The 66,593-nt window shown below is 37.5% G+C and overlaps 11 protein-coding genes across 12 annotated transcripts; 2 read left to right on the top strand and 9 right to left on the bottom strand.

Moving 5' to 3' along the window:
* The first annotated feature begins 1,069 nt into the window (after positions 1–1,069).
* LOC137738705 (uncharacterized) lies at positions 1,070–2,335 on the top strand. Its single transcript, XM_068478179.1, has one exon. The coding sequence runs from the start codon at positions 1,231–1,233 to the stop codon at positions 1,930–1,932; it is 702 nt and encodes a 233-aa protein (XP_068334280.1). The 5' UTR covers positions 1,070–1,230; the 3' UTR covers positions 1,933–2,335.
* Positions 2,336–4,279: 1,944 nt separating this feature from the next.
* Positions 4,280–9,238, top strand: LOC137740000 (centromere/kinetochore protein zw10 homolog). 2 transcript variants are annotated; one of them, XM_068479782.1, is made up of 14 exons: positions 4,280–4,967; positions 5,129–5,266; positions 5,439–5,612; positions 5,845–6,006; positions 6,218–6,451; positions 6,533–6,667; positions 6,842–6,934; positions 7,395–7,490; positions 7,790–7,918; positions 8,030–8,107; positions 8,227–8,385; positions 8,471–8,618; positions 8,733–8,815; positions 8,928–9,238. In XM_068479782.1, exons 1-14 carry the CDS (start codon positions 4,410–4,412, stop codon positions 9,006–9,008), a joined length of 2,268 nt encoding a protein of 755 aa, XP_068335883.1. In that variant the 5' UTR covers positions 4,280–4,409; the 3' UTR covers positions 9,009–9,238. The 2 variants fall into 2 exon arrangements, with proteins under 2 accessions (XP_068335883.1, XP_068335882.1); XM_068479781.1 differs by having other exon boundaries at positions 6,530–6,667.
* A 418-nt stretch (positions 9,239–9,656) lies between these two features.
* On the bottom strand, positions 9,657–12,799 carry LOC137739512 (protein disulfide isomerase-like 2-3). The gene is made up of 9 exons (XM_068479107.1): positions 12,551–12,799; positions 11,869–12,027; positions 11,561–11,674; positions 11,085–11,242; positions 10,856–10,955; positions 10,590–10,766; positions 10,362–10,507; positions 10,113–10,259; positions 9,657–10,024 (listed from the first exon to the last, which is right to left on the bottom strand). Exons 1-9 carry the CDS (start codon positions 12,680–12,682, stop codon positions 9,850–9,852), a joined length of 1,308 nt encoding a protein of 435 aa, XP_068335208.1. The 5' UTR covers positions 12,683–12,799; the 3' UTR covers positions 9,657–9,849.
* A 3,604-nt stretch (positions 12,800–16,403) lies between these two features.
* Positions 16,404–18,909, bottom strand: LOC137740377 (triacylglycerol lipase 2-like). Its single transcript, XM_068480252.1, has 9 exons — positions 18,701–18,909; positions 18,488–18,598; positions 18,238–18,378; positions 18,031–18,141; positions 17,767–17,910; positions 17,622–17,659; positions 17,373–17,449; positions 17,137–17,232; positions 16,404–16,976 (listed from the first exon to the last, which is right to left on the bottom strand). Exons 1-9 carry the CDS (start codon positions 18,854–18,856, stop codon positions 16,657–16,659), a joined length of 1,194 nt encoding a protein of 397 aa, XP_068336353.1. The 5' UTR covers positions 18,857–18,909; the 3' UTR covers positions 16,404–16,656.
* A 1,123-nt stretch (positions 18,910–20,032) lies between these two features.
* LOC137740432 (triacylglycerol lipase 2-like) lies at positions 20,033–27,382 on the bottom strand. Its single transcript, XM_068480304.1, has 7 exons — positions 27,281–27,382; positions 26,909–27,019; positions 26,662–26,793; positions 26,519–26,556; positions 26,172–26,245; positions 20,529–20,602; positions 20,033–20,341 (listed from the first exon to the last, which is right to left on the bottom strand). Exons 1-7 carry the CDS (start codon positions 27,380–27,382, stop codon positions 20,033–20,035), a joined length of 840 nt encoding a protein of 279 aa, XP_068336405.1.
* Positions 27,383–29,644: 2,262 nt separating this feature from the next.
* Positions 29,645–32,079, bottom strand: LOC137741010 (triacylglycerol lipase 2-like). Its single transcript, XM_068480819.1, has 9 exons — positions 31,804–32,079; positions 31,591–31,701; positions 31,343–31,483; positions 31,140–31,250; positions 30,861–31,004; positions 30,713–30,750; positions 30,468–30,544; positions 30,254–30,349; positions 29,645–30,094 (listed from the first exon to the last, which is right to left on the bottom strand). Exons 1-9 carry the CDS (start codon positions 31,957–31,959, stop codon positions 29,775–29,777), a joined length of 1,194 nt encoding a protein of 397 aa, XP_068336920.1. The 5' UTR covers positions 31,960–32,079; the 3' UTR covers positions 29,645–29,774.
* Positions 32,080–32,935: 856 nt separating this feature from the next.
* On the bottom strand, positions 32,936–35,317 carry LOC137738842 (triacylglycerol lipase 2-like). The gene is made up of 8 exons (XM_068478316.1): positions 35,171–35,317; positions 34,947–35,060; positions 34,700–34,840; positions 34,493–34,603; positions 34,237–34,396; positions 33,791–33,889; positions 33,579–33,674; positions 32,936–33,298 (listed from the first exon to the last, which is right to left on the bottom strand). The coding sequence occupies exons 1-8, from the start codon at positions 35,315–35,317 to the stop codon at positions 32,979–32,981; spliced, it is 1,188 nt and encodes a 395-aa protein (XP_068334417.1). The 3' UTR covers positions 32,936–32,978.
* Positions 35,318–36,823: 1,506 nt separating this feature from the next.
* LOC137740295 (triacylglycerol lipase 2-like) lies at positions 36,824–39,432 on the bottom strand. The gene is made up of 9 exons (XM_068480156.1): positions 38,849–39,432; positions 38,636–38,746; positions 38,412–38,552; positions 38,166–38,276; positions 37,906–38,049; positions 37,781–37,821; positions 37,583–37,662; positions 37,405–37,500; positions 36,824–37,283 (listed from the first exon to the last, which is right to left on the bottom strand). The coding sequence occupies exons 1-9, from the start codon at positions 39,098–39,100 to the stop codon at positions 36,970–36,972; spliced, it is 1,290 nt and encodes a 429-aa protein (XP_068336257.1). The 5' UTR covers positions 39,101–39,432; the 3' UTR covers positions 36,824–36,969.
* A 318-nt stretch (positions 39,433–39,750) lies between these two features.
* On the bottom strand, positions 39,751–41,899 carry LOC137740294 (uncharacterized). The gene is made up of 5 exons (XM_068480155.1): positions 41,697–41,899; positions 41,492–41,564; positions 40,706–40,770; positions 40,351–40,460; positions 39,751–40,228 (listed from the first exon to the last, which is right to left on the bottom strand). The coding sequence occupies exons 1-5, from the start codon at positions 41,811–41,813 to the stop codon at positions 39,955–39,957; spliced, it is 639 nt and encodes a 212-aa protein (XP_068336256.1). The 5' UTR covers positions 41,814–41,899; the 3' UTR covers positions 39,751–39,954.
* A 752-nt stretch (positions 41,900–42,651) lies between these two features.
* On the bottom strand, positions 42,652–47,193 carry LOC137739864 (zinc finger CCCH domain-containing protein 3-like). The gene is made up of 7 exons (XM_068479593.1): positions 46,657–47,193; positions 45,832–46,001; positions 45,567–45,620; positions 44,797–44,913; positions 44,394–44,687; positions 43,554–43,811; positions 42,652–43,396 (listed from the first exon to the last, which is right to left on the bottom strand). The coding sequence occupies exons 1-7, from the start codon at positions 46,802–46,804 to the stop codon at positions 43,049–43,051; spliced, it is 1,389 nt and encodes a 462-aa protein (XP_068335694.1). The 5' UTR covers positions 46,805–47,193; the 3' UTR covers positions 42,652–43,048.
* Positions 47,194–52,411: 5,218 nt separating this feature from the next.
* LOC137739706 (protein argonaute 16) lies at positions 52,412–59,686 on the bottom strand. Its single transcript, XM_068479383.1, has 23 exons — positions 59,552–59,686; positions 58,218–58,458; positions 57,929–58,134; positions 57,632–57,829; positions 57,401–57,537; positions 57,210–57,307; positions 57,019–57,116; positions 56,763–56,934; positions 56,524–56,640; positions 56,333–56,440; positions 56,124–56,186; positions 55,894–56,007; positions 55,643–55,808; positions 55,448–55,560; positions 55,224–55,361; positions 55,006–55,136; positions 54,743–54,808; positions 54,203–54,266; positions 53,727–53,838; positions 53,575–53,648; positions 53,178–53,272; positions 53,047–53,078; positions 52,412–52,923 (listed from the first exon to the last, which is right to left on the bottom strand). Exons 2-23 carry the CDS (start codon positions 58,434–58,436, stop codon positions 52,748–52,750), a joined length of 2,697 nt encoding a protein of 898 aa, XP_068335484.1. The 5' UTR covers positions 58,437–58,458; positions 59,552–59,686; the 3' UTR covers positions 52,412–52,747.
* Positions 59,687–66,593: the final 6,907 nt, after the last annotated feature.

Raw genomic sequence — 66,593 nt, 5'->3', positions numbered from 1 at the left:
TAGGAGATCATATTTGGTTTGGTTCCGTTGAGTGGTCTGGAACCCGTGGTTGTTGAATTTCGTGGAGTGGCCTAAAATCCCATTATTTAGAGAAGTAGGCTTGGCCTAATTGTGTCACTCTAGCCTTAGTTTTATATATATTTGTGTCAATGGTTTCAAGAGTCTTATGAATTGAGTTAGAAAAGATGTTGAACGTCTGAGTGACTCATTCAGGATTTCTATGATTCGATTATGATTTCATAAGGTATGAATTTAGAAGATATGTGAATGATTATGGGTTTTTTTTTTGTTTTTTTTTTTTTGGGGTTGTAGGTAGTGGGTGCGAGGTTGGGTGCGAAGGTGGGGAGGTTGGGTGTGTGGGTGTGGGGAGAAGAGGGGGTGAGGAGCAGGAAAAACAAATTGTTATTATTTTTTTTTTCTCTTCTGTTTTTCTGGGTTGCAGTTGCAGAAAGGGGAAGAAGATGAAGATGGGGAGAAGGGAGAGAGGGGGCAAAGGGACGAATTGATGCTGTTTTTTTTTTAATAACTTTTCTTTATTATTTTAATATTTAAATAATATTAAATGATTTTTTTTGTTTTTAATAAATTTTTTAATAAAAATGGGTCCGGATCAATCCACGTCAGCATTTTACTGAGAAATAAACGACCAAGCTAATGCAAGGTATAACATTGACACAAATTCGTAAGATGAGGTATGACATTGTCAATTTTAAAATATGAGGTATGAAAGTGTCATTTGATCTATAGTTGAGGTAATTTTTTGTACTTTACCCAAAATTTTTTTTGAAAGGTTTATAATGAACCCAGATCCTCTCTAGATCTAATGATCGTAAGCCTAATAATCAAATGATCTGAATCGTTGAAATTTGATCAAATGACTATAGGCCCCTGTCTATAATGATAAAATTGTAGCCGTTAGATTAAATTTTAACGGTTCAGATCATTTTATCCTTAAGCTCGGAATCATTAAATCCGGAGAGGATCTGGGTTCGTTTATAATGATAAAATTGCATCACCGATGATCCTTATCCGCAAACGGCAAAATACGTGCATTCCCTTATTTGACACGTGTGCTCCTAAATTTTAGATTCTTATTCGCCACGAAACAGTTGTAGAGATATAAAATGTGAAAAACACACCCGACTCCAAAGTGGAACGAAATCATTTTCTTTCTGTAAGCAAAAAGCTAAATACCAGAAGAAGAAAGGAAGAGCAACACCAACAACCAATATGAAGAAGCTCTACAACAAGAAGGGCAAAATCCACCCGTCACCGTCGCCGCCCTCCGTAGCCGACCCTCTGACCCTTCTTCCGGCAACCATCCTCGCCTTGGCCATATCCCTTTCCGCCGAAGACCAAGAGGTCTTGGCCTATCTCATCTCCTGCACCAACAACAACTCCTCAGGCGGTTGTGCGACGAACCAGATTGGGCCCACTACTAAGTCCAATCCTGCACCGGCGACAAGACCGCCGCAGGTAATATCCATGCCTTGTATCAAGCCACACAATCCCAACGCGGACAAGACCTATGGCGACCACAAGGCCCACCAGAAGTGCGACTGCTTCAGGTGCTACACGAGTTTTTGGGCACGATGGGACGCCTCGCCGAACCGCCAGCTGATCCATGAAATCATTGAGGCTTACGAGGAGAGGTTGGTGGAGAAGAAGAGGTTAAGAAACTCAAAGGTGAAGAAAGAGAGAAGGAAGACTAACAAGGGCAGTGGTGGTCATTTGGGCTCTGGGGAATCAGGGCATGGGGACAAGAAGGAGGTGGAGGTAGGCCCACAAATGGTGGATGCTGGTGTTGTTGTTGGTGAAGTGATGAGAGCTGGTGAGTCTGGTGATGAAGGTTGTGAGGTTGGAGCGGAGAGGGGGACCATAAGGAGGCTGGTGAGTTTCATTGGGGACAAGATTTGGGGTGTTTGGAATTAGGGTTAGGGTTGTTCTCAACACAGATAAGTTTCCAATTACCAATTCTTTGTGTTAGATTTTATTCTTAAATCGTTTTCCCCTTGTGTACATTACCCATCTTGTTGAAGAAAAACAATGGGGATTTTAGTGGCTTCTTTGCCATTTGGGTTTTCATTTTAGTTTCTTTTTTTCCAAGATGGTTTTACTAGATTGGATTAATTTGGATTTAAGTTCCAAGAATCCAATTTAGTGCTGAATTTTGGATTATGGAATGGAGTTCCTCTTGTAAGTTATCTATATGGTTTTGCTTAAGCTGTGAGATTTTTAATTCATCTACAAAAACAATTTGTAGCATTAATTAAGTTGTCTTTCTGTTATTTTTTGCTTGATTAGTAAAAATTTTAACTCAAAATGTAAATTCGTTCACACAATCGATATTTCAATAGATTCGTACGCTTTTAAAATTAACATATTTCGATCTCAACCACTAAGTGATTGCCACGAATATTGCAGGCTGCATCATCAAACTAACATAATAATTTAATAATTATATTATTAGTTCAAAGTCTTGTTAAATTGTTTTTTGTCATAATCGTGTTTAACGCCAACATAAAATAACATGACTCTGTGTAATTGGGTTGAAGTTGAAACGGTCAAAGTTCAATGTTCATCAGCGTCGAATATATGACGAACCAGTACAGTCTACAAATACAAATATACGACTGACTGCTGTTCAACGTTTGAAAGTGCCAATTTTCTTCTGATGCTCTTTCTTCTGTTTTTCCTCTCATCAAGTGGGATTAAAATTAAAAAAATAATATGCAAATTAAACAGAAAAAAGAGAAGAGGAAGAGGAATCTTTCATAGTTAATTGTTACCAAGGAAAAGAGGTTTGCTATGGTCTAACATTTTAGGTCATTGCCTATTGGAATAAGTTTAATAAATAATGATCTGGTTCACACACCTTTTCTTAATCTCTCGCACACTTGTGTTATTTTTTGTTTATTGGTTTTTTTTTTTTTTCTTTTCAATTCATTTGATATGAAGACCAGAAATTGAGAGGAATTTGTAAGATGTAAAAATGGATGCGTGGATAGCACCACCTTTTAGTAAATGCCATAGTACAAGCTCAATTTCATTTGACACTCTTGAATGGTGTATTGTGTTTTCGGTGAAGCAAATGCATTGTTACATATCTAAACAAAAGATGTTTTAAGTTTGAAAACTCATTAGTTATTGCATGTTTTCTTTTTTCGATTTGCGAAGTCTCAAGGTTCGGTTCTCCTTGTTCTCGAGTTCGGTTCTCCTAAGTCTCGAGTTCGGTTATCCTTATTTATCTATTTAAAAATGCCAACCTCATTTTCATAAGATTTAATGGAGGCTGGAGTGGGAATTGTCTTACGGTACTTGACAAGTTTAGGTCAACTAAACCTAAATTCCACACTAAACATGACTTGTGTTGACTGATTTATACGCATGCTGTTCTCTAAATACACCATATTGTTAGTCCATGAAATGACGAACAATGCCTAGGTTTATGGACAACCTTCTTGCAATGTCACCTTCAATGTTGCTGAGGTGGTTGCACTTAGAGAAGCACTTCAATTTGCTGAAGTGGCATGGGTTCTTTGGTTTTTTTAGTTGTGAATACAGTGCTAGGTTAAAAATTGTGAGTTTTAATTAGGGGTGGGCAAATGGACCCTAGACCTGTGAGTCAAGGCGAGTCCTAACGGTTCGGGACAGGTCCAAAACTTTTAAATATGAAACGGGGCGAGGCAGGTTCATGATAATGGTGGGGCAAGGCAGGTCCAAATAGTTGAGGCAACATGCCCCCATCCCGGCCTGTATCCACCGTCCAAAATCAGTTATTTAATCTCTTATAGTGATTTCTCCTCATAACAGAGTCATGACTCTCAGTGACTCAGTTTAGTAGTAATCTTGAGAAATTGAGCCACTTAGATGGGGGTTTTGGTTTTTTGTTTTTCGTGCTTAAGTGTCTTTTACGGTTTGGGATGTCCCAAATTTAAAAACAAATTGTAAATAACCTAAAGAGCTATGACACGTTAGTGAAGCTAACACCTCCACCAACCTAGTTGACAAAATGAGGTAAAATAGAACGCAAAGGATACATGGATTAAAGTAGGACGTAATAGGGAGTAAAGTGAAATTTCATATAACGTATTAGGAGGTATAGTAAATTTAAGAAATGTTGGGATTTGGGCTTGACTATATTTGAAGTCATTAAATTTCAAGCAAAAGCGCAGCCCATTAAGCACCAATAAGCCCAAAGCCCATATTCATACAAAATAATTCCCCGCGAATAATAACAGCCCGCCCCAAAATCCAACATCAACGCTACCCCGCGCACGTTGTCACACTCCGCCTAAAACCTCCGTCAGTCCCCGTCTCTTCGTTCTTCATCCACCATTCTGATACAAGCTACAGTCCTCCGGCTGAGTCTCCCCAAACGGCAGTTCCTGCCGTCCGATTCGCCAGAAATGGACGCCCTGTTCGACTCGATCAACGTTCGAGAGCTCCTGTCGGCGCAGGACCTCAGCGACCCCACGACCCCTCTGTCCGCACCGGATCTCCGCCTCCTCATCCAACGCCTCGACTCCCACTCGCTCCAAATCAAGTCCAAAATCCAATCTTACCTCCTCTCTCACCACCAGGATTTCGCCAACCTCTTCTCCGTCTGCAACGACGCCGTTACGCGCTCCAATCAAATCTCCGACGACGTCGTTCAGCTTCTGAGTTCGATTTCCGACCGCCCGATCGAGGCGGAGATCGGGCAGGTTATTAAGAAGATGAGCGCCACGACGAAAGAGGCGAGGGAGAAGAAGGCATTGTTGGAGTTGGTGAGGGCAATTCTGGCAATAAGCGAAAAGTTGAAGGGCGCGAGAGAGGGGTTGAGGAATGGACGGCTGAGATTCGCCGCCGAAGAACTGAGGGAGCTGAAGAAAGCTCTTAGGATTTCTGATGATGATCGTGTCGATGAGAGAGAGCCCGTGGTTTACAGCTTGCTGAGGAAGGAGTGGTCAGAATGCTTTGAGGAGGTAAAGGAGATTACTTTCTGTTTGGTTGCCGAGAAAATGAACGAAAATGAGAGAAAATTAAATAGCTAGTTCATGGAAAAAAATCTATTGTGGTTGTTTTTTGCTGATTTTTATTTGAGTTTGTGATTGTGTTGTTAGAGGAATTCGGTTTGGGTTTGTAGATTCAAGAAGTGCTTGTGAGGTTCATCGGAAATGCGGTGTGGTTTGAGCGGGAATTGAATAGAATCCGTGTCAAGTACGTACTAAACATTGATGGAAACGATGGGATTGAGCTCCGCACAGTTTTGGAAGCTTTGGATGTAAGTGAAAGTTAATATGTTTTGTTCCTTCCCTTGCCATTGAATTTGAATATAAATTCGAGTCCTCATCTTACAGTGTCAGTACAAGTAGACACATTGTTCAAAACTACCCAAAATTCAATTCAAGTTATTGTAATGAATTCAGTTTTCTGATTTTGTTATGGGATTTTAGGTGGTTGGAATTTTGGATTATGGTCTTGCTAAAGTAGCTGACTTGATGATCAAGCATGTCATCTCCCCGGGTCTAAATTTTGGAGCTCCTGTCTCCTTTGTAGCTGAAGTAAATCAAGACTCTAAAGTACTGACTGAGGCGAAACTGAACATTGTGCCATCAAATGATCCTAAGGTAGTTTTTCCATGTCAATCTTGTCTAAATTTTTATCAGTCTTATTGTTAATGTTTAATGGTAGAACCTGTAATCTTTGAGTAAAAAAAAATGGGCTCACCTCAAGTTATCGTATATGATTAATTTGTGGGACTGACTCTTTAAGTTATCAATTCAATAAGGGGTATTCTGCAAATTTGTACTCACTGGATTCTGATAAGCGTTGCATTGACATTTTCCTTTGGAATTTTAGATTGAAAAAATGGATGGTGAGACTATCTATTCAGGGATTATTCAGGTTATCAAGTTTATTAGCAACTATATCTGCCTTCAAGATGAATCTTGTATTCGATGCTTTGGGAGATTGACATGGCCAAGGATTTCAGAGTTAATTATTTCTAAATTTCTTTCGAAGGTTATTCCTTTTTATCTCTTTCCACCCATCCCCTTCTTTTTTAATTAGTTTGTTTGAATTCTATTATAAACATAGGTTATCAAACAAGGATAGGAATTTTGGTGAATACTCAATTATCTCGTCATTAGCTGCATTAAAATTACTGCCTGCTCATGACATTTGTCATTTTGCATATGTCTATGTAATGGAGACATACGTTTTGTTGTTTCAGGTTGTTCCTGAAGATGCTTCAAAACTTACTGACTTTTTGAAGATCATTAGTTGTACTTCCGAATTTGAGACTGCTTTAAGGGAAATGAAGTTTATTTCAACATCTGATAACAAAGATAACCAGTTGAGCAATTTTGCTGAAAATGTCGAGGTTCACTTTGCATCCAGGAAGAAGACAGAGATCTTGGCAAAAGCCAGAAATCTGCTTCTACAATGTGATTTTTCTACTCTTCATGTAAGCTTCTATATCTGTCTTGAATGCATTCATAGCTATTCGATAATGCCAGCCGTTGAACAGTATATTTTCACTCAGGAGTATCCAAGGAATAACAAGAATGATCGGGATGCTGCCAAATCTCCAGAGCTTGTTGACTTGCTATTCCTGTCGGGGAGGTGTGTGGTGTCCAAAGCAGCAATTGAACTAATGAAGCTAGTGCACCAGACACTTCAGGTATCTGGATTAAAACTTATAAAATGTTTGATTTTCCCCTTTAATGAGGTAGTAAAATAGAAAAGCAACCTTGTGTTTAAAACTTAGTTTTCATGATTAATGCATTTTTTCTCAAGTTTCAGTTTTCTCGCTTCTCTCTGCTTTTAAGGCCACAACTGTGATTGGAATGTGTAGGATGTTTGCGTATCATCCCCCAGAGTTGCTTTGGAGTTCTATGGGGCTGCTAGGGATGCCCTACTTCTATATGAAGTTGTGGTTCCTGTCAAGGTTAGTACTTGGAAACCAGTTATAAACTTTACCTACGGACCTTTTTATACATTTGCTAAGCCAATCTAAAAAAGTGCAGGTGTGATGGTTATGTCTGTCCTATTGCGCTGTCTATTGTACTAAATTTTTTGAGAATCCGAACCCGGCTACCTTCTCTCTGTCCCTTTCTAAGTTTTATTCATGAAAGATACAAAAGAGGTCGCTGATGACAGTTGATGTTACAGTATCATTATGATTTTTATGTCATTTTTCTGATGAACAACCACGAAAATCATTTTAATATTTTAATTGTAGCATTTTGTTTTCCTATGCTTTAACATCATATATCAGTTTATAAAACTGCTCTGGCAAATCTTTATCAAGTTTACTTTCTGGCTTGTTTTCACCTCACTTAAGTTTTTCATCAGTATTGGTGATTTTTGCATGCCCTATAAGTGATCTTCTCTCTTGACTTGTGAAGCTAGAAAGGCAGCTTGATGGAATCAACCAGGTTGCTGTTCTTATGCACAATGATTGCTTTTATCTATCTCAGGAGATACTTGGGCTTGCTTTCGAGGTACGCAATGAACAGTCATAATTGGCTCATGTTATCAATTTTGTAGATTCTATTCACCACCATCACCAGTATCACATGCATGTTTGCACCTATAATCACTCTAGTATCATGTACCACTATCTAATAAAGTACGTTCAAATGTGTCAAAGAATCACAGTTCACTATTTATAGGATACCTAACTTAGATCCCAACAAAATGCTGATTTGCTATTCTGTCAATAATGGAATCCATTTAATCTATACTGCTTCTAAAGTTATAAAAATAGTGGAATTCATACATTTGTACTCTTTTGTCCCAGTATCGCTCAGACTTTCCAAGTTCAATCAAAGAACATGCTATGTTTGTTGATATGGCTCCAAGATTCCATCTTATGGCAGAGGAAATACTGCAGAGACAAATTCAACATGTTATTCGTAGTTTGAGAGAGGTATAACCGTGCAGAAATGTTCCAATTCGTATAAGAGCCAGAAATTTATGTAGTTTATTTTAGAAACTTCGAGCTTTTTATTGAACTTCAGAAATTTTTGTTTTTTACCAGGCTCTAGATGGCGCTGATGGATTTCAGAATACCCATGAAAGGCAACAATTTCAATCTGCAAATTTGAGTATAGATCAGGTGGCCTGCTGTTAATTTTAATGACGAACTTTTGTTTCATACTATATTTGTTAAGGCCTTTTTAGTACCTTTGTTTTTCTACGGAGGTATGTCTATAAGGCTAAACATATCTTGTTCAGGTTGTTTTTATTCTGGACAAAGTACGTCTGATATGGGAGCCAATCTTGTTGCCTTCAACTTACAAGAGAAGCATTTGTGTTGTGCTTGAATCGGTTTTTTCTAGAGTGACAAAAGACATACTCCTTTTAGATGATATGGCAGCAGAAGAAACATTACAGGTATAATCTTTTGATTATATTTCCGGTTGTTGTACTTTTGATGCTTATGTGTCTGCTAACTATATCGTTGTGTTTATGTTCCTAGCTTCAAAGTCTGATTCATTTGATGCTGGAAAGCCTAATTTCTTTGCTGGAGTCCCTTGCTGCCATCCAAGTAGAGAAGTCACAAGAGGGCATTGCTTGCACCATTGATGATTTCATACCTTCGTTATATAAAATTCGTAAATTGGCAGGCATGTTTGATTGTTTTCTGTCCGATGCTGAAACATTAGTGTGATTCAGTAGAGAACTAGTAGATGTCTTGCAAACAGAGACCTAATTCTCATTTTTGTGTTCAAATTCTTCAGAATTATTAGATATGCCCTTAAAATCCATTACAGCAGCTTGGGAAAGTGGAGAGTTGCGCAGTTGTGGTTTTACGTCGTCAGAGGTATGATTTCAGTTTTGTTTGTCCGTGGCATGATTTCACTTAAGCCCATATTTTGTTCAGCTTTCTGTGCTGTTTATTTCTCACTGTTTTACAAGCTCTTGAATTTTTGCAGGTAGAAGATTTTATCAAGGCGATATTTGCAGATTCACCTTTGAGAAAAGAATGCTTAGCGAGGATAAAAGGCGACTGGTAAAACGCGCATATGATTTTCCAACTTCAGCAAATGGAATTCCGAATGTACTTAAGAAGCTACAGCATGTATTAGGTGATTCACAATTTTTCGCTGTGGATCCGTTTCGCGGGATTTGGTGCCACTTAGCTATAATTTAAGAGAACTTTAACGAAAAGCTTCCGGTACTGTTCACTTTAACGAAAAATCATATTTTTACACTAAAAAGTCAATCATGATACTATTCACTTTTCTTTTATCTTATCCTTATCGTTAAAACTCAAAATTTTCAAGCTATTTTTATTAGTTTTTCTATAATTTAATGCATCATAACTCTTTTTATACCTCTTTTCTGTAATATTTCGAATCTAGTGGATCTTTACAAAGATGTTTTTAAAAGTTCCATTCACTTCAGCACATTAAATTTAGGGTATGGCTTTACGTCTCACAAATTCTTGTTAATTTTGTCCATTGATCTTTTTTAATTTATTCGATCAGACGTCTGATAATTAAGAGAGGTGTGTAAGAGGTAAAAGATTGAGAGGCGTGTGAGAGATAAAATTAGGTACGTATATAACACGACTCTTAAGTAAACCAATTCAAGTCGGTACTCAAAAAGATGACTTTTTCAATAATGCAGGAAAAATTATTTTCTCAGTTATACCAAGATCAGAAGCATAAGAAACGTTTATGTGAAAAGACGTTCCTCATAAGATAGCTCTCTTGAGCTCTGTCGAAAACATCGTTGAAAAAATAGAAACACTAGAACGATCAGCAACGCTTAACATTGCTCGTAACGTCCTCCAAAATCAATCTTAGCCTGATACACGTTTCCTCTATCTATTATGATAATGCTTTAAATTTATCACAACTCGTCCTTGTTCGTAGTGTCTTCTCCCATCAGTTCTTCAAGGGAGAACTCGTCCTCTTCAAGAATCTGTCCGTCTTTACCATCCCAGGGTTCGATCTTCACAATGCTCGGGGTGCCCTCCAGAGGCAAGTTTCCCTTTCCTCCACGCCCGGCTTCCCTCACAAATTCTCTGGAAAACGAAATTGAGTTGTTTTAATTTGTTTTGTTATCGCAGGGATCAAGGGTGGTTCAAGATAATGTGGAGGCAGAAAACTTACGTAATCTGATCAACCTCGAATGCACTCTTAAGTGGTGCATAAGCTCCCTTTTTCGCATTTAAGGCCACCAATGCTGGATATCCGTAACCTCCGACACCTACTCGGTTCTCGAGGTCTGGCTGCTTACCGGCTGCTGCCCAGACATAGCTGCAACGTACATGAACATTCATTGTCAGTGACTAGATTCTCAGCTTCTCAAGCCTGCAAGGTTTCATCGCAAGTGATTTATGCATTTTCCCAAAAACTTGCCTGTAGGGACTTCTCTTAAACTTCTCTGCAACGGATAGTAACTGCTGAATGTACTTGTTCCTCCCTTCTGCCTTGGAGTCCAAGATATCGGGTAGGAAAGCCACAAAACAGATCGCAGCTGAACCACATTTCTCTTCCATGGCATCCTACAAGGGCACGGAAGCTTTAGTCCCCTAGGTTACTTACAATCTCACACAGCTTAAGCATTGGAAGGAAATAAAAGCTTACAGGGCCAGTTAGCTCCGTCACTTCAGGAGGTGCAACGTTTGTTTCCAATTGTTCAAGAGCAAATGATTCAATGGCTGAAGCACTCCTCGCACCCTCATAGGGGAGTGGGCTCTCTTTGTCAGCTCCAAATACCAATATGGTTGGAAATCCTTGAACGTTGAACTTGCTCATCAGAGACTAGTAATGCCACCTTGTTAGAACCATATAGTACACAAAATAAAAAACATGTAGACCGAGCACTTATATAGAAGTGAAAGCATTGTTACCTTCTCTGCATCACAATCAACATGTCCCAACTTCGCCTTCCCTTGTAAGTTTTTAGCGGCCTTCTTCCACTCAGGTGCCAATTTTTTGCAGTGCCCGCACCTTAAAGGTAAAACAAGGAAATTAGAAAGAAAAGTTAGTCAATAATTTTCTATAATCTTGTATAATAGACTGACTGATCACAATCGGAAAATAGCTTATACGATCATCATACCAATAAAAACTACTTACCAAGGTGCAAAGAACTCGACAATCCAAAGTTCTTTACTTTTAAGCACCAGTTCATTAAAATTCTGGGAGTTTAATTCTACCGAAGCACTAGGTTCAGATTTTTCACTTGATCCTCCCGTTGTCTTTCCACTTAAACGGTCTTTCAACAGCGCCTTTATCTGTACAGGACCAATGGTCACATTACTAATACACAAAGGGGTGAGCCATCCACACACCCCTTGTTAATTTATGTCCGTTGATCTTCTTCAATTCATCCGATCCGACGGCCAAAAACCAAAAAGGTGTGGGAGAAGTATAAAGGGGTGTGTGGATATCACACCCCATAGACAAATCCATTTTATGCAAGAGCATTATATGACCAAGCGACAACAAAGGATAATCGCATCCTCTGATACAGAATTCTATTCCAACCGATATTACAAACAAAGAAATCAACTAACAAACAATAAGAGTTTGAACACAAGATTATGACGAACCTGTTGGAGTGCAAATTCTGCAACGGGTTTCACATCCCTTGCTCCCTGATAGTCAACTGGAGGCTTTCCAGGTACAAACACCTTTATTGTTGGAAATCCTCTGATCCCGTATTCCTATAGAACAATCAAACATCCCGACAGTCCCACACAAAATTAACATAGTAAACAACCTGAAATATTCATATTGCCTTGTACAAATTCAAGACTATGACCAAATTACTTTCAGGCAGAGGGGTGTTGTTAATCTACTTTTGCTACTTCAAACTTAAACGTCAAAATTAGTAATTACAAGAGTAACTATGGGAAACCTGAGCGAGGGACTTGTGCGCATCAGCATCAAGAGCTGCCACGGTAGCCACACCCTTTAAGACAGTAGCCGCCTTCTCCCATATCGGTGTTAGAGCCTGACAATGCCCACACCACGGTGCAAAGAATTCAACCAGAACAACTCTGTTCGAGTCCAGAACCTGCCACCGTTCCAAAGGATTCAGTTCAAGAAAATGCTAGTCATATTTTGGTCTGATCCAATGTTTTACTGATCGCCTTTGATGTTCACAAACAAAGATAACAATCGCATCGTATCCAAACAATTTCTTGATAATGTAACACTATACTAGGAATCAGTAGTTAACCCAATAATCATCGGAACTTACCGATCACATTTCTATTGCTGGGAAACGAAAATAAGTAAATTTATCACACAATTTACACTCAGTGCAAAATTGACTTACCTTTTCCAAAACAAATATTCCCATGAAGCCAAAAGCCAGATCCAAAAACTAATAAGCTCATTAAGCAGTAAAATTCTAAAAGCGATACAAGAAAGCACTTTGCTTTCAACAGCAATAAAATAGCTTCTGAATTGAAAAGGCCAATCAGCGCCCAAGTGCTTTTCAATCAAAAAGGTGACGAATTTCAATAGATTAGTGCAAAAAAACTGAAAATCTGAAAAGGGCACGTTGCAATTACTGGTGAAGTTTGAACATTTACCTTGGACTTGAAGTTGGAAGGAGTTAGCTGAAGAACTGGCGATGAAGGTCCGTACAGTGCATCACAGACATTGAAGACGAAGAAAAACAGGAAGAAGATGATTGGGACTGCTCGAAATTGGTTCTCTCTCATTCTCTCTCTCTCTCTCTCTCTCTCTGAGATTTGTTGTGCGAATCAGTGAAGAAACCTCTCGAGGCACAGAGACAAACCCCGTGTCTTCTCTTCTGGGCTGGGCGAGCTACGTGTGAGGGCCAACCAGAGAATTACACGTCAGCTGGCCATGGTTTCTCGTAGAAATTTTATTGGTGTATTTTGTTCTTTATTATTTGTTCATAAGAGGTTGGACCAATAAAGGAATAATAATGTATTATCAGATGAATTCGCATAAAAAATTAATTAAATGCTATGAATCTATGCTCTCTGGTTAGGATTTGGGTAAGGGATAGACTGTCATTTTTTTGTTAGTACATCATTATTTTTATGCTAGAAAGGGAGGGAGAGTTTGATTAAACCCACAATAAGCAGTCTAATTTGGTATCAAATTCGTTATCCACGAGATTCAAACTTAAGATCTCTCAGTTCAAAGTAAAGAGAAATATCATCTCTTGAATTATTACTCAAGTTGAAATTGCCTTCCTTAAACTATTTTTTTGGTAAATTGACCATCTAAATTATTTGAAATTAACCAATTAACCAATTAACCTCTTGTCGTTAGATTTCATCCACTATTTAGTCAAATTCAAGGGCATATTAGTATTTTCATCATCAATTGTTACTTGTTAGCTATAATCAGTTATGACATATGAACATAAAATAATTCAAACATATGAGATTAAACTTTACTTTGATGCTTATGATGGTTAGCTATGGTTTTGTTTAAATTTTTTCACTCGATTATAAATGAGTTTGTTCTTTTGTTTTTTGGTAGCGTTATTAGGGAGTTTAATTATTTTTCTTTTAATAAACCATTTCTAAGTATAGGTGATTAGGTCAATTCCAAAAATTGTTTTCCGTATTGAATTATTTGCTAAAAATATCTATTTCCTACATTTAGTTTGTGATTCTCACATATATATTCAGTAAGCAATTTGACCATACTCGATAAAAAGATAACAACGGCACCCACAAAAGATCAAGAAAATTAAAAATTAAACATCAACTATTCATTCAATATCTTTATATAATGAAAGATGACTATAACTTCAAGCAATCCAAAGGGCATTAGAGCACATTTAAATAAAAATATGAATTGATCATAATCTCCATAAAATTAGTTAGCTTTTGACAATTGATGAATGAGACCAACTGCCTGAAATGCTCTCAATCCTTCTCCCACACAATGCCCTTATAATCATGAACGACAATGGTAGCCGTGGGATCAACCACCAACTCATTTTTGACGAAAATCACAATCCGGTAATTGATGCCCCCATCGCCACCTCAATGTCGCCCCGAACGATTGTCGGTAGCATGGTACTAATCTTTCCCTATTCCTTTTTTTTTTTTTTTTTGGCTTTTTTGTTTTTTCCTTTGAGTTTTTTTCTTCATATGTTACTTTATTTGAGTAACCACTATTAAATTTAAGTTTTAAATCGTTGATTTCAAGTGTTTAAATATGAATTATAATAGATTTTGCAGGGAAAAATATATCTTAAATAACATGAATATGATAGTTTATTGTTATGGTAAGAGAAATAAAATATAAAATAAATAAAGAGGAAGAGAAATTTGAAAAAAAAGAATATGAATATGATAGTTTGTTGTTATGGTAAGAGAAATAAAATAAAAAATAACTAAAGAGGAAGAGAAATTTGAAAAAAAAAAAACATGAATATGATAGTTTGTTGTTATGATAAGAGAAATATAAAAAAAAAAATATCTAAAGAGGGAGAGAAATTTGAAAAAGAAGGGTTCGGTACAAATATAGCGATTTAATTTGTTAATAGTTGCTACCTTCCTAGCAATATTTATGTTAAAAATCGGTACTAAAATACCGAACGTATTCTTTTATATTTTATTTATTTATTTTCTGCTTCTTCTTTTTCCATTGAACATTTTTTTTCTTCCTACGTTACTTTGTTTATATTCAAATACCTTTAGGCTTAGATTTATATTCTTATTTTTGAGTGTTTTGATATAAATTATAAGAATTTTTTCACCGAAAATACATTTTCTAGAACATGAAGAGGATAGTTTGGTGTTATGGTAAGAGAATTTTTTTTTTTTTTTTTAATAAATAAGACACAACGATGAAGATGATAGTTTGGTGTTATGACATGATATGTTTATTTGCGCCTTGCCTTTGTCATGCCGTGCTTGTTCGCATCCAACCTTAATAAAAATGCACAACTGTCTGTAAAGGCACAACGAAGGGAAGACGAACAAGTGTCTGATTCCATATATGACCAAGCATAACATTCCTTGCAAGGGCACAATATTTATAAACCACGCGCTTGCTAATTTATGTCATTTGATCTTATTCAATTTAACGGCCAAAAATTGATAGAAGTGTGTGAAAGATAAAAAGATGTGTGTGAATAGCACTACCCGTTCACAAATGCCACGCTTATCTTGTACAACCTTGCACGAAATCTGTGTGATGCCATCATCCCAGCACACTTTGATCAACTCCTTTCAACTCCCCCAATTCTCTATATAAGCTTCTCCAGCCCTAGACGCCAAACTCGCCATTGCTAACTTCAGAGATCGAGGATTAATTGAGATAACGAAAGATTTAGAGGTCGAGGATGGAGAAGCTCGTCAATTTAGTTACCAAGCTGAAGAAAATGGTGAGGTCCTTGTCAATTCTTGGGAACCTTGATCGCCAAGTTGGCATTGGAGGTTTGCCTCGTGCTGTTTGCTGCGAGGAGCTTTTCTTGCCATCTAAAAGGGTGAAGGGCTGTCAAACAAGAAACAACGATGTTGATCCGTTTATAGCAACTCATGCTGCAGCTTAGAATTATTTTTTACTCTTAGACAAAACATTTATATTTGAGAGAGAGAGGTTCACCATTATTGATGCTAATGTACAATGTGAACAAAAGTCAGGTACTTGCATTCTCATCGTAGTGCATGCTCCATCCGAATGTGCAAATAATCATGTGATTTCGGTATTGTAATTTATTTTTGATCGAGCAGTATTTTAATTTAATATAAACTAGGGTAATTTTAGTGCAGAAAGAGAGTACGTTGCCACTACGCCTACGTTTGCTTATGTTTTTGTATTTAATTTGTGTTTGTCAGTCATACAATTAACCTCCAAGGCTTGCACATAGTAGCATTTGAAAATTAAGCATCTTCAATCTAGCCACTGCAATGCTATAGCTTCTGAGTCCAGCAGTAACTTTTCTCCAAAGTAGAAACAACAGCATATACCAGGCTTAAAATATAGGAAAGCTCAAATATGTTGATGCATAAATGATAAATTATACACAATCAATGCCTTTCTTAAATCATCTCCGGAATTCAAATCCGACCCCCTATTTATGGTTCCTTTTTAAATAACTTCTAAATTTTGATAATTGTAAGACAAGAAATGTCTTGCACCACAAGAAATCTCACATGTAGGAGATGCGTATTACTATAGCTTGTAAAGTTTGAATTTGTACGCAGCTCATATAGAATCTGTTAGTGTTTGTGTGATTTTGATATGTACTTCAATGGAGGACCTGTGCAAAGGACCAGAAAATGGTCGAGAGGAAGATGAAGGAAAATGCTTCTGAAATTTCACACACTAAACACGCATACATTTGTTACCGTTATACATGGAAGGAAGAGAGATCCTTCACTCTCCAACACACAATACAATCTCAACCATTCATTGGTATCATCCTATGAGATGATGCCACTTATCTTATTCTATTACTTAAACTAGATACATCATTGAGTAACCATGTGGACTATGATCCAATGGCTCACATTCAAACTGAAATATAAAGCATGTAAGTTGATCTCTGCCGCCAATCTTTAGCTGAAGGGTTACATTCCAACAGAATCAGTAGTTCTTACAGTTCCTGATAGTCCAGTTAACAATTAACTTCAGTGGGAGTTCTGACTCCTCATGAATTCAAATCCTCCATGACAATTAAGGAATAGTAAACATGACATTAATGGAGCTTGAAGAAGGCCAGTAGAGGATCATACACAAGTTGATTGGCATTCACGCTCATAATAAAATCCATATGAGCATAATCCTCTATGTACTCTACCACAAGCTTGTCCTTGTCATGATCTTTGAGGTTGTCAAGCAGAAGCCCCATGTCATTAACGTCAGAAAGCGCATCTCTCCCCCCGTAGCTGATGAAAAGAGGAACGTCTTTCGGAATGTTTGCCATGTTGTACACAGGAGGAGTAGGCTGCTTGTAATGTTCCATGTTCGTGTCTTCGTTACCATAATTGTACATTTCTAGGGTTCCCATCCTGACCACTATCCAAAATCCATAAACCGATATGACCAAACATTAAAATTGTAAGGATTAATATGCTGACTAGATAGGACTTCTGGGAACTTAGTGTTCCAGAATTCAAATATCACAACTTACATAACTCTCCATTAACTGATAAACCAAGAAATGAATGAGACTCACTCTGAGACAGATGTATCATGTTCTTTGTTGCCGTAGACTGGGGAAAATTCTTAAATAAAGCAGCCTTGCTTGCAGAACTGAGGCAGCAATTTGGGCCTACATATGGGTTGCGAAAAACTAATTCATATTAAGTGTGAATGAAGAACCCTAACATTGTTACTATTGAGATTGTGAATCCCATGCATCGTGAAACTAAGGCCATGCATAACAGTTTAAATGATTTTTGGCCTCTCAACCTGTTATAGTAGCCAATAAGTCGGAGCAGTCGACGCCTGGTGTTTTGCAGATAAACTCCACAAGTTCTTGTGTCTCACTGTTGAGATTTTGAGAACAAAAAACTGTTATAGCTGTCATTTTTCAGAAATGTGTCATTTGTTAAAGAAAATATCTAAATTTCTTTAACCAAGTTTAATCTACTTTATGCTATTGTCGTCATGCTTGTGTCTTTATTATTACTAGTGAAGCAAAACAAGTTGCTATCTCACCCGTTTGGAACTTCATGCATGCCCAACAATTTTAGTTTCTGTAAAATGAAAAAAGTCAACAGCTGAGGTTAATTCCATTTTTGCAACAGTGAATTTCTAAAATTCATATTTTTAAAACAAAAGAGTAGTCACTGAGTTGTGTTACTTCTGATAAAAATAAGTCCATAAGAATCCTTATAAACAGCGAGGACATCTGACCCAGGTAAGCGATTGGGGTAAGCAAAGCAGCCGATCTGAGCAAGTTTAACAGTTTTTCTTGGGAGAAAGCAGCGAGGGCAGTCAGAGTTCCCTATGAAATTCGTATGGTTAAAATATGTTAATCACAACTGAGTGGACAAAGAGGTGTACCCATGGAGTGGACGCTAGTATTGTCCAACTTTAGATATGAGCAAATTAGGTGAATATTTACCAAGGAATGCCCAACATAGTGTAAATTCTGTCCTGTTTGATTGTTCACATACTTGAATAAAGCCGGAAGATCATAAGCAGCTAATTCATCCCATGACCAGTCCCAGTAAGCCTACACGTTATAGAAGATTCAACAGATATGTTTCGGTAAAAGATTATGATCTGCAGATGGCATGATGTAATCAACATTTGACAAGGCAACGCTAACCGGATCATTAGGAGTAAGTGATGTGTGTCCGCGACTAGATTTTGTTGCGCGAGTGTTAGCAAGCCATACATCAAACCCATTGTCTGCCAAGATAAATGCCAAAGCTTGATCCGGCGGATTGAGTAGCCATGCTGAAGCATCCTGTTTTGTTCACACACAGTTGTTCTTTAATTAGTTCATGCATGTTTGTCTTCCACATGTGTAAGTGTATGCATATGCATGCTCACAGATATGGTGCTTAGGTGAAAACCATTAAGAGGCCATGTTGTAACAGAACAGGCTTCTTGTTTGGTGTTTCGTCACCAGACCGTCCCTTTGGAATTCTCTGCAAGCCGATGATGTAACCGTCTTCAGTTGTTACCTGAAACTCATCATAAATTTCATGAAAAAACACAATAAAAAAAATGATCTTTTTCCCTTGACAAAAGCTGAAAAAGTAAGGCATGCACTTTCTGATGCTTACTTTATGTTCTTGGCAAGTATAGCCCTGTGTCTCCAACATTGATTTGCAAATGCCGCCATCGACATTTTCGATGGATTGCAGCTTAGTTCTTGTTGCTGCAACTACTGAAACCCAAAGTAGAGCCACAACAAGTATAATGGTCGAAGGATTTTCCATTTGAAGCTAAGGTGTCTGTGAGTGCAATAATTTTCCCCGGTTTTATTATTTATAGTAGACAAATGCATATAAAACAACCAAACAAACGTAACAGACTAGTACTTTTCAGTGTGAGTGAGTCACACCACCACTTGGTGTTACTAATCTACTCGTATTATAACACTTATATATTGAAACTATATCTTAAGTCCATGACATATCAATAATGTCGTTCACCCGTATTATAACATCTAAAATGATAACATACATGGCGTTTGATGGTTTCTAAGCTTTTGTGAATGCCATGAGCTGATTGCGTCAGACATAATGCATCAACTAGCATATGCCAAATCAAAAAGAAAATCTATGTCACGTCAAGAAATGACCATCATTTCAATAAAACAAAATTTCTGGCAACTAAAATTTGGTTTTTATAGATAATGATAACAAAATAAGTGGTTTGCAATGAAACTAAAATGTAATCAACTAGCATATGCCAAATAAAAAAGAAATGTCACGTCAAGAAATGACCATCATTTCAATAAAACAAAATTTCTGGCAACTAAAATTTGGTTTTTATACATAATGATAACAAAATAAGTGGTTTGCAATGAAACTAAAATGTGTGGTTTTCTTTTGGTCACGCGCTTTGTTCCTGTCTATTATTGGATTTGGAGTTGAATAGTTTAAACTATTGACATTTTTACCAATATTCTTTTAGTGAGTATTAATGTTTGTTTGGGAAGTGATTTTCACATGCTTCCTTTAACCTCTCGCACACCAATATTAATTTAACCTCAACTATCGATTTGGTTTGACTTATTCAATCCGATGGCCAAAACTAAAAAGAGGTGTGTGAGAAGCTAAAAATGATGTATGATTATCACTTCCCGTTATTTTTATGTATAGGTTTATGTTACACCAACTTTTGGAGGGGAAACGACCTCCAACATTTACGGTTGGCAGGAAACGGGTATAATTTTCGGGGAAGGAAAGCGTCTGATATTCTACGGGTGCTTAAATTGACAAAGTTGACTGCAAAATGTTGGATCATGCAAGTTAGGTATCAATTTTCTCTACTTTATTCTAAGATAAAAATCAAGTTACGACAATGAGAGTGAAAGAAACCAAGAAAAAAAAAAGCCTTCTAAAATTTAACAATTGCAAGAAAAAAGAACTACAAAAGTAGCTGAAGTCTCAATGGAGCTTGAAGAAATCCAGTAGTGGAGCATAGACAACTTGGTTGGCACTCTCAGCCATAAGAAAATCCATATGAGCGTACTCTGCTGTATATTGTGCCACCAGCTTGTCCTTATCATGATCTCTGAGGTTGTCCAGCAAATACTTCACATCAAGCACGTTCGAAAGTGGGTCTCTCCCTCCATAGCTTAGGAATAGAGGAACGTCTTTTGGGATGTTTTCCATGTTGTACACAGGAAGAGTAGGCTGATTGTAGTGCTGAATGTTTATTGCTGGAAAAACATAATCGTACATTGCTATGTTTCCCTTTGTGACCACTTTCCAGCATCAAAGAAACAAAAAATTTGAAAGTTTGTCAGTACTGAATTTAACCAGAGTGGATATATATGAACTAAAAGTTTCAAAACGAATACTAGCTTTTTTTTCCTAATTTACTTTGGGAGAACGACTTCACAGGGTTGCATCATGACAGTGTTTGATTAGCTTGGGATACAGCTACGGTAACATGCCCAGTCTGGATAGCTTTCTTTCGTACTTTAGACACCTCGCAGTTACAATGCACCAATACTGAACCCGGAATTGAAAGAGACTTACTCTGAAACAGATGCATAGCATTCTTTGTCGAAGTGGACTGGGGCATATGTTGAAGAAAAAAATTTATGCTTGAAGAACCGAGGCTACAATTTGGCCCTATAACAAATTTCAAGTTAGAAGGGTAAATGACAAAGACTAACATTGTGAAAAGGACTTTCATGCAACGGGCATCCTTGATGTGGGTAAGTTTCTCTATAACATGTTGTCACTGTTGGAAATTCAAATCAAAACAGGTTGTAAAATGTTGCTGCTAGCTGTTTGTTTCTTTCCAGCTACAAAGAACAAATTCTCCTCCATGTGCTAGCCGAAAGGTGTTGAAAGACAGCAAGGAATGATGCAGAGCATGTGTGTAAAAGTGTCTAGCAGCTGGTGCATATGTGAAAGGGTGTAAAGATGGTAATCACCATCTGTCGCTGCATGTGTGTGTGCCAGATTGTTCTAAGTTCATTTGATCTGTTTGAATGGTTGTATGTGTTGTTGTATTTTTTTATTTAAAGCACTTGAGTGGTTCTTTGTTGTTTGGATTGTATAAATAGGCCTTTCATGCTAGGCTTTAGGCATCATCCGAATCCCATTTTCTGATTGTATTCTCTCAGGTTCATAAGCTTGTAAGCTTCTGTTTTCTGTTTTTTTTTTTCTTCAGTTTGTAAACTGCCTTTTATTTCATATATCAAGAGAGTGTGGTTCGTGGAAGCTTGTTATTTCCTATCCCTTCTCCATTTGTTAGTCCAATTTTATTGAGAGTGAAAGAAGTGAGAGGTGTGATAGAGTTTGTAAACTTATCACCCACATATTTTGGTATTGAGTTAGTAAACTCTTGTGAATACCAACAATTGGTATCAGAGCCAGAATACCATTCTGGCAAGTGCAGTAGCTATGGCGTCCAACTTAGTGCAACTCCAAGTTCCCACATTGAAGAAAGAAAATTATGAAAGATGGTGCATCCAATTCAAAGCATTGTTTGGATCACAGGAGCTATGGGAAGTTGTCAGTAGTGGGTATGTTGTACCCACTGCCGAGCAAGAAGCCACATATACTGCAGATCAAAGGAACACTCTCAAGGATTTACGAAAGAAGGACCAGAAGGCGTTGTATCTTCTTTATCAAGGATTAGAAGATTCAACGTTCGAGAAGGTTGCAGAAGCAACAACGAGCAAGCAAGTATGGGACACACTCAGTACAATCTACAAAGGAGTAGATCGGGTCAAGAAAGTGAGATTACAGTCACTTCGAGCAGATTTTGAAACTGCTCACATGAATGAAGGAGAGAGCATCTCTGACTATCACTCAAGGCTCATTGTGATAGTAAATCAGATGAGGAGAAATGGCGAGAGACTCGATGAAGTACGAGTTGTGGAGAAGATACTCTGGTCACTCACATCTAAGTTTGAGCATGTGGTGACTGCCATTGAGGAATCCAAGGATTTGGAGGTGATGAGTGCAGAGGAGCTACTAGGATCCCTCCTAGTTCACGAGCAACGCATTCAGAAGAATGCAAACCCCACAACGCTAGAGCAAGCTTTGGAGTCAAAGTTGAATATTGACAAACCAAATGGAGGTCGTGGGCAGTGGAACTCACGTCGTGGGAGTTCATCTAACCGTAGCCGAGGACGAGCTCGAGGAAGAGGTCGAGGCTATGCACAAAATCGAGGTCAGTCTCAGGAGTGGAGATCTACTCGACGAAAGGCGCATATCCAGTGTCACAACTGTAAGCAATATGGACATTATGCCAATGAATGTTCACATAAAAATGGTGAGCATGTCAACATGGCAGAATCAAGTGAAAATACTGATGAAGAACTTACAGTCTTGCTAGCACACCATGATTCCAGTAGCCAACAAGATGTTTGGTAATTGGACTCTGGTGCAACCAATCACATGTGTGGAAAGAAGGAGTTTTTTGCCGAACTCAAAGATGGGGCCTATGGATCTGTAAGTCTTGGTGACTCCTCAAAGTTGCCAGTTGAAGGCAAAGGGAAGATCAAGATCATCCAGAAGGATGGTAAAGAAGAATACATCTCCGATACCTACTACATACCAGGTATGAAGAGCAACATTCTAAGCATTGGTCAACTGCTCCAAAAAGGGTACATTATACATATGGAGAACATGCTTCTCACTCTCAGGAATGCAAGGAGAAAGCTTATTGCACGTGTTCGAATGTCAAAGAACCGGATGTTTCCGTTGAATTTGAACACAAAGATTGGAAGCTGCAACATCGGTGTAATGGAAGATGAGTCATGGAAATGGCATCTTCGATTTGGCCATCTTCATTTCAATGGCCTAAAGTTGCTGTCAAGTGGAGGAATGGTTCGTGGTCTACCCCAAATTGAAGCCACACGCCAAGTATGTGAAGGTTGTGTGCTTGGCAAGCAAGCACGACTATCGTTCCCTGTTGGTGATACATGGAGAGCAAAGGCACCACTGCAGTTGGTGCACACAGATATATGTGGTCCATTGGATCACATGTCTTATGGAGGTAATAGGTATTTTATTACCTTCATTGATGATTTCAGTAGAAAGACTTGGGTCTATTTTCTCAAGGAGAAGTCAGCTGCCCTAAAAATTTTCAAGGAGTTCAAGGCACTCACAGAGGCTGAAAGTAACCACAAGTTTGTGGCTGTGAGATCAGATAGAGGTGGAGAGTACACCTCCAATGCTTTCCAAGCATACTGCAAGGAGCAAGGAATTAGGCATCAACTTACTGCTGCCTATACCCCACAGCAAAATGGGATAGTCGAAAGAAAGAATTGAACCATCCTTGACATGACAAGGTCCATGCTTAAGGAGAAGAATTTGCCAAAAGAGTTATGGGCAGAAGCTGTAGCTTGTTCGATTTATTTGTTGAATCGATGTCCAACAAAGAGTGTCAAGAGGATGACACCACAAGAGGCTTGGAGTGGATACAAGCTGAATGTTACACACCTAAGAATTTTTGGGTGTGTTGCATATGCTCAAGTTCCAGAAGCCAAGAGGAGGAAACTTGATGATAGAGGTGAGAAGTGTGTGTTTATGGGCTATAGTGAAGAGTCCAAGGCATACAAGCTCTACAACCCACTAACTGGCAAACTAGTGGTTAGTAGAGATGTCATCTTCAGTGAGGAAGAGACATGGAAGTGGAACAACAAAGAAGTCAGTAAAGAGAAGATTGTCTCCACTAATTTTGAAGAACCAGAAGTTGTACCACCGATTGAGCAACAGCCTGCTCAAACAATCACAACAACTCCAGTGCACAGAATTGCAAGGAGTGGTCCTACATCTAGTGAGGAAAGCAGCTCCTCAACTCCAGTGAGGTTAAGGAGTCTCACAGAGATTTATGGACAAGAAGAAGAAGAAGAAACCAACCTTTTCTGCTTGTATGCAGACCACGAGCCTCTCTCATTCAATGAAGCTGTGGAAGAAGATTGTTGGAAGAAAGCCATGGAAGAAGAAATCCATGCCATCGAGAAGAATGACACTTGGGAGCTGACAAAGCTCCCACCAAATCAGAAGGCTATTGGTGTCAAGTGGGTTTACAAGATCAAACGCACTGCAGATGGGAGTGTGGATTGATACAAATCAAGGCTTGTAGCAAAGGGCTACAAACAGAAGTATGGAGTGGACTATGATGAAGTCTATGCTCCAGTTGCAAGACTTGACACGGTAAGATTACTAATCTCTCTTGCCGCTCATCATAAATGGAAAATTTATCAACTAGATGTCAAGTCAGCCTTCCTTAATGGAGTTCTTGAGGAAGAAGTGTACGTGGAACAACCAGAAGGCTTCCAAGTACAGGGCAAAGAAGATAAGGTGTATCGTTTGAAGAAGGCTTTGTATGGCCTCAAGCAAGCACCACGAGCTTGGAACTCAAGGATTGACAACTACCTTCACCAAAATGGATTTCAGAAATGTCCATACGAGCATTCAGTTTACATGAAGAATGGTGCAAAAGGGGAGTTCTTAATTATTTGTCTCTATGTAGATGACTTGTTGTTTACAGGAAACAATGAAGCAATGTTCTGTGAGTTCAAACAATTCATGTTCAGTGAATTCGAGATGACTGACAATGGATTAATGTCATACTTTCTTGGCATAGAAGTGAAGCAAGGAAGTGATGGTATCTACATTTCTCAACAAAAGTACATGAGAGATATATTGGAGAAATTCAATATGGACAAGTGCAATATTGTCAACACTCCAGTTGCAACTGGATTGAAGCTGTCTAAGGAAGGAGAATGTGAGTTTGTAAACTCAACCGTGTACAAAAGCTTGGTTGGAAGCCTAAGGTACCTCACAATCACAAGACCAGACATAGTTTATGGTGTTGGACTTGTAAGTCGATACATGGAAACACCAAGGGAGTCTCATTGGCTTGCTGTCAAGAGAATTCTAAGGTACATAAAAGGTACTCTAAACTTTGGTCTATTTTATAATTTTGGTGAAGATACAAAATTATATGGCTATTCGGATAGTGATTGGGGAGGTGACCAAGATGAAAGGAAAAGCACAACTGGCTATGCCTTTTTTCTAGGTTCAACAGCTTTCTCGTGGACTTCAAAGAAGCAGTCAATCGTTGCCTTGTCATCATGTGAAGCCGAGTATGTAGCTGTAGCCTCAACCGTGTGTGAGGCAATTTGGTTAAGGAATCTATTGAAATCAATGTGTCATTCACAAGAAGAATCGACCTTGATTCATGTGGATAACATTTCAGCCATCAAGCTTGCTAAGAATCCAGTCCAACATGGAAGGAGCAAGCACATCGATACCAGGTTCCATTTTCTGAGGGACCATGTGAAGCAAAAGACAATTGAACTTGTCTACTGTCACACCAAGGAACAAGTGGCAGACATCTTCACAAAGCCATTGCCAATTGAATCATTCCGGCTACTGCGTGAAATGCTAGGAATGAAGGCGTTTTGATTTGAGGAGGTGTGTTGGAAATTCAAATCAAAACAGGTTGTAAAATGTTGCTGCTAGCTGTTTGTTTCTTTCCAGCTACAAAGAACAAATTCTCCTCCATGTGCTAGCCGAAAGGTGTTGAAAGACAGCAAGGAATGATGCAGAGCATGTGTGTAAAAGTGTCTAGCAGCTGGTGCATATGTGAAAGGGTGTAAAGATGGTAATCACCATCTGTCGCTGCATGTGTGTGTGCCAGATTGTTCTAAGTTCATTTGATCTGTTTGAATGGTTGTATGTGTTGTTGTATTTTTTTATTTAAAGCACTTGAGTGGTTCTTTGCTGTTTGGATTGTATAAATAGGCCTTTCATGCTAGGCTTTAGGCATCATCCGAATCCCATTTTCTGATTGTATTCTCTCAGGTTCATAAGCTTGTAAGCTTCTGTTTTCTGTTTTTTTTTTTCATCAGTTTGTAAACTGCCTTTTATTTCATATATCAAGAGAGTGTGGTTCGTGGAAGCTTGTTATTTCCTATCCCTTCTCCATTTGTTAGTCCAATTTTATTGAGAGTGAAAGAAGTGAGAGGTGTGATAGAGTTTGTAAACTTATCACCCACATATTTTGGTATTGAGTTAGTAAACTCTTGTGAATACCAACAGTCACTACCTGTTGTAGCTGTGAGGTGGTTGGAGGCAACCACTGCCCGGTCTTGCACAGATATACTGCAGAATTTGCTGCACCTGCCTATTGGGATTTCGATGAGATCAGATAAAACTTATTATCGAAGTATAAAATGAGCGATCAAGAATAAAATGGATTAAAATTTCAACCAACAAATTTCGTTTTGCTTTGAATAAATCGTTACTTGAAGCACAAGAAATCCTCTTCATTTATACAATGAAAAAATTACAAGACATACTTAAAATCTTCCCATACTTTTTTGTGCCAGATTGAATTTAACTCAGTGTATAGTCTGCATTTTTCTTTACAAATTATTTGAGCTGCAATCTCACCTGTTCGGAAATTCAAGGGAAAAGAAGAAAGCCGGTCCCTGATAAAGAAAATAGATAAAATTATGGGTCAGTTTTCTATGTTCATCACATTGAATTTAGAAATCCATACATGAAAAACCAAACTGTTCATTGAATTGTGTTACTTGAGCTAAGAACGCATTGACAGCAGTTCGTGCAAAAGGTGAGCGCATCTGACCAAGATAAGCAACTGGGGCAAGCAATGCAGCAATGCAGCTGATCTTAGTATGTTTAGCAGTTTCCTTGGGAGAAGGCAGCTAGGGGAGTTAAAGTTCCCTATGATTCAATACTTCCAAGTCTTAGTCATCAATTTTCTCTTTATCGAAATTTTTTCTAAAACTATAAATTATGAACAAAGTACAAATTATTTACCAAGGAATGCCCGACATAGTGTAATTTCTGTCCTGTTTGATTGTTTACATACGCAAACAATGCAGGAAGATCATAAGCAGCCAATTGATCCCATGACCAGTCCCAGTAAGCCTACATTATTAGAAGAAAATACGTACTTTTAGCTTAATTAAGGTTATGATCTGCCAATGGCATGATGTAATCAGCATTTGATAAGGGCAAGCGAACCGGATAAAGCGGAGTAAGTGTTTTGTGTCCACGGCTGGAGACTGTGCCGCGACTGTTGGCAAGCCATACATCGAAACCATTGTCTGCCAAGATAAACGCCAAAGCTTTGTCCGGCGAATTGAGTAGCCATGCTGAAGCATCCTGCTAAATTAGGTATAAATTTACCGTAAGGATCCCGTCGTGTAACAAAACAGGCAGCTTAGCTGCTGTCTCATTACCTAGCAGACTTCCCAGCTGGCATCCTTTGCAAACCAAGGATGTAACCATCTTCTGTTGATCATCATCTCCATAAAATTAGTTAGTTTTTGACAATTGATGAAATGAGATCAACTGCCTGAAATGCTCTCAATCATTCTCTCACACAATGCCCTTATAATCATCAGCGACAATGACAGCTGCAAGATCAACCACCAACTCATTCTTGACGAAAATCACAATCCGTTAATTGATGCCCCGCCACCACCTCAGTGTCGCCCCGAACGTTTGGGTGAGGATCGGTAGCATGGTACTAATCTTTCCCTATTCCATTTTATTTATTTGTTTTTTTCTTTTTTTGTTTTTTGCTTTGAGTTTTTTCTTCGAGTTTTTTCTTCATATGTTACTTTATTTGAGTAACCACTATTAAATTCAAATATCTTTAAATTTAGATTTTAAATTGTTGATTCCAAGTGTTTAAATATGAGTTATAATATATTTTGCACGGAAAAATATATCTTGAAGAACATGAATATGATAGTTTGTTGTTATAGTAAGAGAAATAAAAGAAGAAAAAAACTAAAAAAGAAAAGAAATTTGAAAAGGAATGAATCGGTATGATACTAGGGATTTTAATGTAATTTCAGTTGCCACCTCCTTAGCGATAGTTCTATTGACAATCATAGTGAAATACCGAACGTATTCTTTTATATTTTATTTATTTATTTATTTTCTACTTATTCTTTTTCCATTGAGCTTTTTTTTTCTTCCTACGTTACTTTGTTTATATTCAAATACCTTTAGATTTAGATTTATATCCTTGTTTTCGAGTGTTTTGACATAGACTATAAGAATATTTTTACCGAAAATACATTTTGTAGAACATGAAGAGGATAGTTTAGTGTTATGGTAAGAGATTTATTTTTTATTTTAGATATATAACAAAAATAGGACACAACGATGAAGATGAAAGTTTTTTTTTTTTTTTTTTTTGGGAAATGATGAAGATGATGGTTTGGTGTTATGGCATGATATTTTTACTTGTGCCCTGCCTTTGTCAAGCCGTGCTTGTTCGCGTCTAACCTTCATAAAAATGCACAATTGCCTGTAAAGGCACAACAAGGGGAAGGCACGAACAAGTGTCTGATTCCATGTATGACCAAAGCATAACATTCCTTGAAAATGCACAATATTTATAAACCACACGCTTACTAATTTATGTCATTTGATCTTCTTCAATTTATTCAATTTAACGACAAAAATTTGAGAGGAGTGTGTGAATGATTAAAAGAGGTATGTGGATAGCACCACCCATTCACAAATGCCACGCTTATCTTGTACAACCTTGCACGAAATCCGTGTAATGCCATCATCCCAGCACAATTTGATCAACTCCTTTCAACTCCCCCTATTCTCTATATAAGCTTCTCCAGCCCCAGACGCCAAACCCGCCATTGCTAACTTCAAAGATCCAGGATTTGTGATAACGAAAGATTTAGAGGTCGAGGATGGAGAAGCTCATCAATTCAGTTACCAAGCTGAAGAAAATGATGAGGTCCTTGTCAGTTCGTGGGAACCTTATCGCCAAGTTAGCATTGGAGGTTTGCCTTGTGCTGTTTGCTGCGAGGAGCTTTTTTTGCCATCTAAAAGGGTGAAGGGCTGTTGAACAAGAAACAACTCATGCTGCACCTGGAATCATTTTACTCTTAGACAAAACATTTATATTTGAGAGAGAGAGGTTCACCATTGATGCTAATATACAATGTGAACAAAAGTCAGGTGCTGGCATTCTCATTGAGAGCATGCTCCATATATCTGGATGTGCAAATAATCATGTGATTTCGGTTTTGTAATTTTTATTTGGTCGAGCAATATCCTAATTTAATATAAACTACCGTAATTTTAGTGCAGAAAGAGGGTACGTTGCCACGCCTCCGTTTGCTTATGTTTTTGTATTTAATTTGTGTTTGTCAATCATACAATTAACCTCCAAGGCTTACACATAGTAGCATTTGAAAATTAAGCATCTTCAACCTAACGACTGCAATGCTGTAGCTTCTGAGTCCAGCAGAAACTTTTCTCCAAAGTAGAAACAACTGCATACCAGGCTTAAAATATAGGAAAGCTCATATATGTAGATGCATAAATGATAAATTATACACAATCAATGCCTTTCTTAAATCATCTCCGGAATTCAAATCCGAACCCCTATTTATGGTTTCTTTTTAAATAACTTCTAAATTTTGATAATATATTTTAAATCCGAACCACAAGAAATCTCACATGTAGGATGCGTATTACTATAGCTTGTAAAGTTTGAAATTGTACGCAGCTCATATAGAATCCATATTGTTCCTACTCCAGTTCCAGATAGTTCAGCAAACAATTAATTAACTTCAGTGGGAGTTCTGACACCTCATGAATTCAAATCCTCCATAACAATTACGGACTAGTAAACAGGACATTAATGGAGCTTGAAGAAGGCCAGTAGAGGATCATACACAAGTTGATTGGCATTCACACTCATAATAAAATCCAAATGAGCATAATCCTCTCTGTACTCTACCACAAGCTTGTCCTTGTCATGATCTTTGAGGTTGTCAAGCAGAAGCTCCACGTCATTAACGTCAGAAAGCGCATCTCTCCCCCCGTAGCTGAGGAAAAGAGGAACGTCTTTCGGAATGTTTGCCATGTTGTACACAGGAGGAGTAGGCTGCTTGTAGTGTTCCATGTTCGTGTCTTCGTTACCATAATCGTACATTTCTAGGGTTCCCATCCTGACCACTATCCAAAATCCATAAACCGATATGACCAAACATTAAAATTGTAAGAATTAATTTGTTAATTAGAAAGGACTTCTGGGAACTTAGTGTTCCCGAATTCAAATATTACAACTTATACAACTTGCCATTACTGATAAACCTAGAAATGAATGAGACTCACTCTGAGACAGATGTATTATGTTCTTATTCGCCGTAGACCGGGGGAAGTTCTTAAATAAAGCAGCCTTGCTTGCAGAACTGAGGCAACAATTTGGGCCTGTATATGGGTTGCAAAAAACTAATTCATAACCCTAAAATTGTTACTATTGAGATTGTGAATCCCACGTGAAATTAAAGCCCTGCATAACAGTTTAAATGATTTTTGGCATCATAACCTGTTATAGTTTCAAATAAGTCGGTGCATTCTACGCCTGGTGTATTGCAGATAAAGTCCACAAGTTCTTTTGTCTCACTGTTGAGATTTTGAGAACAAAAAACTGCTTTAGATGTCATTTTTCACGTGTCATTTGTTAAACAAAATATCTAAAAAAAATTTACCAAGTTTAAGCAAGTTTATGCTATTGTCTGCGTGCATGTGTCTTTATTACTACTGAAGCAAAACTGCTTAAGTTGATCTCACCTGTTCGGAACTTCATGCAAACCCAACAATTTCTGTTTCTGTAAAATAAAACAAGACAACAGTTTAGTCAGTTTGTTCCATTTTTGCAACAGTGAATTTCTAAAATTCATATTTTTAAAACAAAAGAGCAGTCACTGAGTTGTGTTACTTCTGCTAAAAATAAGTCCACAAAAATCCTTATAAACAGCGAGGACATCTGACCCAGGTAAGCGATTGGGCTAAGCAAAGCAGCCGATCTTAGCAAGTTCAACAGTTTTTCTTGGGAGAAGGCAGCGAGGGCAGTCAGAGTTCCCTATGAAATTCGTATGGTTAAAATATGTTAATCACAACTGAGTGGACAAAGAGGTGTAACTGTGGAGTGGAGGCTAGTATTGTCCAACTTGAAATATAAGCAAATTAAATATAAGCAAATTAGGTGAATATTTACCAAGGAGTGCCCAACATAGTGTAAATTTTGTCCTGTTTGATTGTTCACATACTTGAATAAAGCCGGAAGATCATAAGCAGCTAATTCATCCCATGACCAGTCCCAGTAAGCCTATACATCATAGAAAATACAATATGTTTCAGCAAAAGATTATGATCCGCAGATGGCATGATGTGATCAACATTTGATAAGGCATAGCTAACCGGATCATTAGGAGTAAGTGATGTATGTCCGCGACTAGAATCCGTCCCGCGAGTGTTAGCAAGCCATACATCAAAACCATTGTCTGCCAAGATAAATGCCAAAGCTTGATCCGGCGGATTGAATAGCCATGCTGAAGCATCCTGTTTTTCACACACAGTTGCTCCTTAATTAGTTCATGCATGTTTGTCTTCTACATGTGTATGTGTATGTATATGCATGCTCAAAAATATGGCGCTTAGATGAAAACCGCTAAGAGCCCATGTTGCAACAGGACAGGCTTCTTGTTTGGTGTTTCGTCACCAGACCGTCCCTTTGGAATTCTCTGCAAGCCGAGGATGTAACCGTCTTCAGTTGTTACCTGAAACTCATCATAAATTTCATGAAAAAACACAATAAAAAAATTGATCTTTTTCCCATGACATAAGCTGAAAAAGTAAGGCATGCAATTTCTGATGCTTACTTTATGTTCTTGGCAAGTATAGCCCTGTGTCTCCAACATTGATTTGCAAATGCTGCCATCGACGTTTTCGATGGATTGTAGCTTAGTTCTTGTTGCTGCAACTACCGAAACCCAAAGTAGAGCCACAACAAGTATAATGGTCGAAGGATTTTCCATTTGAAGCTAAGGTGTCTGTGAGTGCAATAATTTTCACAGGTTTTATTATTTATTGTAGACAAATGCATATAAAACAACCAAACAAACGTAACAGACTAGTATTTTTCAGTGTGAGTCATACCACCACTTGGTGTTACTAATCTACTCATATTATAACACTTAATTATTGAAACTATATCTCAGATTCATGACATATCAATAATGCCGTTCACCCGTATAACATCTAAAATGATAACATACATGGCGTTTGATGGTTTCTAAGCTTTTGTGAATGACATGAGCTGATTGCGTCAGACATAATGAATCAACTAGTATATGCCAAATCAAAAAGAAAATCTATGTCACGTCAAGAAATGACCATAATTTCAATAACACAAAATTTCTGGCAACTAAAAATTGGTGTTTATAGATAATGATAACAAAATAAGTGGTTTGCAATGAAACTAAAATGTGTGGTTTTCTTTTGGTCACGCTTTGTCCCTGTCTATTGGATTTGGAGTTGAATAGTTTAAACTCTTGACATTTTTACCAATATTCTTTTAGTCAGTATTAGTGTTTGTTTGGGAAGTGATTTTCACATAGTTCCTTTAACCCCTTGCACACCAATATTAATTTAATCTTGACTATCGATTTGGTTTGACTTATTCAATCCGATGACCAAAACTAAAAAGAGGTGTGCGAAAAGCTAAAAATGATGTATGAATATCACTTCCCATTATTTTTATGTATAGGCTTATGTTACATCAACTTTTGGAGGGGAAACGGCCTCCAACATTTACGGTTGGTAGGAAACGGGTATAATTTTCGGGGAAGGAAAGCGTCTGATATTCTACGGGTGCTTAAATTGACAAAGTTGACTGCAAAATGTTGGATCATGCAAGTTAGGTATCAATTTTCTCTACTTTATTCTAAGATAAAAATCGAGTTACGACAATGAGAGTGAAAGAAACCAAGAAAAAAAAAAGCCTTCTAAAATTTAACACTTGCAAGAAAAAAGAATTACAAAAGTAGCTAAAGTCTCAATGGAGCTTGAAGAAATCCAGTAGGGGAGCATAGACAACTTGGTTGGCACTCTCAGCCATAAGAAAATCCATATGAGCGTACTCTGCTGTATATTGTGCCACCAGCTTGTCCTTGTCATGATCTCTGAGGTTGTCCAGCAAATACTTCACATCAAGCACGTTCGAAAGCGGGTCTCTCCCTCCATAGCTTAGGAATAGAGGAACGTCTTTTGGGATGTTTTCCATGTTGTACACAGGAGGAGTAGTCTGATTGTAGTGCTGAATGTTTATTGCTGGAAAAACATAATCGTACATTGCTATGTTTCCCTTTGTGACCACTTTCCAGCATCAACAAGAAACAAAAAATTTGAAAGTCTGTTAGTATTGAATTTAACCAGAGGGGATATATATGAACAAAAAGTTTCAAAACGAATACTAGCTTTTTTTTTCCTAGTTTACTTTGGGAGAACGACTTCGTAGGGTTGCATCATGACAGTGTTTGATCAACTTGGGATACAGTTACGGTAACATGCCCAGTCTGGATAGCTTTCTTTCGTACTTTAGACACTTCGCAGTTACAATTCACCAATACCGAACCCAGAATTGAAAGAGACTTACTCTGAAACAGATGCATAGCATTCTTTGTCGAAGTGGACTGGGGCGTATGTTGAAGAAAAAGATTTATGCTTGAAGAACCGAGGCAGCAATTTGGCCCTATAAAAAATTCCAAGTTAGAAGGGTAAATGACAAAGACTAACATTGTGAAAAGGACATTCATGCAACGGGCATCCTTGATGTGGGTAAGTTTCTCTATAACATATTGTCACTACCTGTGGTAGCTGTGAGGTAGTTGGAGCAGCCACTGCCCGGTCTTGCGCAGATATACTGCAGAATTTGCTGCACCTGCCTATTGGGATTTCGATGAGATCAGATAAAACTTATTATCGAAGTATAAAATGAGCGATCAAGAATAAAATGGATTCAAATTTCAACCAACAAATTTCGAAGCACAAGAAATCCTCTTCATTTATACAATGAAAAAATTACAAGACATACTTCAAATCTTCCCATACTTTTTTGTGCCAGATTGAATTTAATTTAGTGTATAGTCTGCATTTTCTTTACAAATTATTTGAGCTGCAATCTCACCCGTTCGGAAATTCAAGGGAAAAGAAGAAAGCCGGTCCCTGATAAAGAAAATAGATAAAATTTTGGGTCAGTTTTCTATGTTCATCACATTGAATTTAGAAATCCATACATGAAAAACCAAAAAGTTCATTGAATTGTGTTACTTGAGCTAAGAACGCATCGACAGCAGTTCGTGCAAAGGGTGAGCGCATCTGACCAAGATAAGCAATTGGGGCAAGCAATGCAGCTGATCTTAGCATGTTTACCAGTTTTCCTTGGGAGAAGGCTGCTAGGGGAGTTAAAGTTCCCTATGATTCAATACTTCCAAGTCTCAGTCATCGATTTTCTCTGTGTCGAAATTTTTTCTAAAACTATAAATTATGAACAAAGTACAAATTATTTACCAAGGAATGCCCAACATAGTGTAATTTCTGTCCTGTTTGATTGTTTACATACGCAAACAATGCAGGAAGATCATAAGCAGCCAATTGATCCCATGACCAGTCCCAGTAAGCCTACATTATTAGAAGAAAATACATAGTTTTAGTTTAATTACGGTTACGATCTGCAAATGGCATGATGTAATCAGCATTTGAGAAGGCAAAGCGAACCGGATAAAGCGGAGTAAGTGTTTTGTGTCCACGGCTGGAGACTGTGCCGCGACTGTTGGCAAGCCATACATCGAAACCATTGTCTGCCAAGATAAACGCCAAAGCTTTGTCCGGCGAATTGAGTAGCCATGCTGAAGCATCCTGTTAATTACAAAAACATAATTGTTTCTTAATTCGTTTGTACGCTACGTCACGTAAATGTGTATGCATGGTCAAATATAAGGTGCTAAATTAGGTATAAATTTACCATAAGGATCCCGTGGTGTAACAAAACAGGCAGCTTAGTTGCTGTCTCATTACCAGCAGACTTCCCAGCTGGAATCCTTTGCAAACCAAGGATGTAACCATCTTCTGTTGTTACCTTCGAAATTACCACGACGAAAGATGAAAAACATTTAATTAGTTAATGCGAAAGAGTGATGTATAAAACCCAAAAAAGAAAGGCTGGAAATTTTGACACTTGATCATTACTTTATGTTCTTGGCAAGGGTAGCCTTGTGTCTCCACCAGCGATTTGCAAATGCCACCGTCGACATTGCCGATTGATTGCGGCTTAGTTCTTGCAGCTGAAACACAAAGTAGAGCTACAAGAAGCAGAATGCTGAAAGAGTTGGCCATTTGGAGCTGAGTTGTGTAGTTTCTGAGTGCAACAAAATCAGGGTTTGCTTTTTATAGTGAACAAATCCATAACAAAACGGATGAAGCCATTAATTAAAAGAAATATTTATGATGATTTCTCATGAAAGTAATATTTCATAAGAGTTGACCTCCCAAACCTCAACTGGTGGTGACTGGTCAGACTTTGACATATTTTCCTAAAAAATAGAATGTGTGTAATTCCTAATAAATGCAATTTCTACGTTTCATTTGTACATGTAAATGTAGGGACTCGCTACAGTTCATGTATTTACTTAACACATTTACCATATATTAATTATTAAGTAAATCCATGTATTGTAAATTTGTAGTTAAGTCCGTATACTATGATTTATTAATTTGGGATACAACTCTCATTTCCTTGTCAACGCGCAAGAAAACTGTTAATAAAGAGTGTTGGTATGTCCACTTGCCTACCTTTATTGTTGCTCGCACCTTATAAAACAAAACAAATAACAAATTAATATAAAGTAAACGAAAAAATTAAGAGAGGTGAGTGAGCATAGTACTTGCCGTCTTTGGCAAAGTACACCCACTTTGGAATCGGTCATGAAAACGTAATAGTAATCCACAAACCTACATTTTCCTACCAGTTTATAGTAGTAGTGTTTCTAAATGGGTGAAATATTTGTTGCTTGGGGTCCCCAACGGCCAACGTCCTTTTACAAGTATTTTTTAGGGTACGAAACTGCACTTCTTTCAGAACCTCCGTGCCTTGCACTAAGTAACCTTTCCCGTCATTGGATTTAGCAGATGCAAAGTCTAAGGATGACATTACAATTACTGGTTCTGATGAGAAGATTCCAATCTGTTGTTAGTGACGTGGGTGAATTCTTGAGATGGAAGACAGGGGTGCCCTTACTTAGGGTTGCGGATTTCTCTTACTTTAAGAAAGAAGGTAGCACCTTCGTGAATCAAGGAAAAAATGCTCAGGAAATCGTTGCGAGTGCAGTCATCCACCTTCACTCCTCCTTCGTCGGCGTCCTTGTAACCTACATTACTCACTTCGTTCAGTAAAAGGGGTGATTTCATGTGATTCTGAAACCATGGCGAAATCATCTTCTTCACAGATGATTCCATGGCTGGATTACAGCCATTCTTCTTCAAAGCAGATGTCGTGGCTGCATTACTGTTACTAGTCAAGAGGTGGATTGATGCAAAGGAGGAGTCAAGGCAGCTGTGACCCCTGTCCCGTGACGGCATGTTTACTTACAAAGAATGAGTATCTAAATTATTCTCGATTTTTAACTTCCCTTGGTTTTACCCGTGAATTAGATTGGTTAGGAGTAGTTAATCCGATATATTCACTCATTCTCTTTGATATTCCTGACTTTTCCGATTCACGATTTCCCTTAACAACACGCAACCGTGTAGAGAATCTAGAGATATATAGATAATAAGGCATTGAGTGTTGATCTAGACAAACTACGGTAAAGGTACAAAGGAACCATAAAAATGGTAGTAATTATACGAATTTTGTTGGTAAAAGGAAGATCCAGTACACAGTATGGGTAAATACAACTCTGCCCTCAGGGTTGTCAATGAGAAATATGATGAGGGAAAAGAAAAGAATATAAAAGAATTGGCATTACTTCTGTCACAAGTAAATATTCTCATTGAAGTCTAAGGAAAGCCATGAGAGGATCATACACATCTTGCTTAGCAGTTTCACCCATCACAAAATCTAAATGAGCGTAATCGTCTAGATACTGAAGCACAAGCTTATCTCCATCATGGTTTTTGAGGCTCTTCAGCAGCAGCTTCACATCTTTGATGTCGGAGAGGGCATCTGCCCCACCGTAACTGAGGAAGAGAGGAAGCTCATCTGGAATGCTTGTCATGCTGTACACGGGAGGATTGGGCTGCCCGTAGTGCTGCATGTTCTCGTCCTTGTAGTTAAACATTGCAACTGTTCCGTCCCTTATCACTGTTGAGAAATCGCAGGATTGAATTCGAGTTAATTTATTATGGTTTCAATTTAAGCGTCGCAAAGGAGTTCGTAGCATTCAAAGTACTGGTGGTTTGTGAATGAGAAATTAAGAACTTACTCTGGGACATATGTACCAAGTTTTTGGTTGAAGTTGACTGAGGCTCATGGTCTAGAAGAACATCTACTATGGAAGAATTTAAGCAGCAATTCTTCCCTTCATTTTCCAAAAGTTTCCAAGTCAGTACATAGAAGAATGATTGAAATGGTAGTAAGAATCTTAGGAACGTATGTATTACCGGTGAATGCAGTCAACCAATGGGTGCAATCAACGCCTGGTTTCCGGCAGACAGCCTTCAGAACTTTGACTGCCGCCTTCCTATTCAGTTCAGGCAACAGAAATAAACAATAGCATGCAAGTTCTGATCTTATAATTGGGAGTTTTCGGTGAATGCTAGATTGCGAATTACAAGGAACAAGTGAACAAGAATTGTTACCGTTTCAGATTAAATTGTCTTAAATCTGCATTGTATAATGCCTGTTAAGAGAAGATAATAGGTTGTCAAAGAGTTGAATTCTGTTAGGAGACTAAAAAAGCTAGAAAAAAGGAATTTCTATTTACCTCGGCAATAAAGTTTTCAGCAACAGCTCTTGCTAGGGGTGAGGACATTTGGTCAGCATAAGCAATCGGACTAAGTAAGACGGCTGATCTCAGGTTCTTCAGTTGCAGGTCTTTGGAAATTGCAGCGAGAGCAACCAATGTTCCCTGCAAAATAAATCCGTCGCTTGCTGTGTTTATACTTTAAAACTCCGCCAAAAGTTTAATACACTTTTTAAAATGTTTGCAGAAGAGAAGAAAGCTGCTGAGTCTGTGAAATTCACCAGCGAATGTCCAATATAATGAATTTTCTGTCTGGTTTGATCTCGCACATACTGGAAAGTAGCCGGGAGATCATAAGCGACAAGTTCATCCCATGACCATTCCCAATAAGCCTGAAAATGAGCAAAGTGACCCTAATGTGAAATACAAGATGGTGATTGTGTTTTTTTGAGTATTTTCATGTTGTTAGATGCAACCAAACAAAAATTTGCAACAAACATGAGATTCAGGAGAACAAGAGTAGTTACCGGATCATCAGGACTGAGTGATGTGTGACCGAGGCTGTATTTGGTTCCGCGGGTGTTTCCAATCCACACCTCATACCCGTTGTCAGCTAAGAGGAAAGCCAAAGATTGGCCTGGACGTAGCAGCACCCATGTTATCCCATCCTGCCCATTAAACCACATAAACAAAGTGTTACATTTTCCCAATTTACTGAACCTACTGAAAAGAACTGCACAGAATTACTGACCATCAGAAGACCGTGTTGCAGAAGTACCGGTACCCTCTTCCCCGACAGCCCCCCTGACTTCCCCGCTGGAATTCTCTGCATGCTGAGAATATATCCATCTTGTGTTGTCACCTACACAACCCAAAAATGCAACCAAGTCACTTCAGTCAATGTTTGCCAGTGACTCGAAATTATTAACAGACGGAAGAGCGAAAAAAAATGTAGGCATGTCACCGTGTGCTCTTCGCAAGCATAGCCTTGTGTTGCCACCATTGTTGCACAGATTCCGTCATCACCGGGAGACGGAGCGAATGCAGAAGCAGCATCCTGCACATTATTAGCCAAGAACAACTTTGTTCTGGTTCCAACTGCTGACTCACAGAAGAGAATAACTACAATGATAAAGGTTAAAATCTTATTAGCCAACATCTTCATATGTTTAATAATTGTTTCCTGGTACAAATCACCTTTTGAGGTTCCCGGCATTTTTATAGTGCAGAAAAAAACCAGGTAAAAACAGAACTGGGGTGTTCACATGAGCTAATAGCCTAATACAAATTGCTTAATGGATTAAACTAAGGTTCAACTAAGGCATCTAATGCTGATGGATCCTACTTTTCACTAATTAAAAGCAATTAAGAAATGTATTAACCTCAGATTTCGTCCCTGCCACGATTCCATAACTTAACAAGAATTTCCTGGATAAATCCAAACTCTAATCCAAGTATGTAAAACCAAAACATGGACATGTTGTCACTGTTCCTTTTGTCTAATTTGTAAAAGACGAAGGCGTACTTCCAATGAAGCCGCAGAAAGTAGTACATTTACGGATGTAAACTACCAAACCAACAAGAGCTCCAACACTTTTTCCCGGTTTGGCCAACCAGAGTAAGAAACCTCGAATGGTTTATTTCGCGGGGAAAAACTTTGGTGTACTGGTTGTATGCACCAGTTCTTTGTCTCTCCAATGAGGAGACACAAAAAAACGAGTGTATACAACCAGGATCGACAAGTTTTTCTCCAATTCGAAGCATCCATTCTCTGCATAAACCATGGATACCTGTATCATACTCGCTGTTAACATACCATGGTTTCTTAAGCAAAGTGTTTCTTTCCTCATCTCACATTTCTCAAATAGTTTTTCATGTGCAATAACTAGGAAAAAAATTAGATTCAGTGACATGATTCACAATAAGAAGGACAATGATGAATCCAATTCCTTCATACGATTATGATAATTCGATTTTCACATTCCAATAAATACCGGTACAAAAATCAACCTTGGTATAAAATTATATCAACAATCTGTTTTCCATCAGGATTTCTCAGCAAACAAAAACCTACCATGGTGCTTGCTTGCTAACAAGATTGATAGGATCCTCCAAATTATGTGAGGTACGAGTGTCCTTTATCTTTTCCAATGTTTTGACAGGATTATCTTGTGTTCTCGGTCTGGTTAGCGGTCTTCTGAGAAATTGGAATTGCCACGCTTTAGGTTCTATCCGCCTAAGCAGTGGCCACCTTTTCGGTTTAATTTGCCCTAGCAATTTCATCTGCTCCCTTCTGAACTTCCTATTTGCATACCACCTTCCACCTCGCCAACCCAAAGCGTAGCTGCAGTTCGGTTATAATGGTGTAAGTGTATAATGCATGAACAGTTTGATATTTGTAGTTTCATAACCAGAAAAGCAGGAATTATATTTCGGACATGGATATTAAAATTTAAAAGTACAAACCCGATAACTAAAGTGGTTCCTGCAGTGGCTACGCATGAAGGAAGACCAATAGTTCCAGAATCCATAATGTTTCTGATTTCCGACTGTTCTGGATTATGATTGTTTTTCATCTGCCACAAAAACAGAAACAGATATCCAATTGTAACAAACATCGACAGATACTTAAGAAGGGGCCTTAATCTAACCAGCAATAGCATTAACCAAATTTTAATTAGAAAAATTGAGTGACCCTTGCTCACATGATGCCTCATCTCACTTTCAAAATCGTTAACATAAATGGGATGAAAACAAGAATACAAGACATGGATAATAGTATTGTCGTTTTCTTTTCCTTTCAATGAGACTTTGTGCTTACCACTTCTTCAATTGATTCGAGCCTTTGATCAACTCTTGATTCATGTAGGTGACGTAAAGTATATCCTGCACCCACAACAGATGAGTATTAGTCTATTAGATAAGAAAATGTTTTCTAACATATTACTGAGAGAGACAACAGTAATAAGTTTAAACCAAAACTTTCGAACCTTAATGCATTAGTGAACCAAATTCTTTATATTATAACGAATCTTTAGTTAGAAGTAAACAATTTAGTCAAAGAGCAACATAAACCACAAATGATTATATCATAACTTCATAAGTTTAGCACCTCACAAAATCTAGAACTAGAACGATTGTGTTTTTCAAATTTACATCCTACACCATATCTAAAATAAATTGTCAGTGTTTACCCCAACTTCTACTTCGGATTACAAAACATATATGTGCTCTAAAATTTGCACATTATACCTTACAACTTATTGGACTAAGATGCGAATGCAATGAGTTTGTAGGGTAAAGCACAGGTGAGCAAATTGCAGGTTACAAATATATGCCTTAACTTGAATCAAGATTTCAAACAAATTATACTGCATCCACCGTCTGCGAATATTTCAACCCGCAATTGAAGTGGATTGCCAAATGTCACTCCAATTACCATATAGTTAGCTGAACTTATATTCATCACAATAAATTTGTTGCAAAATACTAATAATTTGCTCACACCCTTTATCAATTTGAAGATTAATGGATGATAATAACCAAACACTCATGCAGAAAGCAATGCAAAATTGAGAAATTAAAGAGCTGCCAAACAAGAACTCACCAAACCATGCTGTGGCGACTGATGCAATAGAAGTTCCAACTGTAAATACAACCTTATGATTTTCAAATATATCCTAAAAGCATTCACCAAAAAAAAACAAAAAACCCATTAAAATTAAACACAACCCATGAAAAAGCAATCCAACGCACAACCTCAAACTCTCAGAAACCCCCAAAAATGTGAAAGAAAATCGAAAAGCAAGCACCTTTGTCGAAAAATAAGTGTCCTGAACGGCACCCCATGATCTGAAAGCTTTCTTCCTCAACTGGGCTATGGCCTGAGAGCACGAAAGTAAGGACCCCGAGCTTCTAAGGCGCTGCATGGCGCATTCCAGGGATGCCCACCGCGGAGTTTCTGGGAGGGAGAAATGGAGGCAAAAGCTTGAAGCTGCTGCTTCTTTTGTTGCATTTTTGTGTGTATTGTGTACTTTATTGGTCAGATCAGATGGGATTCCGTAGAGTTCATAAATTTTTCAATGTAACCAGTACACGAATACACTTTGGTTGTACTTCCTATTTTGAATCAAATTTAAAATATTTTTAAATTAAGTGAAAATTAAGTACCGCTAAACAAATCGATTATGTGTCACTTACAAATAAAAAATATATTACCACATCATAATACTAAATAACAATTTGGCCTAAATTTTAAACTCACTATATATGTGATTTGCATTAAAAATATTGACTACAAGAAGCCAAACAACGTCCCGATCAAAAACTCCGCACTGTGGGGGCTCTCGACCACGCGGCAAGTCAAGAGAGGAAAAGCACAAACCAAATCACGCGGGGAATGCTTCTAAAATAAGCTTTGGGTGCGTAGAAAGTTAGAAACGCACCGTGGCCTTGTTTGGTTTTTAGCTTCCTTAGCGTTTTCGATTGGATTGGGATTGCCGCCAGCGCACATTAGCAGCGAGGCCCCAATGTCATCAAGGACCATATCCAAGTGTCCAAACTCTGTTTGTTGTGCATTTTCTATTCATCCATAAAATCCATACTTCAAATAAGGCATATCTTAAAAGAAAATAAAGACATTTCTCGTTACAAACAAATTATAGTTTAACATGTGTGAAAAGTTTTTCTTTTTGTGAATGTTAACGTGTCAGACTATATTTTTTAATCAATGAGCATCTGCTCCTTACATGTAAGGAGTCGAACAGTGTTCTATCTAACAAGAATTTTGCAAAATGGGTCACAAAAGCAACACATTTTTCACATCCAAATAAAGCATCATTCAGTGAGCCAAAATGGGGAAAATTGTATCATCCAAATTTAAGAAAACCAAAAAACAGTTTGAAAGATGGAGATAGTGAAAAAACAAAAAAGGGAAACTTACAATTTTCCACCTGCATTTTATTCACCACTAAAAGAAAAAGCCTTTCCTGCCCCACTCCCCTCCCTCCCCCAAGTTTTTTTGCTCACCAAATCAATCTCCAAAGAACCCTAAATGCCACTCCGCAGATTCACAGACTCTATCCAAAATACTCCCTACAAGCATATTTCACCCCCATCCCCCCCCACCCACACCCACCACAAAAACAAAAATTTCTGGCTTGTTTTAACCAGACTGGTCTTGTACAGGTTCCGAGGATGTTGGAGAAGGTGACATGGAACCCACTTGTTCCGGGGAATCTTCTGAAATCTTTGTATCAGAGTTTTCATATCTGTTGCTTGCCGGTTTTTTGGCTCCATTGGTGAGTTTTGATGGTATGGAGGGGGATGTCTCTAGTCCATGAGCCACTGACCAACCTCTTGGATAACTTATGAGAGATGAATCGAGCATGGGCAATGCCTGCATTCCAAAATTATAGCTAGCAGATTGTTCCATGAAGGGATGATCAAACCGGCAAGTTGGTCCGTACTTGCAGATTCCATACATAAGGTAGTATGAGCATACAGGTTGCCCCTGCACATACCCAAACATAAACACGAGGCTCGTTAAATGAACAAAAGGAGTAATGGTAGAAGAAACATCGAAGCGTTCTCTTAATAGTTTATAAGAATTCAGCTGAACACTGCACTGACTGACATAGGTATCACTGTGAACTAGAAACAGAACTTACAGGTCTCGAGGGAAGCCCGAGTGGGGTTGTAGCAGATTCTGCAATCCTTTCTTTTGGGTGGTGGTACTTGCAATCTATTCCATATTTGCAAGTCCCAGTGCTCATAAAGTACCGGCATTCAGGTTGATCAGGCCTCTGGGGGAGACTTGGACTTGACAAGTGAACCTGCCCGTTGGAAGCTGACTCCCCCCAAGTACTAGAGTTGTATGTGAGGTTGGATCCAAGAATACCAGTGGAAGATACAGGGCTCAGGTTTCCCTATTAAACAGATAAAAGCATAATTAAACACAAACAAACATTTAATGCACCAAAACCTCTTTAGTCCACCGTAAATCAACTGAAATCAACAAACGAGCATCCATATCAACTTAAAGAATGAATCTTATGGATAAAGGACGTATAGATGTAAAACATGACAATGTTAGCCTGCAAGTTACTTTAATGAGAAGAAAAAGTTCTTCATAGCTTGGGATTGAAAGAAACAGCAAGAAGCAAGGTGCAGCAAAGAGGACAATGCATCACGGTATACCACTGTTTTTGACAGATGGCTAGTCAACGTACTTTTAAGACTAAAGACTCTACGTACTAATCAACACATCAGTGTCAACTGAACAAGACCACAAATTTTAAAGCTGAAACTTGGACAATCTTATTCAAAAAGACAAAAAAAAAACAGGCCACATCCAAGTCTAACACAACTTAATATACCAGACAAAACATGTTCCTTGTTTGACCCAAAAAAAGAGACAAAGCATGTTCCTCGCAAATGTACAACAGTTACTGTGAACATAATATATGTAATGTAAACCTTCTATTATATTGAAAAGATAATAGACTGACCACATATGTGTTCCATCCATGGGCAGGTACAATGCCTTGGGGAGGAAGAACAACGGGCATGTACGACTGCGGAGTTTGTAAACGTGGGCCCGATATATATGGCACTCTTGGAATTGACCATGTAGAAAGTCCACCTACATAAGGAACACCAGAAGAAGGCACAACTGTTGAACCCGCAGATCCAAAAGCAGGTAAGACAGTGCCAAGTGACTGAGGCTGAGGATGATGAAACTTGCAGGCAGGTCCAAACTTGCACGATCCAGTTCGCATGTAATAAGGACATGATTTTTCTTCCTGAAAAAAGTCAATGTAAAATTTGTTAAACGAAGAACTCTTCTATTGGAAGCCTAGCGACAAGTTAAATAACAATCAGGGAGTTCAGGGACAACATAAAGGAAAGGACCTGATGCATAGGGAGTCCCAAAACGTTGAATAAGACTGGTCCAGCTCCACGCCTGTCTCTTGGATGATGGAATTTACATGTTGAACCATATTTGCAAGTTCCTGTTTTCAGAAAATACTGCAACACATGTTTGCCATAAAGGGAAGTCTATCAGGTTTTCCTTTATTTGCATTTATATATTTGCTGTTCTCATTTACACTGATACTAATGCAAGTAAAAAAAGTTCTTCTATCCAATGGAAACCAACATCTCACAGATATTTTAAGGAACTAAAGGAGAAAAAAAAGGTTTTATCTTTTAAACCCATTTTAATCAAACAAAGAATTATGCCTACTAATGGTGAAGAAATTTAGTAGTCCGCACTTGGATAACCTAACAGTTTCAATAATAGTCCGCACTTGGATAATTTACATTTTTTTAGAGGATTAACTTGGTTAAATCTTGTGCAACAACCGACCACTCGAATGCTCAGCTTATTTCACAAGCCCACACCACAAGGATCAGCAGTTGATTTGCTAGTTCTAATCATATGATTGTTCAAATCACCAATTACATAATTTGTATAATAAACATATATAAACTCAAATCAAAAAAGCTTATCCAATGAACAAAAAGAATACCCCATTTTCCATCTTATCCATATTCATAGAACTTCTAATCTTATAAGACATACCGACAAAGGAAGCAGACGAAAGAAGGAAAGGACGGAGAAGAGTGAGTAAGAAAGAAGCTTCTCATTCAGCTCAACCTGAACTAAATGAAAATCTTACCCCACAGTCAGGTTGTCCAACTCTTTCAGGGAGTTCTCCATTGTACTGATTACCCTGCAGATATAAGAATGTACTAGAAGGATTAGTTCATTAATACCCTTCAAACGAAACACTGTATTAATACCCTTCGAACGAAACTCTGTATAGTTAGAGCCAAAAGACAAAGAAGGAAGCTGTGTAGAAGCAACCGATGAATCTCCTCACAACACTTAATCAAAATGCAATCACTCTATAAAAACTATGCACATCAAGTAGAAATAATTACCTGTGAAGCATATTTAGGGTGATTAAAACGACAATTACTTCCATAACCACACAAACCAGTCCTCAAATAATATATGCAGTCAGGTTCACCAGGTCGATCAGGGTACGAGTTTGCCTGAGCCACCCCGCCCCGCTCTTGATTGTCATTGATTGTCAACCGCCAAAATGCCTCTGCAATGAATACAAGAAATAGATGTGTAAATTACATATGGAAATAAAATCTTCAAAGTTAAAAGTCTCACACTGCATTGCATAATCTATCAAAACTCCTCAAGAGCATTAACCCAAAATAGAAAAAAGATAACAACTTCTAAAACAAGATACTAATAAAGAACTACAACTCAGGATCGATGAATCGAAGCGCAACATGAACACCAAAAAGGAAACTCTTCAGGTAAAATGTTCCAAACAAATCAAAAAGTTTAGTACAAAGCAAAATTCTTCAAAAATTCAATACGAATTCGACTGACACCGACATCATAGTTCGTACCAACTAAACACCCCCATGTCACAAAATTAAAAGGTAAAGTTTTTAAAAAGCTGAAGATAAAAAATTCTTACTTTCCACAAACACAAATACCCAGCTAAGCCACAAATATGCATTGCAACCCAACCCAACCTACCATTAAAGCACTCCAAAACCATGATTACAACAACACATCACCAAAAACACACAATCGAAACAACTCAACACAATCCCAAACTAAATCCACACATAGCACATTGCGCCTTCATGATCACAAAATCTCACGAACACAATATTCCAATACAAAACCATCATCAGATCGTTAAACTCCCAACTGGGTACACCAAAAACAGGTCATACCTTCCACGTTGCCATCGGATTGACTCGGAACAGCATTCTTCTGAGCCTGCCGAGCGTCCGGCATCGGTGGTAGCACAGAGCTTGCGTGCACCTGCCCTTTGTGTTGCTTTCCTCTGCTTTTCTTCTCAGCTTCACCAACCAAAGTCATACAAAAAGCTTCAAACTTTCTGAGGAAAATCGCAGCAACCCACCTCCCAAATCCCACAATTTTGCAGGAAAACAAAACCCAAATCAGAATAAAGGGGCTGTGAGGAGGCCTGTGAACGTGATGATGACGATCAAAGACTGAAAAAACATGAGGAGATGAAAGAAAAACAAAAAGCTTTATGGAGCATAAGAAAAAGGGACTAAGAACCAGAGAGAGAAACAATCTCTGCAAAAAACTAAATAAAATTATGGCTGTGACAATGTGTGAATCGGAATTTGATATGAATTTTTGCCGATTTTGTTTAATTTTATTTTTTTTGCTTGCTTTTTTTTCTTTTTATTATTTTTCAATTACCAAAAAGGCTAAGGAACTGTTGGGGATCTTTGAATGTGAACCCAAGCAAAGCAAGTTTCTTCCCCTCGTGTACGAATAATTAAATAGCTCTCCTGTCATGAAAAGACGCTTATGCCCTCCACGTGTCGGGCTTAGAGGTTTGCGTTTATTCACAGTAATTACGTGGGTTAATGACTTTGATTATCGCACAAGAATGTTGCCAAAATTAAAGCGCAAAGGCCCAGGCCATTGTTTATTGCATGGTTTGCTCAGGCGGCAATTATATTATTGTCTAATAAGAATGAGTTGAAGGAGATTGAAATTCAATAAATCATGATGGTTGATTTTAGGAGGTTTTGATTTGATGTTGGTTGTTGGATTTGGAATCATAACGGGATAGATGTGGAGTTTCCTTTGTAATGGCGGATGAGATTTGATTTTATTAGTTTTGCGTTTTCTTTTTCTAGATTTAGACAATTGTGAAAAATTCATGTTTTCAACTATCGTGTGTGTTTTCAATGGGTGAAATGTGGTGAAAGGTTGACACGGATCGGTGACTTGAATTCGTGGTATCGAGAGGTGTGACGCACGACTGTATTTTATTCACTCAACGTGTTAACTCTCCATCAGATCATCGTCTGTAACGGCCGCATACGGTGCATGAAATGGAAAAACGACATGTTTATTAAATTTCTATTTTCTTTTGTTGGATTAGATAAATGTGAAAATTTGCGTCGTCAAAGACGCGTGTGATTTCTAGAAAAGTAACGGTTGGATTAGAAGATCTAGGATTTACGTGAATCATATGAATTCTTCTCTTGACCACCGACTGTAACTAAAAATATCTTTTGAAACAGGAAAACAACATGTTTATTTCTTTCTTGGATTGAAAGAAACGTGAATCAGCATTGTAGAGCAAAAAATAATGCAAAAAATCTTAAAGCTAACACGTGGACTTTTACAAAAAAAAAAAAAAAAAAAACTAGAATGCCCCTCATTAAAATTGGCGAGGCTTAGTAGCTCGCATTCATTCCACAAGTAGTACAACCACCACAAACCCAGCTTGAAATCTGGATGAACAAAAGTTCCATACTTTCATCTCAGAAAAAGAAGCCATGTTTCATCTCATATGGACAAGATCTATAAATTTCTCAGGAATCCTGGATTTTCAGATGAATAAAAAAGTACTATGTTTCTAATCTAAATTGTAAAAGTGCGCACGAATGTTCTCATTATTTTTATGAAATGGCAGAACTGAAGGGGTTCAAAACAATAATAAATAATCCTTCGTCAAATGGTTTATGTGACCACCATAGCAATCGCCAATCTAGCACTTTGAAAAAAAAAAAAAATTCAAATCTTCTGTAATCAAGGGCCTATGTGGCTTTTATGTGGTTTTTTTCGGAGTTTGACATTTATTCACTACTAATTTATTTTTGTCTCAAGTTTAAATTTCATAGATGATAATTTTTTAAATTAGATTGTTCAGTTTATAATTTAGCCAAACTTCTCATTGCTTTAGCGTAAAATATATCATTGTATTTAAAAAAAAAATGGATCCACCCCCATTGCTCTCTCAACCCCACAGAAACCCTAGCCCCTCCTCTTCTCCCTTCCCTGCCATCTTCCCCACTACAACCTATCTACCACAGCTTTCCATTCGAATTCCAAATTCATAGGACATGGCTCCCAAGCATTCCAATTGGTGGTTTTGTACGTGTACTTAGATTAAAGCCCTCCAGGGTTTCTACCGGGAAAAGCCCCATCAATGGCGGCTGAGGGTTTCGATTTCTCGTAACGCCGACTGGTCTCCGCGGATAGCATGGATATGCCGGGCCTCTGTGAAGTTTCAGTAAGGAGATTTTCAGTAAGGAGGCTGAGAGGAATGATTGTGAGATCCTTTGGTGGTGGTCGGTGTTCAAGTGGAAGAGATAAGGGATGGTTTTTCTTTTGTTTTGACAAATGATAGATTTTGTTAATTAGTGTGGAGTTTGAATTCACATCATCATACAAACGGTCAATATATTTTCACAACTATAGTTACGTTTATTTCATTTATCAGAATTTTTATTTATTTTTAAACAAACGACATTATTTATGAAATTAGTCTTAAACAGGTGCCGAACTCTGAGATAGGTCACATGGAAATTACAGAGATTTTTCGGGGCAGAAGATCAGAATTCCGATTAAAAAAGTTCCCCGTGTCAAGGGCTCCATCGTCCAACGAGGTTAATTTTGGCTCAAGAAATCTCTTTGCACAATTCACACTACACTGACAAGTGTGGGCCACCGAGGAAGGTGTAGGCAATTAGATTCGACCAAGTGGGCCACCACCATTGGCAGTAGAAAGGTATGGAATTTTCAGCAACCGAGAGAGGGAGCTCGACTCAGTTGCAACGAGATTTTTCAATATGATCGGCATACATAAAGATATATTATGTGTTATTATATAAATTATGGGTTATGTGTGGTAAAAAGTTAATAATTAAAAAAAAAAATTTCCCACTATTTACATAAAAACACGTGATGTAACATCCATCCATGTTCCCGTTACAATGAAAAATTTCTCTCAGTTGCGACTCGTCTGTGTACATAGCAGCGGCTAATTGGCTGTGGAGAAAATAATAAGTTTATGAAGGGAACGGATTCCCTCATGAGCTCCTAAATAAATCACACGAATTATTGGATCAGCTACAATTATTATAACTTTTATAAAAACCTTTATTTGTAGCGCTCCTAATGGCCAGTGTAGTCCAGGCCTTGATTTCTTAGGTTTACCGCACCGCAGGAAATCCATGATGACTGCTGACCAAAACTTCAACTTGTTTTCTTGCAGGAAGCCGAGAAATTCTCAACTTTTGACCACCTGTTGGGAAATGGGGCTTATGATTGTTTAATTTTCTACTTCCACAATTTGTGATTAATTTGAAAAATTAGTTTCGGGAGATGGAATTAAATATAAGAATTTTAACGAAAAACTTTTAGTGTTGTTTATTTTAGCGAAAAATCATATTTTTACATTAAAAAATTAATTTTTGTACTATTCACTTTAACTTTTATTTTGTCCTTATCGTTAAAACTTAAAGTTTTTAAACTATTTTTATTAGTTTTCCTATTAAATATATCATCAATTTAGAGGGCAATGAATACGGTTTTGGTGGCAATCACAACGGGATAAATGTGAAATTTTCTTTTGATGATAGTAGAGATTTGTTGATTTATTGTCTATGAATTTTGCATTTTTTTTTTTTTTGTCGTGGTTTTCTCAAAGGGAACGTGTGATTTTGACAAAGAGCAATCTAGTTAAACACGGTGACTATTGGTCACGTATGATCTGAGATATTAAGGGAATTTGTGCGATTCAAAAATTTGAATCTAACATCCGAATTTGTGGTGTTAAGAAACAGTGACACGACTATGTTTTATTTTTCCTGCGTGTTTACTCTCCATTCAATTGCTATACATAACAGCCAAAGCATTGCTTAAATTTGGAAAACGACATGTTTACTTAACTGGTATTTTCTTTTGTTGAAAATGAAAGAAATATGAAAGTTTTACTCCATTCAGCGACGCGTGTGATTTGTTGAATAACATTTCAATGAAACTAGTTGGACCAGATGATTGGTTTAGAGAAGCTTTTTTCGTTGTAATTATATAGAATAAATTATGGTTATGTTTCCAAACTCCCTCACTTCGCTTTTTGATTTATGAATTCCACATAACATGACCTTTTAAAAGCTACCAAGTTAGCTAACTGTCACTTTTGAGGCTTAACATCTTGACATTCACAAAGCTGAAACCCAGAATGCAAGTGTAGGACACCACGCGTCATGTGTTTGTGGAAAGACCCATCAAGGCGTACAAATTAGTCCTTTGGGGAGGCCAAAAGGATGTCTCTAGATCTTTTTTATGAGGATTTAAAAGATTTGTGAATTGTGTTCGTTTATCGTATATTGTGCGGTTAGTTTTTGTCCGATATTATTTGTGTTTAATTTAAAAAATAAATAAAAATAATTTTTGATCGCACAATATACAATGAATAGACACGATTTATGAATCTCTAGAATTATCACAAAGAGGATCTGGCAAGGATGTGAATTCCTGGGTAGGTACCTTGGATGTGGAAAGAAGTGAAGGGTATGTCAAGAAAAGGCAGCAGCACCATATGGAAGAGGACCATGATAAAAAACATAGAAAAGAATAGAAATGAAGTTGGCAGTTGGTCAAGGCAGTTATAGCCAACTTAAATTATTCAAAGTCATCGGTAGGAGCAGGAGAGCGATTTATAGGACATGGATACACCGTCATTATAACATTTTTTGTGAATAATACAATATTATGTGGTGTCAAAGATGCAATGTAAAGCAGAGAAAAACTTCAGTGACGCGAAACATCACAGTGGCGGTGTATCTGCAGCATAATTTATAAGACACAGGTACACCATCACTATAGCGTTCTGTTCTATGTCAATGGTATAACGTCATGTGATGTCAAAGATGCAAGGGTATGCGGAAAAAAAATTTACGTATGTGATTATATCAGCGACACGAGACGATACAGTTGCGGTGTATATGCGGTATGACTTAGTGGGCAACTTTAGAAGCTATTCATAGAATTAAAGAGTTAAATCACCTTCACATTGGTCGGCTTTGGTGATACTGGGTTAATTATTAAAATCTTAAGAAACCTCAATCATTATTATCTCCGACCTTTTAGACCAAATGTCCAAGAAAACTAGGAAACAAGTCAATATTCAATCTTGCTTTGGCAAAAGTAAATCATGACTAAACTCACGTTTACCAAAAGAATTTGACAGAGTTAGAAGCTAACTTGTGATTTTCGTACACAGTCCCTGTTTAAACAAAGCTAATAAATAAATAAATAAATAAATAAAATTAGAAAGAAGCAAAAAATGTGAAATCATACCAAACATAAATCTGAGCCTCATGAAGCTACAAGTCGACCGTACACCTGATTATGTTGGCCCACGATCACAATGCTTAAGATCAGAACCACACAAAAGATGGCGAGAAAAAGGACAATACTTAGGTCCGTGACCATTCAGGACCTCATTTCATTACCGAATGACATAAACTGATAATACTGCAACACATGTCCTCTTGTTTTTAAAACTCGACGCTGATTGAGTTTCCATCTATTTCGATCAAAGTTTAAAACCAAGAGGACACGTTCGCAAAAGTAAATGATTCTCAAAGATGGTTGTTCCATAGAGATAAATATGTAGAAAACTACCAAGTTGACAACTCGATATGGTAATTACAACAGCATTTTCAGGTCAGGAATCCGGAATTTAAAGCACATTCAGTCCTTCTCAAACCAGAACAATGGGAGACAAAATTAATTGTCGAGATCAACCAACATACCTCGATAAATATCCTCCGTCAACATATAAATCCCCGAAAATAGTCCACAAACCAGACTAAGAGGTTGCTGATCTCTCCGTATATATAATTCTCCGCCCCACCAAAGAGTAAGCCGGGATTGTCTTTCCTAAATGTATTACCCCTGTACCCGCCAACGTAACTAGAGTAAAAAAGCTAATCAGACTAGCAGTATTCACAAAAAAGGTAACAGCAGCATCGCAGTGACTCAGCAGAAGAACATTGAGCCCTGGACATTCTCATGCAACTTAGGGAGCTCTGGAACCGGGACGCTTTCTGATGAAGTGACACTGCCCTTCCCTGATGACGTTTCTGACAGATCCTCGAACTTCATAAACTGCCCCACTTGTGCTGCAGCAAGGTGGGCATAACAAATGGGCGCCACTGCAAAATGGTTGTTAAGAGTGAGATGGAGGCAATTCATTCGAGACTTGCAAGATTTTATTATTTCGACTGAGAAATTAATATGGAATAAATAATTTAAGAGAACAAGTGTGCTTAATTTACCAATAGAGATTGCAGTTGTACTCCTCTGGTACCTGAAATACGCAAATATACATCAATACATACAGATAATATCAATTAAAAGTTTATTTCGACCAAGTCACATGAAAAGTGGTTGAAAATGAAAAGCTTACACATAAGAAAGGGAGTGAATGAGGTTTTGCAAGTCATCAGGAGAAAATCCAATCTCATCAACCAAGACATGATAGTGCGCTGGCCTCGAAGTTCCCTGTTATAGGAAGCAAAACAAATGATGATGAAGATGATCGTGAGTTAGGAACTTGAGTTGGAAAACAAATTAATCTGATCAATTGAAAAAGATAAATAACGCAAAACCCTATCATGCTTGATGAAGATTTATGCTACTTTACTAAAACCAGTTTTCGCATTGTTCCATCCCATCCCATCACAATCAGCAGTAAACAGAATTCTTTTCAAGAACATTTCCTTTTGAAAATGGTAAACGGCATTCTATACGAGAAGCATAATTTTGGATACTATCTTCTTTTCGTTTCAGATGGGGAAGCTTACTATCATTCCTGCTTGAGCACACATGTAGAAATCATAATTCCTTGGATGCACAATCTCTGAGTCCACAACTGTCCCTGGAGAGAGAGCGAGAGCATCAGAACAATTACGTAAATGATTAAAGTGGGTGTAAACCAAATCAGAAAGTAGCAGACCTGCTGGAACATTATCTGGGGAACCCTGTTGAAATAGCTTCGTGTGATGATTCTTCTGTGCAATAATCAAAGTAAACTTTGGAACGTTAACCTCCCCGAGGTGCTGGTAAGCCTGTAATAATAAAATTTGACCATCTCAATATTAAGATAACAAAAAACGGCACTCCAGTCCATTAATGCTCTTGGCAGAAAGGGGACCATTCAGGAATGAGGCAGTGAGTGATGAAATTCTGGGTTTTTCATAAATTTCAATGCAAAACTGGATTATGTACTGTAAATTTAACCGAAGACATGTATTCATCATCTCCTAGAGCGAGTGTTTCCAGTAAAATGCTTTACTTCATTTATATGTAACTTCCTAGTGAAATTAAAAGAGACAAAATTGGGCATGTAGCTAAATGAGAGTAATCATTCTTTAATCAAGGACTAAAAATGAATGCCCACACAGAAAAACAAAAAAACTTGAATTGCAGAACCTTTATGATTTGGTCTAGCTCGATATTCAAGACTTGATTGAATTGTGACTCGCTCACTCCATCCCTAAAATAAAAGAGAGAAATCTTTACAAGTGGCAGAAGGAAAAAAAAGACAGATCATATTTTCTGCTCCAATTACAAAAGTTCTAAGAGAGCACCTAGACGGTTATACAAGCATAACCACGCAAGGAACAACATTCCTATTTAAGAGTGGTATAGAAAGGATATACATCCTGCAAGTTAGAAAAAAAATGTATGTATTTATATGTGCGTATACATGTATAAATTTGATGGAAGGGGGTTAGTTATTAAAATTATAGAAGATGGAAGGCGCCTTTTCAAAAAGCATTATCTTAATGGTTAATCTCTTTAATCCCCTCCTTGCTCAACAGAATTTATGATAATAAAAAAATTGTACATATGAAAATATTTTGCAAGTTTCCCTTCGAAGTCTCTTTTGAAAGACCAAAACGGGGGCATTGGAATTCAATTTTCAAATACCAAAATAGCTAGAAAATTGCCTACACAATGTCATGATACCTGAAGACAATAATCTGAGTTGGTTTGCGTCCATTGCTTGTTTTATAGAAGTCCACAAGCAGTTCCCTGCAACACAAAGAATGACCCGCCTTAAGAAGTATTTTGGAATTGATAACTTCAAATAAATGAAGTTCACAAGTCTTTCATAGTTCTTCTTAATTACATCACACTTTTTACAAAATATAGTGTAACAGGTCTCACTAAAAAGTTATAATTCTTGATATGTGATATACTGCTGTGAGATTAAATTCCATGTTAAATACCTGATAATACCAGCATCAGTTCCATTTTCCAGTGGTTTGTATAGAGCATCAATCATCTCCATCTTAGGAGATTGTGTTCTAACAGCTGCTCTATACCTTGAAATAAGTGGCCAACTTCGAGAGCTAACAACCTAAAACTCCAACAAAATTGAAGGATTAACAAAATGACCATTCACAGATTGATAGATATTTTAAATGAAACTAGAAGTTGTAATTACTGCAGCAACAGAAGGAATATCTGATCGACCAGGAGACCCATGAGAGACATCCATCCCCAAAATCATTGTAGGAGTATCCTTCACCAGAGGAACACATGAGGAGTGCTCTATTGCCAACAAAGAATTTATTCCTCCAAGCTATAAAAGTAACAAACAGAAGAAATCAATAGGGTTTGTAAATTATTAAAGAAGATATCTCCGATATTCAACCTTTAGTTTCTTGCCTTTGTATTTATCTTAAGAAGTACATTGGTAAGGTACTGATCACTGATCTTAGTAGGGGAAATGCATTGTGTGGCAATCCCAAACTCAGTAAGACTTTGTTTCTTCCAAGGCCCTAATAAATGTATGAGCACAAACTGATTAGATTAGCGAATCAAGAGGTAGTTGGATTGTCGTCTTTAATAACATAGACATACCATAAATATCACTATTTTTTTTCTCTGGTAAGACACAAAGAATGAATTGAGGTTCGCCTGGAAGCTTAGCTAGAATCTGTTCAAACATCTTGTCAACTCTTGCAACAGGGGTCAGTCTTCTGCATTGTGGATCTTCCTCAATTAATGTAAAGGGGCGCTCAATAATCTGCACATGTAAGAGAGGAGGAGAGGGATAGAGATCAGAATCAGCAAAAGTAAAAAATACTAAATTAGTAGATGGTTTAACATACAATGCCCTTCTTCCTCCCACAGTTGATAAGCTCTCGTGAGAGGTGACTGGTATCACAGCGTGCAGAGAAGTTGACAACAATCCAACGGTCAATGCGAGTAGGGTTTAGCAGTGTCTGGCACGTGTAAGCAGCATTAAGCTCAGTTAGCATTGTAGCAAAGGAAACAAACATTGTAACCTTTTTCTCAGAAATAAACTGATAGATGATTTTAGGAGGCATACGAAAAATACCTTGTTGTTAAAGTTCCATCGTCCATTACGAGGGATGCAGTCATCACTGTTACCAACCTTTAACTGTTCACCAAAGGATGTAATGAATTAGAATGAGGGCTGGTAGTTGGTTGAGTGAGGTCCTCACCCACTCTTATTCCCCACCTCCCCCCCACCCCCCACAACCCCCCACCCACCCCACAGAGCCCATATATAAAATGACAGTTTACCTTCGGAGTCTCAAGAACACGGCCCTTGACCTGAGTCAATTCCTTATTTATAGAAATACCACATGTAGCAAGCACAGGATCATCATCATACTGGTATTTTTTCATAGCCTGCAATAGTAAATCAAATGAGCAAGAAGAATTATTACAACATTTGGTAAAGAAACTAAACCTTTCATGACCTGCAAACTTACATCAGTCACAGTTCTTATTCTTTCCTGAGGCTTCTGCCTTGATTTTTCAACTAAGGATGCCCTCTGCTTTGAAGATAATGCTTTTGTATACCGCTGAAGCGAAACTAGTGAACAAAGCTAAAACACCAAGAGAAACCCCATAGGGAAGCACAAATCAAGATTTCAGACAGCGGAGTTACAAAAAGATAGACTAAGAGTCTAAGAAAGAATGATTTGATAACCAAAAGAAACTTGCATACCTCCAGAGGCAGATAGTTAGGCCTTTTGGGCTTGCCAACATCAAGGCATGGCATGTACTGAGAAGAGGTGATTTCTACACCACAGTGTTTAGTGAAATACTCATAAACAGTAATCTCCACAGTCTGCTCCTCACTCGTGGCATTGTCACCACATTTTAACTTCATAGGAAAACTTGAAGCAAGACAAGTAAAGGTTAGGATGTTTTTCAGATGAGAAGAATCAGGAAACAAATTTTTAGAATATACGAGCACGTACTATTGCTGATTACATGGCTTCTCACTTAAGCCTATTATTTTGAATTCCATGTTACGGTGTCTTGCATTAATCCTCATATTTTTCAGCATTCTCTTGGCCTGTATTTTAACATGAAATTGAAATTTTACGGACTAAACTTGATGCTGAAATCTTGAACCTTTATTATAAGATTTAGCAGCGTTCTTTTTTACCTTTACCCAGTCTATGTAGCGAGGTTCTCTTACATCCTGGTTAGCTAACAGAAAATCAATCACAGGTCCAGGTGTTAAGATCATTGTTGTAGATACATCTGCACAATGAAAACAAAAATATCAACAAAACTAGTGACAGCAATACTAGTGAGTTTAAAGGACTAAAAACACCAAATTGCAAGATCCAGTACCCATATTCAAGGATAAGCCACCCTGAGTTGGACGAAAACTAGAATGAAATCCCCGAACACCTTTTACACCTCCTCCAACATCAGTAAAGTTTCTAGAGTCATCATGGAAGAATGACTGTCGAACTAGAAGGCAACCCCTGTGCATGTTTTAATGGCCATAGTTAAGGACATTTAAAGATCAAAGAATACAGTTGAAAAAGACTGTAGTCAACATATGAGAGAGACAGGTACCTGTTAGCTGCTTGCTGCCGCAGAATAATATCAAGCACTCTCAGTGAATCTTGTGTATTTTCTACATCGGCTCCCTTGAGGGCAAGTGAAATTGGTTTCAGAGGTATTTTGGCAGCATAACTTATCTCTAAGCTGAAAGTTCTTGACTGAAAAGAACGTCTTGACCGTTTTTCGGTCCCATTGGTGCTCCCATTTTCACTAACACGAAAAATGGAAGTTGACTCACACAAATGAAGCATAAGAGAAATTAAAAATGACCTTTTTAAACCAAGAACTAGGAATAACAGAAGAGCATACTGCTTTGCAAACGTCTCCTCCAGAACAACTGTGAACTCAAGCTTGTTCTGTGGCAGAGGACCCACTGTGTACAGTGCTTTCTCCCCATCGTATGCAAACATTTTACAACCAAGTTCTGAAGAGTATGTTTGATAAAGCCTGTCAATAAGTTTTCTCCCGATTCCCTTGCCTTCAACAACTTTCTTATCTTCAGAAGTAATAGAAACCTGCAAATAGTACGGCACTATGAAATTGGTACTAAATATTAAATACAATACCTGTCACAAGAATAGGAAGGAGGTAAACGTACAGAATACTGGTAAAATACAGCATCTGGAACATTCACAGAAACTTTGAAGTGATTTGCGAGCAAATTTATCTCTTTCCCAGTAGTTCCAGTTCCACGCCTACTCATGATAGAATATTTTGGAGTCACTACTTCTGGCTTCAATTTAGGTGGTATGGTTGGAGAGGGTGGGGCCGGTTGTGGCTCCCCGTCTGCAATTCCAGCACTAGCTACATCTTCCATTGCTTACTTGAATAAATATGATCTGAAAGACTTTAAAGCAAGATTGAACTAATTACATGAGTAATGGACTAATTCCCATCTTCATGGAAATTGAATAGGAAGAACGAAACTTAAGCATATAGTAAGATTGCAAAACTATCTGATTCGCCTAAGGCTACATGCCAAATTGCCTAAAAGCACCATAGCAGAACCATAAATTTCCAAATATGTCATTAAAATTCATTTAAAATCAATTGGTGTTTTATCTTATGCTATCATTCTATGTTCAGTTAAAAGCTGAAATTGCTCGGTCTGGGCTCTGATGCAGAAAGTACCGATTCAATCAGTACTTGTACACTAGGAAGTTCATAAATCGACAGTTTAAAATGACCGAAGCAAGTCAAGCTAACCACTCAACCATAAAGTATGAAATCCAATGTGCATTATAATCAGATTTTTCTCTCAGGATTAAGAATACGACTCCCGTGAGGTCTTTGTCCTCCTCGGACATATGACACAGGGTAAAGAGTTCTCTAAGATGCGGTAATGACTTTTCATACACACTATCTACATTAGGTGCCATTATATAAATTTCAAGGGATAAATAAACAAATATACTGAAATAATTACAGAGCTTGAAATTTCGCAAACAACTGAAAATTACTGGCACCTGAAGATGAAAAATCAAGTCACCATAATCGAACATCAAAATCTAAAAAATTAATAAATAAATAATTTGCTAAATATCTGCTAGAAATCGTTGAACACTTGCAGACTAAGAGTACAATGCATGCAAAATGCGCGTGCGATAAGTAAAAAATTGAAAAATTAAACAGAAAAATTAACAAAAATCAACAAAATCAACACTAAAGCAAGCACAAAGCACTGATTAAATTAACGAGAAACAAAAAGTTCTGGACATTTCTAGATAGCAATGCAGCAAGAGATTCTAAAATTTCCTCCAAATAATCACGCTATAAGCCGATTTAAGCAACAATAATACTTAGAAAATAGACACAAATCCCTATAAATTATTTCTGAGACGAAATGAGCACAGATACCGAAACATGCACGAAATCAAAAAATGCAGCGCGAGAAATGGAGTTCGAAAGCAAAGTTCCGAGCGAGAATCGTACCGTCAAAGCTCGGCTACGAGCTCCGCCTAGGGTTTACGGAGGCAGTGAGGGTTTAGAGCGAGAGAAGACGAAGCGTCCGTCCCTACTGGCTTCAGAGAGAGAGAGAGAGAGAGAGAGAGACTGAGTGAGAGCGTGGAGGGAAAGAGAAATAGACGGGGGCTATGTTGCTGCGGTAGTTTTTTATATATTCAATTTAAATGATTTTCCGAAAATTAATTCGTCGAGGAAAATGTGAAAATGCGATTTTATGGGGGTTGACTCATGAGAATTATTCCAGCCGTTCGATCTGATTAATCGGGAATTTTGGCATCAGCACCGTTGTACAATGTGTATTGGTTGAGACGTGGTTGGGCCTACTCTTATTAAGTGGACCAAAAACCAGCCCACCAAAATGTTAGTGTAGCTTTTTTTAATACTAGAGAATAGTTTAGATGAATTTACCGTATATTATCTATCGTTTGTCTTTTTTTTGTTCTTTTATTTTTTTTGTTTGACAAGCAACAACAGATTAATATTTCATTAATTATTTCAAATTTACATAAGTGTCAAGTGGTATAAAACTCCAGTGACCAAGAAAATGATCTGGAGGTGAATTTGCTCAAAACAAGATAACATAGTAAACCCCTAAGCAGCTACCACATGTACGAAAACTTCACAAGCCACCCATACAAAATTGTCATAAGACGATAGGTATAGCAAACTTGTATTGGCAACTGTAAAAAGGTCACCGCTGAATAACAAGGCCACATAAAATCATCGCGGAAGCGAGACCACATAAAGTCATTGTAGATAGACGAGACCACATAACACATCAATGCGAAAACCGTATCCAGCCATCGTTGCAGCAAGGCCACAACACTCGCTAAGCGAGACAACATAACTAACTAAGCAAAACTAAATTAAACTAAGCTAAATCAAACTAAACCAGACTACTCCGAGAACATAACCACATAAAGGCTAATTCGTGGAGGGATACGAAACTCAGACAAAAGCCACCTGCAATGGCACAAAATGGGTTTGCACCCTCAACAATTCAAAACAAACGGCAGAGCCGCAACCATCTAAACTCAGGCTGGAGATTTTAGATCTGAAATTCACAAGCGGCGGGGCTGTCAGAAGTGGTGCAAGGATAAATTTTTAACACATGAAACTGCAACAGAACTGATGGGCTTGCTCAGTTATGGGCTTTTGTGCTGCTTGCACTCGCTCCAGATTAAACCCATTCACTTCCTTTCCAATGTGTTCTTTAGTTTTCTTCTGTTTCTTTGAGCCTGAGGGAATTTAAAGTTTATGTTCATATTTTTTTTTTCCTTTGAAACAACAATGTTCTAATTGAATTAGTGTTCAGCCACATAATGCGTCAATCATAGTAATTAGGTATGAAATTCGCATAAGTCAAACATGAGATACACCAGTTATAGGTTGAAAGAAATATCTGTTGAGTTGGCGTGAATATGAGTTATGAACCTGTTTTTAAGCTAACACAATCACGATGAAATTTTAAGGGAGGTAGAATATGAGTTATGAACTACAAAGCCGAAACATAGGGTAACTTTGTGAGGGCAACTTTGGATGATGAAATTGAATTGAAAATTTGATACAATGTTATCAACTCATTGTCCGACTACATGATTTTGGGTAACTGGTGTTTAAAACGCTAAAAAATTTTGTAACTGGTGTTTAGAAAGGGTGAGAGAGCACAAAAAGTATAGAATGTGAAAGGGTAATTTATATTTTTAGTTGAAGCAATTTTTCATCGCAAAGAAGTTGAATGAGGGCAACTGCCTCCAGTAGGTATATGCTGCCTCCGTTCATGATTGCAACCCTAACCCTTTGGATAAAGTTGGATGAGTTCTATAACCAAGTTGCTTCGCAGCATTTAGCTATTTGGGTTTTTTGGGAAGAAAAAAAAAAAAGGATTTGAATTGTTTTCATTGAGGTTCTGCATGATAAGGATCGAGATCGAGATCAAACCTCTAAACAACTTGACTAATTTTGATCAGAAAAAGGTTAGCAAACGAAAATAACAAGTATTATTTTAGACTTTAGTCCATCCATACAGAATCACGTTCTAAATTAAACAAACAGCAAGTTAATTCCACAGTTTCACACAAATATTACCCAAGAAATAGAAGACCATTCAAGGCTTTCATTATCTTACAGGACAAAGAAGTTCATACATTGTGAAAAATTCCTACATTTGAAAAACGAAAGAAATTACATCTTTGCAACTCAAGCAAGACCGGGCAGTTGGAGATACATAGCTCAGGAGGGATAGAACGGGGAGAAGAAGATCTACGAAGTGGAGACGGGATGTTTGCATATTGAGCTATCTTGACTTGCATTTTGACGTTGTCGGGCTTGCAAGGTCAAGAAAACTCAAACATTCTTCGTGGGGTGTCGAAAAAACAAAAAAATACATAAAACAACTAAGCTCAGGAGAGATATCGCCAGGACTTCTACCACCAGATGACTCTCTTTTCTTCTGCTGTGCTGCAAACTACTTCACCAGCTGGATCAGCCATGAGAAGCATGAACCGAAGTAGTACCAAGGTTCCATCCACCAATTGAGCCATGGTTAGAGAGAGAGAGAGAGAGGGGGGGGGGGGGGAGGGAGAGGTGTTAGGGTTGACTAGAACCACTGCTGAGTACAGTGCCATGAAGGTATGCAGAATGGGGATATGGATGTGATGCTATTTATATCGAGGGAGTGGTCATCGAGTGGAATAAAAGCTGATGGGTATAATTGGGGTCTTCAGTGGAAAAATAAGGTGATGTCGTTTTCAAGCTAAGGACTAAGGAGAGACAATTTGCATATAACGAGAGTTTGTTTTCTTGGGATTCAAAAATCAAATCAATTTCCAGATTCAGGACTCTTTTGTGCTTTTGTTCTTGTATTTTTGATTTTAAACAAAATTTCCCTCTGATGTCAAGGACTAATTCTACTGCCACAACCGTAAATTTGTTTTAGTTAATTTACCCTTTTACTTTTAAACTTTTTCTCTATATTGAAATGGACTCATTGCACCTCAAGTAGTTAAAAACGTTTACTTCGATCTGGACCCTAAATTAATTACTGTGTCGGAATAAAGTAAATTCTTTTTACAAAATTAAGGGGGGTGTATTCAATTGAGATTTTGAGGGATTTTAATTCTTTTAATGAATCTAGGGGTGTTCAATTAGGATTTTAAGTGATTATCTGAAATTCAATGTGTATTCAATCAGGATTTTAAGATAGTTTATTAAAATTCTTAGAAATTCGGTTGTATTCAATTAGAATTTTAAAGAAGTTTATAACATTCCAGATGTATTCAATTAGAATTTGAATTTTAAGAATTTGGAAAAGTTGAGGAATTAGAGAGAATTAGAGATATTTTGTAGTGTATTTTAAGCATCCACAAATCTCACATCTTCCTGTGAGATTTCAAGGGAATTGAATTAAAATTTTACATGGAATCTCTATAAATCAGTTAAACTCCATAAAAATCCATAAAAATCTCTCAAATTCCCAATTGAATACACCCCCTAATATATATTATTTATAACTGAACTTGGAAGAAGAATTGGAAAAGTACATAACAAAAGATAAAAAATAAAAAAAAAGGATGGAGATGATAAACACGAACCGAAGGAGATAATAAACACGAACTCTTTTTTGCTTTTCACATTTTATTTTATTTTAACCCTTTTTTTTTCTTTTATTTATTCAATCTCACAGTTAAAAACAAAGAACAAAAAAGTGTTTGAGAAAGTTTTTATTATTTTTTGTAAATTTGGTGCATTTATTTTATGCGGTTGGCTACTTGTATCACCTCTCTCTGGCTAGCCTATCAGAAAAACTTGCATTACAAATTTACATGCATGCAAAGGTAGCTTTGACCATTCTTAGATAAAACAAAGAAAAGAGGGTTTTGACCATTGAATTTCACTTGCTCTTCTCACCATGCAATCCATTTCAAGCAAATCTCTGCCTTGTAATTCAAACACACTCTCACTCTCTCTCTCTCTCCCCTCTCTCTGCTGCTGATACAGGTACAGATGGAGAAAGAACATGAACAAAGCCCAAGGAGTTTTTAGGGTCTCTACAGCAACCGACACTTTATTCACTGTGCCTTTTGTCCCTCTCCGCAACCTTTCCAAAATCCCACAAAACCAAAACCCCCCTAACTCTAATTCTCATGTCTTATGTAATTATTATACCCTTTCCTGCTTCTGCACTCTCATCAGAACTGGCCCCTCCTGCGATATTGTAAAGTCAATTTCAGATATTACTATGCCTTCCTACACGTAAATTTTTCAAACCCAAAACACATCTTCCAAACTAGGGTTTTGCATTTTTTTTCTGCTGAAACAGTTTATTTTCTTTTTATTTAATTGAGCTGGTTTTGGTAGATTAACAGTACATGGGCATTGGCCAAGTGAATACTGGTGACGAATCTCTGGCCATTCTTGGAGAGAGACTGATCTGCAACTATTTATTCCATATACTCGAGTGCTCCAACCAACCCAACTTGTCTGTATGCATATCTGATTCAAACCCGTGAAGACTGCTCGGAGATCATCATCATGAAACCATTACGTCTTACTATGTCACTTGCATTGATGTGGGGGACCTCTCTTTATATATTTCATCGACTTTGTGTGTATAATTATATGTGTAATGGTGGACGCACGTCACTTATTTGAACTTAATTAGTATTTACTTCATATTGAATTTAGGAGATTATTTACATGGCACGAGTATGAGTCATCATGCTATCATGTGTCAATGATATACGTCACATGAACAAAATCATACACATATCAGCATGGAACGCCACAATCCGGTGTACTCCCGCCATGTAATGGGGCTTGCAGCATGATTTAGTTTAAAACCTACATTAATTACCAATGAATTAGGGTTTGCTTGACACTGGTTTCAAATAATTATAAGCGTTTTCGGGTATGTTTCAACCCCATATACAAATGAGGTGTCTATCGAGCCTAGAAACAACGACAACAGCGCGAGGTTTGTGAATGTATATAATTGGGGTGTTTTGATTCATGTCGAGTCAACAGAGTAACTTTTTTGTTTAAGTCCGTATTTATGTAGTTTCAATTTGTTTGTGCATTTATTTCTTATTTGTATGACTATTTTCATCTTAATAATAAATACAAAATTAAATTGGAAATTCCTAATTATATACAATTATTAAGTGTATTATTATTTCTAAATATAGAAAGTTTGGAGTGCAATTGATAATTTGAAGTGTTAATAACAATTCTCCAATTATTTACCTATAATAATGATATCTAGAACACTTTTTTTGTTGAAATAACATATATTACAATGGGAAATTTTATTTGAACTCATATAACCTCTTTCTACACCCAACTTACTCTTTTCACCCTTATTACTTTTAACTAAACTATCAATATCTTTTTTAAACCCAAATTTAATACCTAAACTACCCTCACAAACCTAATTCAATCTATAAATTTATATCTACACCCACATAAAAAAATACAAATCCAAAATTTACAAACAGAAGTCCATTTCAAGTTAGGACTATGAAAAAGTAGACAAACTCACAACCTACGCAATATGATCGTCCTTGCAATCATATTATGATAAGGTTACCAATTAATAATATTTCAACTTCTGTTTCACTAAACTTAATTGTGAAACTAGCTATAAGACCATGCAATGGGTTTTTTTTTTTTTGAGAGAGCTCATCAAAGTTGAAATCAAACCACCTACTGAAGTATGGCCCTTTTCTCCATGGATATGACATAGGGCTAAGTCAAGTTATTTTGTAATTGTATGGGATACAACATATTTACTTGAATTTAGTAATGTCTGGAATAGTGTTTATTTGATTTAATGTGTGTTCATATCTTTCCTCAGGGTTTAATCAATAATCATTTTTCATAGCTTCAGACCTTGAAGACTAGTGCAGATCCCAAATGCCATGTACGGTTGATCAGCACTTACTTGCGTGAGGTTGACACGATCTTATCCAATTGACAAGGGAAAGGTACCCCTCTATCCATACCAAAAGCAGATGATGTTTAGGGTTTAGGTTTAGTGATTGCCAGTTTCATGGCTTGAATGAATCCTGTCTCACCCTTGGTACTGTATCAAAAGAACCATGCACTAGAAGGCCAAATGAAACCATTACATGGATTACTTGGATGAAACAAGGGGTGATGGTAAGGTTTAGTTATAGAGTGTGGGTTTATCGATAAGTTTTAGTTTTATTGTTAATTTCATTTCGTACTTGATGGTACTTATGCAATAGAGTAAAAAAGACAATTAAAATTAAAATTCAAGTTAGGTGTAGAAAGAGGTTATATGGGTTCAAATAAAATTTCCCTATTACAATTCAATATATACGAAAATATCGACTTAACATATTCAGTTACCTATACAAGAAATACGAAACAATTATAAGTATGAAAATTTCACCATCTACCTTCAATAAAGATATCAATGTTCTAGGCATAACTTACTGAACAATTATGGAGGCCATAGAGAGAGAGGTGCGGCACATAGAGAGAAAAGAGAGATATGTAATTGTGAGTTGTGTTCTATTCCATCCTATTGTGCCTTTATTTATAGTAGTATGGAAGGTTAATTCCTTACCCTACTAAGATTACAAATCTAATAGGATATTAACTACTAAAGAGAATATTCAAAGATATCCCTAGATACACTAGGATTTACACAATCACATTCCTAATCTAATAGGACTGCAACACTCCCCCCTTGAGTATGTAAATACTCAACTAAATGGCGCATCAGGTCTTCAGCGATGAAGTAAGTTCAATTGATAAAGTCGTTGACACAATGAGCAAATGCGAGTCTTAAAACAACGGAAGAATGCATAAAAGGTAAACTCACAAAACATTGCTATGGTAAAACCCAAGGTGGGAGAAAACCCATAGACTAAGGAGAAAAGTGAGAAGTTGCATTAAATCAAAACTATATGTCTTCTAGACACAAGTAGAAGAGCTCACAAGGGTATGACCAGCCCAAGATGGGTGCCTCATCAAAACCTAG

This window comes from Pyrus communis, chromosome 7 (assembly GCF_963583255.1).
Source record: "Pyrus communis chromosome 7, drPyrComm1.1, whole genome shotgun sequence".
NCBI classification, from domain to species: domain Eukaryota; kingdom Viridiplantae; phylum Streptophyta; class Magnoliopsida; order Rosales; family Rosaceae; genus Pyrus; species Pyrus communis.
The sequence above is the reverse complement of the archived record's forward strand: the minus strand, read 5'-3'. Positions and strand labels throughout refer to the sequence as shown.

Excerpts from the sequence above, each read along its gene's own strand:
- LOC137739706 (XM_068479383.1), bottom strand. The coding sequence starts at position 58,436 with ATGGAAGATGTAGCTAGTGCTGGAATTGCAGACGGGGAGCCACAACCG. Across the intron at positions 56,641-56,762 it reads CTAACTATCTGCCTCTGGAG|CTTTGTTCACTAGTTTCGCT; the intron begins GTATGCAAGTTT and ends TTGGTGTTTTAG. Across the intron at positions 54,267-54,742 it reads ACTCAGATTATTGTCTTCAG|GGATGGAGTGAGCGAGTCAC; the intron begins GTATCATGACAT and ends CTTTTATTTTAG.
- LOC137740000 (XM_068479781.1), top strand. The coding sequence starts at position 4,410 with ATGGACGCCCTGTTCGACTCGATCAACGTTCGAGAGCTCCTGTCGGCG. Across the intron at positions 8,619-8,732 it reads TAAAATTCGTAAATTGGCAG|AATTATTAGATATGCCCTTA; the intron begins GCATGTTTGATT and ends CAAATTCTTCAG. Across the intron at positions 8,816-8,927 it reads GTGGTTTTACGTCGTCAGAG|GTAGAAGATTTTATCAAGGC; the intron begins GTATGATTTCAG and ends GAATTTTTGCAG.
- LOC137739864 (XM_068479593.1), bottom strand. The coding sequence starts at position 46,804 with ATGACTTTGGTTGGTGAAGCTGAGAAGAAAAGCAGAGGAAAGCAACAC. Across the intron at positions 44,688-44,796 it reads TGGGACTCCCTATGCATCAG|GAAGAAAAATCATGTCCTTA; the intron begins GTCCTTTCCTTT and ends GACTTTTTTCAG. Across the intron at positions 43,397-43,553 it reads TCGGGCTTCCCTCGAGACCT|GGGCAACCTGTATGCTCATA; the intron begins GTAAGTTCTGTT and ends GGGTATGTGCAG.
- LOC137740432 (XM_068480304.1), bottom strand. The coding sequence starts at position 27,382 with ATGGTTACATCCTTGGTTTGCAAAGGATGCCAGCTGGGAAGTCTGCTA. Across the intron at positions 26,794-26,908 it reads ACTATGTCGGGCATTCCTTG|CTGCCTTCTCCCAAGGAAAC; the intron begins GTAAATAATTTG and ends TAACTCCCCTAG. Across the intron at positions 26,246-26,518 it reads TCCCTTGAATTTCCGAACAG|GTGCAGCAAATTCTGCAGTA; the intron begins GTGAGATTGCAG and ends CCCAATAGGCAG.
- LOC137740294 (XM_068480155.1), bottom strand. The coding sequence starts at position 41,813 with ATGCAGCGCCTTAGAAGCTCGGGGTCCTTACTTTCGTGCTCTCAGGCC. Across the intron at positions 41,565-41,696 it reads ACACTTATTTTTCGACAAAG|GATATATTTGAAAATCATAA; the intron begins GTGCTTGCTTTT and ends GAATGCTTTTAG. Across the intron at positions 40,461-40,705 it reads TCGAATCAATTGAAGAAGTG|ATGAAAAACAATCATAATCC; the intron begins GTAAGCACAAAG and ends TTTTTGTGGCAG.
- LOC137738842 (XM_068478316.1), bottom strand. The coding sequence starts at position 35,317 with ATGGCCAACTCTTTCAGCATTCTGCTTCTTGTAGCTCTACTTTGTGTT. Across the intron at positions 35,061-35,170 it reads ACCCTTGCCAAGAACATAAA|GTAACAACAGAAGATGGTTA; the intron begins GTAATGATCAAG and ends GTAATTTCGAAG. Across the intron at positions 34,841-34,946 it reads TACACCACGGGATCCTTATG|GATGCTTCAGCATGGCTACT; the intron begins GTAAATTTATAC and ends TGTAATTAACAG.
- LOC137739512 (XM_068479107.1), bottom strand. The coding sequence starts at position 12,682 with ATGAGAGAGAACCAATTTCGAGCAGTCCCAATCATCTTCTTCCTGTTT. Across the intron at positions 10,956-11,084 it reads GTCGAGTTCTTTGCACCTTG|GTGCGGGCACTGCAAAAAAT; the intron begins GTAAGTAGTTTT and ends TTTACCTTTAAG. Across the intron at positions 10,767-10,855 it reads TTGATTGTGATGCAGAGAAG|TCTCTGATGAGCAAGTTCAA; the intron begins GTAACAATGCTT and ends TGGCATTACTAG.
- LOC137741010 (XM_068480819.1), bottom strand. The coding sequence starts at position 31,959 with ATGGAAAATCCTTCGACCATTATACTTGTTGTGGCTCTACTTTGGGTT. Across the intron at positions 30,545-30,712 it reads TTGCATGAAGTTCCGAACAG|TGAGACAAAAGAACTTGTGG; the intron begins GTGAGATCAACT and ends AAATCTCAACAG. Across the intron at positions 30,095-30,253 it reads CATAATACATCTGTCTCAGA|TGGTCAGGATGGGAACCCTA; the intron begins GTGAGTCTCATT and ends GATTTTGGATAG.
- LOC137738705 (XM_068478179.1), top strand. The coding sequence starts at position 1,231 with ATGAAGAAGCTCTACAACAAGAAGGGCAAAATCCACCCGTCACCGTCG.
- LOC137740295 (XM_068480156.1), bottom strand. The coding sequence starts at position 39,100 with ATGCCGGGAACCTCAAAAGGTGATTTGTACCAGGAAACAATTATTAAA. Across the intron at positions 38,553-38,635 it reads TGCAACACGGTCTTCTGATG|GATGGGATAACATGGGTGCT; the intron begins GTCAGTAATTCT and ends TTTAATGGGCAG. Across the intron at positions 37,822-37,905 it reads CTGAAAACTTTATTGCCGAG|GCATTATACAATGCAGATTT; the intron begins GTAAATAGAAAT and ends TTCTCTTAACAG.
- LOC137740377 (XM_068480252.1), bottom strand. The coding sequence starts at position 18,856 with ATGGAAAATCCTTCGACCATTATACTTGTTGTGGCTCTACTTTGGGTT. Across the intron at positions 18,379-18,487 it reads TACAACATGGCCTCTTAATG|GATGCTTCAGCATGGCTACT; the intron begins GTTTTCACCTAA and ends TGAACAAAACAG. Across the intron at positions 17,660-17,766 it reads TGGACTTATTTTTATCAGAA|AAACTAAAATTGTTGGGCAT; the intron begins GTAACACAACTC and ends TTCATTTTACAG.